The sequence below is a fragment of the Aphelocoma coerulescens genome (genome assembly GCF_041296385.1).
Source record: "Aphelocoma coerulescens isolate FSJ_1873_10779 chromosome Z unlocalized genomic scaffold, UR_Acoe_1.0 ChrZ, whole genome shotgun sequence".
In the NCBI taxonomy this organism is placed as follows: domain Eukaryota; kingdom Metazoa; phylum Chordata; class Aves; order Passeriformes; family Corvidae; genus Aphelocoma; species Aphelocoma coerulescens.
The window spans coordinates 34,688,213-34,760,301 of record NW_027184085.1 but is presented as its reverse complement, the minus strand read 5'-3'; the positions used below and the strand labels follow the sequence as shown (position 1 = coordinate 34,760,301).

Here is a 72,089-nt window from a genome sequence, read left to right as displayed (position 1 = left end):
AACGGAGCAGTTGCTGCAGTCCTCACACCGACATAAAAAATTTTGCTCATTGCTGCCTTGTGACAATGCTGTATTTCAGAATGGGACACACTGGCAGGAAAAGGTAATCTCTAAAATCAGAAGAAAGGCAGAAGAAAGAGGCTGGCAAATTTTGGAGTACTGGGATCCCTCTTCAAGCACAGCATATAAAATATTCTGCGATTTTCTTTAGCCCTATGGAGAACCCAGCATTTTAATGCCATACCTACAGTTACAGTTCATCTGTGAGGTAAAGAATCATCAGTGATTCTTCCTGAGATATTCTATCAGAGTTTTCCAAGATGAGGTTTCTGTTTGCTTTATTAAGTTCCTCTAATAGCACCACAATTATCCCATGTACAATAATGCTGCACATTGCAAGATGTGGTGTCTCTGGAGCTATGAAGTAAATCTAATAGTAAAAGTTACTCCAGTTGTAGTACTGGGCATGCTACATTTCTGTGGCACTACCTTTTTTCACCTTTCCTAAGACAGAATTCTTAGGTTGATAAAGTTAGGTGTTTTCCAGTTTCAGGAGCTTATGAACCAGAGTAAGTGGACAAGTTTTGAATTGTGTGGAAATCCAAAGGAAAACTGAGAGGGATTATTAAAAAACCAAAATAAAATCTTTTAATAAGACTAGCAGTGGGTTTTCCAATGTGTAAACAAAATTAGAGAGCATGATTTTGCTCAGTAAACATAGTATTTTCAGCAAATAGAATGTATATCTTTAGCTTGTGTGTTTGTCTGTGCATTTGCTTTATCTTAGAAAAAAAAAGGCAGACTTGTCAAAGGTATTAATCAGGTTTTTTATCAACTTTTGGCTCTCCTGGCCTCAGGAAGTTAGTATTACTCCAGACAATTCAGATTTCATAGGAAAGGTATTATGCTGATATATACTATAGGCAGAGTAGCTAATCGTTGAGGAGAGAAAGTATCAGTAGTATTTTTTTTGCATACACCTACTTTCAAAAGCAATGTAAGTGAACTCCAACTTGAGCTACAAATACTGCACTATTTTTCACAAGGATTTTCAAGCTGAAGTTGATAGACAGAAAAGCTAGATTTGTCCCCTCTTCTCTCACTACCATTTCTGACTCTCATTCTTGCCAACTCTGTGGTCGAATACGTCATATTGCATTAAAAATGAAATTTAAAATAGCAGACTCCAAAATGGCAATTCCCTCCTGCTGCCACTCCTTCTCTTTCCCACAAAGAAGTCTACTTTTCTGAGTAACACTGAAAGAAGGCAAAGTGCCAGAGCATAACTGAGTCTCCTGTCAGGCTTCTTTCTCGGTCCTCTCACTCGACCTGGGCCACAGAAAACTATTTACAACCTTCTAAACAGCTTTTTTTTATTCTGACCAAAAAAAAAAGTTTCTTCAGGGTTTTCCCAGTTACAGTGAGTTTACGGGAGGGGGGGAGGGGGACGCGCCACATCCTACGACTGCAACACCTCAGGAGCATCAGCCCTGAACCCCGTTAGCGCTAACAGATTTTACACCAAACCAACACCCCCCCGGAGGGCAGCAGCCTGCCCCAGGTTCCCTGCATGCACTGCCGAGGGAAAAGGCAAACGGAGGGTGGGAAGACAGACAGACAGAAAGCGGGAAAACAAAACAAACTAAGAAAACGGGGGTGTAGAGGGGGAAAAACAGGGGAAGAAGGGGAAAATGGAAAGGAGAAGAAAAGGGGAAGAAAGAGGCTAAAGGACATAAGTGGAACCAAAGAGAAGAGGAGAAAGCGGAAAAAGAGGGGGAAAGAGGAGGGAAAGGAGGGGGAGAGAGGGAAAGGGGTAAGAAAAGAAAAAAAGAGGTGAGGGAGGAAAGAAGGGGAAAAAAGAACAGATGCACAACAGATGTGTCTCCCTGCCCTCCAGTGCGGCACCTGCCCGGCGATACAGCGGCTCCTGGAGTAGCGCTGCGAGGCTCCGCAGGGTACCGCGCCCGGGAAGAGCGATGCCCGCGCTGCCGCCCGCTTCGGGACCACGCCGCTCCCGGTCCGCCCGCAGCGCCCAGGTGCGGAGCAGCCCGGGGCGGGCAGGGAGCCCGGCCACCTCCCCTGCGGGCGCGGCCCCGACCCGCACCCGGCTCCTGCCCTGGCCTGCGGAGGCCCCGCGCCCCTCCCGCCGCCACCCACCCGGGGTCCGGCCGCCCTCAGGATCCCGCCCCTCCCTCTCCGCGCCTCGCCCGGCCCCGCCCTCACCCACACTGTGCTGTGCCTTGGCAGCCGTGGTAACTGCGCTTGTGTATCTTTTTCTTGCTTTCCGTAACGCTTCCCCAGCAGTGCCGGTAACATTGGAACCCACGTAGGCCAAACTTCTCTGCGGCTCACGGGATCAAAAGGCTTTCTCGTGGTTCCGAGCCCCGAAGGAGCACGCACCCGCTGGGCCCGGGGCCCGGGGGCGGGTGCGCTGAGCGGGCTCGGGGCGGCTGTAGCAGCCGCGCGCCCGGGAGCGGGGACCCGGCGGGGCCGGTGCTCCTGCGGCGGCACCGCGCAGCCCCAGACTCGCCTGCTGCTGCATGTGGGCTTCAAAGAACTCCGTGAGGGAAAATCGACAGACGGAAGGGAGGGTGGGGTGGAAAGGCAGCAGTGGCTGGGAAGCGGTGCACGAAACTTGCAGCGGTGAAGAGTAAAACGTGTCTGGGCAGAGCGTGAAGAAGACTCAGATTTCTTGTTCACTTTGTCCCTTCAAATACCTCTCTGACGATAAACACAGTCCACGTGGTTTGGAGAGCTGTGAAACACGAAGGTGGAGCTTAGGGGCAAGCCCCTTATTATTTTAGCGAAGTACTTAGACAGAAAACAGAAAATTAAATTTCAAGGCAATACAAAGTTCAAAGAGAGCGTGTGCCCCATTTAAAAACTCAAGTGCTGCAGTCTGCAGCAGCTTGAACAGTGCTTGCAGAATTCCCCAAAAATCCCTGCACATCAGCATTATCTGACATGCAGCTTGATTTGGCAGCTGGAGGCACACTTAATGGATTCTCCCGGCCATTCCTCCTCCCACTCATGAGCTTGTACTGAAGGGTCCCACATCTGCACTGATCAAGAGCCTGGAAGCTAACAAGAAAATGAGATTAACTTTCAAGGCTGTTACTGGAACACACGGCCAGGAGAAGGGGAAATTGCCTCCACACATCACCACATGGGTCGGACAGCTTATTTTAGGAATGGATTGCAAGATCTCCAATTTTCATCATCATGTTGTCAAGAAAATGTTTAATGTGTGTGTATATATGTGCTGGGTAAAGAATTAGTGTGTAACTGCATGCTAGCTTGGCAGTCCTCCCTTTTTTCCCTTTTCCTGACAGATGTGGGGGGAAAAGATGGTTTTCTAGTATGTCTGTTATTTATAGGGCTGAATTTCTTATTCACTTCTGATTGTTCATGGAGCACCACGCCAAAAAGGCCTTTCATATGTAAACCCAGCAGAGGCTGGTAAGAGAAGTTTCCAGTGGGAGACAGAAATCTGTGGGAGTGGGCAAGATTTCCTATTAGTTTTCCCCATGAAGAGTAATGTTTCATAATTACTAATGATTTATGATACAGTTATCTTGTTCGTCTTCCATGTAAATTAGAAAAATAAATCAGAACACAGATTTAAGTATTTGTTCTCTTGCTAAACCACCTGCAAAACATCACAGTATTGCAATCACATTACAAGTAGTAGAGCTGAACACCAGTATTCTTAAGAGAATGAATTGGGTAAGCTTTAGGGGCAGCTGTTTGCTCTCACTGTTTTCCATTCACCTTGCCCTAATTACTTACAAAACTACAGATGCAAAGATGTCTAATGCAAAGTCACCAACTAGAGTTGATATATATTGGTGCAGTAATAAAATACCCTCTAACAAGTACTTCCTGTGGAGAGGAAAAAAAAGGCATTAAAGTCATTAGTCCGTGTAATTATTTCAGATAGAAGACTGAAATTAAGAAGTCTGTTATTCTCTAACTTTGGCACAAGTAAAAAGTGGAGTTCTCCCTAGACTGACATGACTACAGAGGTTGTGATCCTTGGCTGACCATGCTGGCAGACTCATAATTTTTTTAGTGCAGCTTTGTGACATTTCAAGGACTTTGTTCACTGACAGTTCTGTTCATGGATAGTTTGTGTTACCTGTTCCTGAAAAAAATGGATGAAATGGGTTTGCGCCTGGTTTTAACTCTTGAACCGTGAGTCTGGAATATGAAGATCAGGGTCCACAAAGTTCCCTTTCTGCCATGTGACAGGCCAGTGACAGATGTGACTGCATGGCAGCTATAAAACAAAAGGAAAAAGTTATGTCGTTCACAGTTTTGGAATTACTGACAGACAAATTAAAGCAATAGAAAAAATGGAACTTAGAGGGAAAATAAAGACAAAAGTTAACAAAAAGCAAGTTACAAATATGGGAAATTTAAAATACATAAATGATTTTGCTGTGAATTTTGATTGGTTTGAATGAAATCAGTTTGTACATGAATATTTGATTGATGTGGTAAGACTAACAATCCAGTGAGAACAAGTACATGCAAACAAAATTGAGAAAGTTTTAAGAATAGTTTTCTATGTGCATGGCTAAACTTACATAGTTACGGTGCAGGAGAATACAGCTTAAATATATTTCCAATAAGAAGGACATCTATCTCACAGATATGCTTTCTCTAAGTTGATACTAGTATCTCTTGTGTAATTTGACAGCTGCCTCCAAGCTTTTAGGCTTTTTCTTGGAAAACATAAAGTATACAAAATGTTTCTAAATACCTTAGGTTTTTTATGCTATGTCGAAAGTTTAAGTGGTGGAGAATTTTTTAAACTCATGGTTACTGCTAATTCTTGTAATTTTACCAGTTTTAAGGAAGTAAAAGTTTCCTTTTTCTGAAAAGTCAGATAGTAGTCTAGCATTTTGTAATAAGAGCTTCCCTACTAACCTTTGTTAAAGATGACTTGTCTGAATTTTTCTGTCATGTAAGTGTAACCCAAATATCTGTTTCTTCTGATAGTTCAGACCTGACATTAGAAAGATGCGAGGTCCTAATATCTATCCTCAGACAGAGAGAGGATCCTAACCTCAGTTTTGAATCCTGCTAGGGCTTGAAAGTTTCTTCATAAAGAGAGTGTGATCTTACTACATGAACCTTCTCTAAGGAAAGAGTTGCTCCAATCCAGGAATTTTTATTATCTTCTCCATAAACATCCCTAGCAACATTTACCTTTGTTGTAAAGTTTATGAGACTTAATGTTCTTGCCCTAGATTCCCGATTCTGCTTGCTTTGTACCTGAGTAGGGGAAAAAAATAATCTTCAATTTGCAGATGAACTCTTGAAAGCTGAGCCTCCCCATAAATCGGGTTGGGGGTGGAGTATACCAGAAATGCGAATACCGTGTGCTGAAATAAAAGGTCCAAAGAAGATCACATCTGCCAAAACCATTTTAACACAAAACATTGTCTGACAGAAGGAAGACACCTCAACCCATTTTTGAAAAGAAAGAAAAGCATATCTAAAGCCCCTTGTAGCATGCTTGCCTTTGGAACAAAATGTCTTCTGGTATGGGTCAGTATTAATTTGTAGTGACAAGAGTGGTTCATGCCTAAAGTTCATTAGGAAAGGTCATGTTTTCTTCCTCAGGCTATGTGTAAAACATATTGAAAATAATCTTTCACTTTACCTGTTGTGTATTTACACAGAATTGTGATACTGTTTGAGAGGCAAATTTTTCACGTAAGTTTAAAATAAGTTTAATATGGATGAACTATGTCAGTACTGTATGATCAAGGACATGCTAGGACAAATTTCTTCCAAGAAACTGGCTGGCAGTTAGTACTAATTACAGAATCGAAAATAATGTGGAGTGGATTGCAGCCTTGAGTTGCCAAAATTATTGTAAAACATATACTGGGTAAAATAGGGGCCTCTTGTTCTCCCACTGTGGTGGGTTTGACCTTGGCTTGCTGCCAGATGCCTACCCAGCTCTCTTACTTTGCTTCCTTCACAGGACAGGATGAGAAAATAAGATGGAAAAGCTCATGGATTGGAATCAAGCCAGGGAGATTACTCACCTATTACCATCATACTCAAAACAGACTCAACTTGGGAAAGATTAATTTACTGTCAATTAAAAATAGAGTGCAATGGTGAGAAAAAAATCTGACAAAACTAAAAACACCTTCCCCTTAGTCCCTCTGGCTTCTTCTCAGGCTCGACTTCACCCCTTCATTTCTGACTGTTCCTGCTTCTTCCCTCCTGAGTGCTGCAGGGTCATGAAGAATGATGATTGTAATCAGTTCATAACTGCTCCTCTCTACCACTCCTTCATCCTGATGCTGTTTTCTTCCACGTCTCTCCATGTCCCTTCCACATCCTTCACAAGCTGCTCTAGTGTGGGTCCTTTCAATAGGCTGCTGTCCTTCAGGAACAGACTGTTCCAGCATGGGTTCCTGCCCCAGGTAGCTGCTCCTGCCAGGACCCTCCTCCTGCATGGGCTTTCCACTGACTGCAGCTTTCTTCAAAATACGCACCCAGCTGCTCCTTATGTGATCTTCCATGGGCTGCATGTGGATATCTGTTCAACTGTGGTCATCCATGGGGTGCAGGGGGATAACGTGCTCCACCATGTTCTTCTCCAGGGCCTGCCCGTGAATCTCTGCTCCACCATCTGAAGCACCTCCTCCCTCTCCTTCACTGCTGTCATTGGTGTCTGTAGGTCTATTTTTTCCATATTTTCCTCACTCTTCTCTCTCACAGCTGCTGTAGAGTGGTTGTTACACTTCTTGAAATATGTTATCACAGAGGTGTCACCAGTGTCACTGACAGGTTCAGCTTTGGCCAGCGGTGGGTCCATCCTGGAACTGTCTGGAACAAGCTGTGTCCCATACGAGGCATCCCCTGAACTCCTCTTGCAGAGGTCTCCCCTGCAGCCCCCACCTCACCCCACTGACTTTGCCAAGTAAACCAAATTGAACCATTTAGACTATTTTTTGTTACTCTGATCCAGTTAAGAAGTATGACTTGCTGATTGCACTGAAAAGGTGAAAAGCAGGCTTGGTGTTACCATGTCTGCTGGGGGAGTGAATGACTCCTCCTGCTGATTGCTTTGGCAAGAATGGTGAAAGCTCAGCCTGCTGTAGCCTGGAAAAGACAGTATTTTAACCACAAGGAGAATCAGTCAAAGTCCTCCTAAGACACTAACAAATGAGAAAAACTTCAACCCTCTGAACTATTTCAAGTTTTATTTATGAAAAGTATCATTTGTGTTAGAAAGTCCCCTCTCCCAAAGTAATATCAAATCAATACCAATATAATGTATTGACCATAAATAAATACATACATGCAGATCTATGTGTATGTATATACCGGGAATTCTGAACTAATGTTTGAATTGGTTTCATTTGTCCTCTACACTTTTGAAACATTTCACACATTTCAGAGCTTGGTCTCACAATTGCTTAGAGGTGATCCAGCTGCAGACTTCTGAAAGGACTGCAGACTGTGTATCAACAATGCTCCGCTCAAGCCCTTCCTTTGATTGTCTATTGACAGTTTCAAAAGTCAGCTTTCCCAGTCAAGTTTGTTTCATTTCTCCTTCTTCTCTTTATTGAAGATGGTGTGTTGTTACAGCTGCGTGGTGAGTTGGTCTTGGCTGGATGCCTGGTGCCCACCAAAGCTGCTCCATCACTCCCCTTCCTTAGCTGGATGAGGAGAGAAAAAAATACAACAAAAAGCTTGCAGGTCGAAGAAGGGCAGGGAGACATCACTTAGCGATTACTGTCACGAGCAAAACAGATGCCACTTGAGGAAGTAAGTTTATTACCAAGCAAATCAGAGTAATCTCATGTTAATGAGAAATAAAATCAAATCTTAAAAAAAACATCTTTCCCCTTACCCCTCCCTCCTTCCCATGATCAGCTTCACTCCTGATCTTCTCTATCTTCTCTCTGCAAGTGAGATGGGGACAGGGAGTGGAGGCTTTGGTCAGTTCATCATGTGTTGTTTCTGCAATTCCTTTCTCCTCAGCGGGAGCATTCCTCACAGTCTTTCTCTGCTCCCGTGTGGGGTCCTTGCCATGGAAGACAGTCCTCCATAAACTTCTCCGTTGTGAGTTCTTCCCACAATCTGCTGTTCTTCACAAACTGCTCCAGCATAGGTCCCTTCCACAGAGTGCAGTCCTTCAGGAACAGACTGCTCCATCGTGGGTCACCCGTGGGGTCCCAAGTCCTGCCAGCAAACTCCAGTGTGGGCTTGTTTCCATGGGGTCACAGCCTCCTTTGGGCATCCACATGCTCTGCTGTGGGATTCTCCATGGGAATACCCATGTAGGTGGGTATTTGCTCCACCATGGACATCCAGGGGCTGCATGGGCACAGCTGCTTCACTGTTAGTATAACATCTATAGCTAATACAATTTCATGCTATATTGTCTGGTATTGCTACTTGTAGACAGAAGAAAAAAAGAATTCTGGATCCACACTTTTTTCCAGCATATCCAAACATAAATGTCAGCTTAGGACCATGAACCTAAAGTTCCTTTAAATATTATTTGTATGTACAGCACAAGCCTCTTATCTTTACTTTGTTCTATCTTTAGCATTAAGCTTTCAACATCTACTCATAATTTCCCTGTATTGCTTTCCTTTTGGCATTTTGTGTAAATTCTGTAAGAAAGGCAGTATTTTTGTTATTTCTGGATTTTTTTTTCAGTTAGACTTTCACTGTATGTTATCTATTGTTGTGGGCTCCTTTTTTATAACAGGGTTGCTCTACTGGCATCAGCTGAAATTTTTTCAAGAATATTTCAATTTTAAGGACTTTTTTTACCAAAACTTGTGCAGGAAACAGAATGTCCTTCTCTGTCCCTTAGGGCAACCAGCCTCCATATAACATGTTCATAAAAGTACTGTTTGTGAGTCCTGAGAAACTGCATGAAAGTATAAAATCTGAACACAAGAATTTTCCAGTACTCCCATGGGAATTCTTTTTTATCATGTCAGCTGTGGATAAAATTCATAGACTGATATTTTCCATCACTGGACTCAGTGCTCCATTCCCTAAGGAAATAAATAATAAGGTGTGTATTTCCAAGTGTTGAGAATTGTTAGGATTAATAGCCTTGCTTAGCACTTGAAACGAAAGCACTTGAGGCCTTAGGCTGCAAGAGCTCTCTGAGAGTAAACTTTTTGATAAAGCTAATGGTGCAACCACAAAACTAGCTGAAACGGCAGATGCAATCAGAATGAAGCTAAGAACCAAGGAAACATTTCTAAGGGAATGTGGTAACTTTTCAGACAAATGTCAGCCCAGCAACCAACTGGTTGGGGTATAGTTGGGGTGTATGGTCTGGAATAGGGGTCCCTCCTTGGACCAGACAGCTCAAGGTCCTCTGTATGTCAGATAAAGAAACAAGTTATTAACTCAGCAGATCAGTGACCTGTCTCCTTCAGGCAGGAACCTAGGGCTGAACCCGGTTGAGGTGGCATCTGCAAAATTCCTAACATGGACTAGGTGGCATCTGCAACACAAGACTGTCTTTCACTTGTATATTTAGTAACTTGAATCTGTAATAAGAATTGTCCCCTGGTATGTGATTCAATTATTGCCTTTTTGGGACTTTACTGTAAGATCATCCCACAGTCATATAAACTGCACATTACCATAAATTACAATGGGTTTATTCATACAACTAGATACAGCTGCTTGTTGAATAGTTCCTAGAGTCAGTACTGGTGTACTGCAGCATAAGAGTGTACTTTCATTTTTATTAGGAATTTCATCTTTGTCCACAGGCTTTTGCAGATGGTGTAAGTTCTTGGAAATGGAGCAATTTTATCAAAAGGATGGATATTGCTGGGATGTGTATTTTATTGTACCTTTATGCAGTCTTTCACAAATGTGTCCTGTTGTTTTTCCAGACTTTAGCTTCTAAATCTGTGTTGTTCCTTTATGTTCCCAAGAGTTAGTGGTTTGGTTATTGTTCTGCCCTAGAGGGTACATGTGGGGTCCTAATTACAGACAATTTATGTTCTGCAATTCACCACTCCTTTTCTTTTTTTGTTTTCTTAAGTTTAAATCGATGTCTTATGTAAATATTCAAATTTGCATGTCTCCTGTCTGTCACAGACAGATGCTGAACAAGAGCTTCCCTAAGATTTTGACTGCCTGTAAAACTGAGGTCTCTTGAAAGAACTTCCTGAGTTTCTTCTCCGTACCTGATATCTTTTAACAGTTTCATACTTTCTAAGTCAAATACTTAGTACAGTCTGATAAATATGTAGTTTCATTTATGAATCAATTAGTAATCTCAACATCCAGGACAAAACAAGTTTCTTCTTGTGGTAGTTTAACCCCAGATGGGAACCAAACCCCATCTAGCTGCTGACTTACTCCCTTACAGCAGGATAGGGGAGAGGATCAGAAGAGTAAAAGTGAGAAACTCATGGGATGAGATAAGGATGGTTTAATAGGTAATGCAAAAACTGTTCTGATGCCTTAAATTTTAACTTTCATATTTGTCAAATCCTGTACTGCCTAGTGTGTAACTCTGAAGTTTCTTGTAGCCTGTTAGCTGCTGCTCTCTCATGCTAGGTAGACATAACAAAGCCTCTCCAGGCCTGTTCTCCAAGGACACTCAGACTGTCCTAGGCCCAAAATGTGTAAACCAACATCTTAAGAGGGGGGTGAGCTTGGGGAAGCTACATCATTAACTGAAGCTTTAATTGGAGAATTAGCCCTGATATGCAAATGAACCAAACTTATAAAAGTGTGAAGATTTTGGCAGTAGCCTCTGGACTCCCCAGAGTGTACCTTTGAAGGCCCTTCAAATAAATACCTACCTTTATTCCCTTATTCCTGTCTAGTCTCTGTTTTTACCTCTTCAGTCAGTTCAAACAAACAAAGCAAAACCAAGAATTTGTTCCCCTCTTCCCATGGGCAGGCAGGTGTCCAGCTATTCCCAGGAAAGCAGGGCCCCATCACACATAACAGTGACTTGGGAAAACAAATGTCATCACTCCAAGCATTACCCTCTTTATTCTTTTTCTCGTAGCTTTATATGCTTAGCATGATGCCATATGATTGGTGTATCCCTTGGGTCAGATGTCTCTGTCTCAGATGTGTCCCCATTCAACTCTTTGTGTGTGCCCAGCCAAATCGCTGTTGGAGTGAGGGGAGCAGAAAAGGCCTTGACACTGTGTAAGTGCTGCTCAGGAAAACGCCCCTGAGTTGCCAACACTGTTTCCACCACAAATCCAAAACACAGTGCCATACAAGCCAGTATGGAGAAAAAGAACTCTTCTTATATGTTGGGGTTTTTTTCTGGCAGCTTCATTAAACCTTCCTCATGGACAAAATTGCTGCTGGATGTCTTTGGGTTTTTTCCATTGGTTCTTCTATTTCTAAGCCTTGTCTTGTCACGTAGTGCTCTGATAAACATAAGTGGTGGTGTTTTGTGGTAGAGGTAAATGTTTTTAAAAAGGAAACTACTAAAAGAGCAGGAAGTATGTATCTCTTGATGATGAGTCACAGGTAAGAAGCTTGTCAGAAAGAAGGGGTTTCATTTCTTGTAATCAACACTCTACTAAGTCCTCAGTAGCAGCTTGGTTATCTTAAAAGCTTTTCAGTCCTCAAAAAAATGAAACTTTTGAAAAATAGCACACCTTTTTCCTTATAAGAAGTCCAGGGGGATCTTATGCTGCTGGTAACCTCTTGAAACTGTGAAACAACTGTCTATAAAAGGGGCAAGTCTTTTTTTTTTTTTTTTTTTTTTTTTTTTTTTTTTTTTTTTTGCTGGCACATATATAAAAATCATCTCTGTAGCTCTGCTAGGAGGTCAGATTGTTCCCACCCTAAAGAAAACCATTTTTTCTTCAAGATCTACATATGAAGATTTGAACTGCATCCTTGAAAAGACTATTGTCCTGCACAAGGGTCTTCTGGATCAAACATCTTCACTTAATCCATCCATTTGACATTCTGTTTATTCTTAATGTTGTTTGATCTGTCAATTGGCTGCTTTCTGCGTCTTAGGATGGTGTTAGAACAGCCTGGAAATCATTGGACTTAGTTTTGATTTACCAGTAAACCATCCTGTACTTTGAGACAGCACTTTCTTCCCCCATTGTAAAGGAAGGAAAATGAAGATCATAAGCAAGTGTGATGCTAAAAATATCTGTTCAACCAGACACCAGCAAACTGTTGTGATATAAATGTGGAGAGTGAACTGTCAGGAACAGGGCAGTGTGGTGGACTGGAAGGCTAGAAAAACAGAAGAAATTATTCAAGCAAATCAGTATTCTTTCAATAACCTGATATGAAAAAGCTATAATATACGAAGACCTATGGCCTCTTATTTTCTAGTATGAAGTCCAAAAGGGAATGCCAAATAAACAGAGATTATCTCAATTTGAAAAAGAGCACTTAAGTTAATACAAAGAAGCTTTTCTAATAATGCCACTTGAAAACGTGCCTGTGCAAAAATGTGTTTCTAATGCAAACCAAGACAAAAGAGGACTTGATGTATGGATTTTCTTGTGTCCGTAGTTTCTGAATTAAATAGAGAGGGCAGTTATTTCTTCAATGAAGTGCTTTTAGGTCTACTGATTAAATGCACTTGTTACAATCCAGTTTAGACCCAGGAAAGCAAAGCAAGCTAAGTCTCTGAGCATAAACTGGAAAGAACCTGGAAGGTTCAAAATATCCCCAGAAATGAGATTAAAACAAAACGAGGTTAGATGTCGTTGCCAAAAAATGGATGTATTTTATTTAATAGTATAAGAGGCAAAGAGAAGGGAAGAGAAGAGAAAAGAAAGAGAGAAAGAAAAAGAAGTGTGCGTGGGGGGTGGGAGAACAGGGAGAGGTGACAGGGGTTAGATGGAAGCGCATCACCCATCCGAGGGTCCCAACGACGTCTCATTGCTCCCCTCCATCTGGTCTGCTCATGGTGAGGGTCCCCTGTCACTGCCATGGCCACACCGCCACACGCTGCCACACGCCATGTCATGCCACCACACGCCAAAGAGTGCAGAACTCCGTGGATTCATATACACTTTGGGCCAGGTGGGAACACCCATGTGCCTCCCTTGCAGGGGCCAGCTTGACACACTGTCCCTTGCAACACTGAGGGTCTGTTGCATCATCTCTGGGGCTCTGGTGCAGGGTCTGGGGACCCCTTGGGGGGGCCCCTGTGATGGGCCATGTCACCCCCTTCTGCTGTGGATAAGCTTCTCCCCCCTGCCCCCAGTGAGGACCCCTCAGCTGGGCTCCTTTGCACAGTGGAGGATGGGCAGTCACTGCGCCTCTGACCAGAGGCTTTTCCAAGATACCCAAAGCCTCTCCTCCCTCCACCCCTTGGTGCAAGGGTCTGTTTGAGCCTGGCAGCTGATAGCCCTGGGGCTGTGGTCCTCATCTTGGAGGTGTCAAGCTTATGCTCAGTGAATGTCCCCAGCCCGGAGTTGTTACTTTATCTTATCTTCATCAGCGAGCAGTGTCAGGCCTCAGGGCCCCATTCAGGGTGTGGGAGTCTTCTCTTCAGCTTTTGTAATACAGTTTTAAAAGTCCTTTAAGAAAATGTTTAAGTCATAAAATATAATATTTCAGTCTCTGACAGCACTGCATGGATATAGAGATTGCATTGCTGCAGTCACTGACATTACTGTCCAAATCTTTTGAAACCTTTGCTTCTTGCAGCCACCTCCTGAGTAATATTTCAAGATATGATCAAGACAATTTATGGTCCGAACACAAAACATATAAATATTCATTTAAATCTCAGAGTGAGGTCCAGTGTTGATAGTTTTGTTTCTTTGGGATACTGCTGAGGGTTTCTGTATGAAGTAGTGTATTGATAGATTATTCCGGGAAACTGCTCTGGTGTTCTCACAAAAAGAAAGAAACAACCATGTATCATTCATCTTGTTTCTCCTCTCCTACACACATATGGCAACAGCTATGTTCAAAGACAAAAAGATTTTTAAAAATCCTCATTCTCCCCACAGCAAAATATTGCATTACACATTCTAACTGTGAAGAGGCATAAAGTGAAGTAGTAGATGTTAGTCATATTGGTTCATGCTGAACATAACTGAGGATTTGGTAATAAAGCCAGTACACATTACAAGATCTTTTCTGTATCAGTCATGATTCTTCAGCAATTGGTTCAGGATCAAAAATTGGTTGAATAAAAATCACTATATATAATACCAAATAATTAACAGAAAATAACTACCTTAACTTTTGAATTTATAAATAAAAATCACTTAGTGTTTTTACCAGTTTCAAACTGAATAATTCATATTCGTGGAAAATAGATACATGGACAGCTAGCCCACAGGAGCAAAATTGATGTGGTTTCATTGTACTATGAAGGAGTGAAGTATAAAGGGAGGCTCTCCTGTAATTCATTTTTATTTAAATCATTATCTTTCAATTTATTTTTTTAAAAATCAACTGATTATTTAAACTGAGGTATCTGAAATCAGAATTAGCTTGATCATCAAATACCCTTAAGTCAGTCGATGCAATCTTTTTGGATTTCAGTAAAGCTTTCAATACTTTCTCCTAGAGCATCCTTCTGGACAAGATGTCCAGCCCACAGCTGGATAAACACATCATGGGATGGGTGAGCAACTGGCTCACGGGTCAGGCACAAAGGGTTATAGTGAATGGGGTGACATCAGACTGGGGACCTGTCACTGGTGGGGTTCCACAGGGCTCCATCCTTGGCCCTGTGCTCTTCAACATCTTCATAAATTACTTGGACACAGGAGTGTAAGGGATACTGAGCAAGTTCACAGATGATACAAAACTGGGAGGAGCTGTTGGCTCCCTTGAGGGCAGGGAGGGCCTGCAGAGAGACCTTGACAAATCAGGGGTCTGGGCAATCATCAACCATGTGAAGTTCAACAAGGGAAAGTGCTGGAATCTGCACCTGGGATGGGGCAACCCTGGATGTATGGACAGACTGGGAATGAGATGCTGGAAAGCAGTGCCATGGAAAGGAACCTGGGGATCCTGGTCAATGGTGAGTTGAACATGAGTCAGCCCTGGCAGCCAAGATGGCCAGCCATGTCCTGGGGTGCATCAGGCACAGCATCACCAGCCTGGCAAGGGAGGGGATTGTCCCACTCTGCTCTGCACTGGGGCGCCCTCACCTCGAGCGCTGGGGGCAGTTTTGGGTGCTACAATGTAAGAAAGACATTAAACTATTAGAGAGTCACAAGAAGGGTCACAAAGATGGTGAAAGGCCTTGAGAGGAAGCCGTATGAGGAGCAGCTGAGGTCACTTGGTCTCTTCAGCCTGGAGAAGAGGAAACACAGGGGAGACCTCATTGCAGTCTACAACTTCCTCATGAGGGGAAGAGGAGGGACAGGCACTGATCTCTTCTCTGTGGACCCGAGGGAATGGCCTGAAGTTGCGTCAGGGGAGGTTTAGGTTGGATATCAAGAAAATGTTCTTCACCGAGAGGGTGACTGGGCAAAGGAACGGGCTCCCCAGGGAAATGGTCACAGCACCATGCTTGACAAAATTTGCTTCTTTGTTTCTAAATTCAGCATTCGGGAGGATTATGAGATGTCTATTAAGGAGTGATGTGGAGAGTGAGGTGTCAGAAACAGGGCAGTGTGGTGAACTGGAAGACTAGAAAAAGTGTAACTGCATTTGCTGATGCTGTGTGTTATTTCACAGTTTCTCAAAGATTTTTCAGGATATATCAAACTTCTGGGTCATTTGGTATTAAGTCAGAAAGTTTGCTGACAACACCAAACTATGTGGTGTGGTCAACACACTGGAGGGCAGGGATGCCATCCAGAGGGACTTTGATTGGCTTGAGAGGTGAGCCCATGCAAATCTTATGATGTTCAACAAGGCCAAATACAATGTCCTGCACTTAGATTGGGGCAATCCTAAGTACAAATACTGGCTGGGAGGAGAATGGATTGAAAGCAGACCAGAGAACTTGGACATGTCAGCTGACAAGAAACTTAATGTGACATGGCGATGTGTGCTTGCAGCCCAGAAAGCCAGCTGTATCCTGGGCTGCATCCAAAGCAGTGTGGCCAGCAGGGCAAGGAAGGGGATTCTGCTCCCCTACTCTACTCTTATGAGACCCCACTTGGAGTGCTACATCCAGCTCTGGGGCCCCCAGCATAAGGACTTTTTGTAGCAAATGCAGGGGAGGGCCACTAAAATGATCAAAGGGCTGCAGTGCCTGTCTTGTGAATAAGAGGCTGAGAGAGGTGGTGTTGATCAGGATGGAGAAGAGAAGACTCTGGGGAGACCTAAAAGCAGCCTTTAAATTCCTAAAGAGGGCTTAAAAAAAGGGTGAGAGTGACTTTTAACAGGAATATTTAGTGATAGGACAGGGGGTAATGGCTTTAAACTGTTGATATAGACTAGATATAAGGAAGAAATTATTTACTGTGAGGCTGGTGAGGTGCTGAAACAGTTTGCCCAGAGAAGTTGTGGATGCTTCATGCCTGGAAGTGTTTAATGCCAGGTTGGATGGGGCTCTGAGTAGTCTGGTCAAGTGGAAGGTGTCCCTCCATGTTGGGGGGTTGGAACTAGAGGATTTTTAAGGTCCCTTTCTATCAAACCATTCTATGATTCGAAGTTCTTTCACAAGGCAACAGGTTCAGAAACTTATATTCTAGTTTATAGGCCTACTATGGGCTGTAAATATTTATTAAATATTTGGCATAAAAACAAATGTGGATCAAAACAGATATTTAAACAGATTCTCTTCTATGGCTTGATTTCGCCTTAAAAGAAGAAGAAGATGTTAGTTTGCTCATCTTTTTGTATATTCTCAACACCAGATTAAACAGTTTGAGTGCTTTTGTGCCACTTTCTTACTTATCTACAGAGACAGTTAATGATAGTTGAAGTCACTTGTCTGATGTGAGAAAACACTATTTCTTGTCTGCTGTCAAGGAAGGAAGTAGAAGATCATTCAAACCACCCCAGGATATGGTGGCCTTTCTCACTCACTAGTAAATGTTTTGCAATATCTCAAAATATCTGTTCCATGTTAGAACATTCTGGTTGTCACGTACATGTGCAAATACAGGGTTGACAGTATTCATGAATCACTGGCTTATATTTTAGGCAATGAAGGATTATATTAATCTTTTTATTAAACCTGTCTGATACTACACTGATGATGGCTATGAAAAACCCTTAGTTTTGGGGGTAATTAGTTCTGTAATGTAAAACAGGCTCTACTGAATTTTCTGCTCAACCTGTTTTGTAGCATAAATTATGGGTTGCCACTGCTATTTCTTTACCAAGGTAAACACTGTGGGGCAAAATAAGCGATCCACGTGCAGGAGTTAGGGATATTAATAATGTAGAAAAACTGATTAGAACATTTCCACATGAAACTAGTACTGATTTAGATTACTTGTTTTGAACCTCTGCCACTCAGGATACCCTTGAGAAAGTAAGTGGAATAGGAGATGTCCTAAAACAATCGTGAGCTTTGGGGTTTTGTTTGTTTTTATTTGGTTTGGCTGGGAAGGTTTTCGTTCTTTTGGGGGGGTGGGGAGGGGGGGTTGATGCAGCTTAACTGGGAGAATTGAAGAAGCAGCACACAGTCCTTCCACAATATAATTAACTCATCAACAAACATACCAGCCGCATTATTCAGAGCAAGCCTTGTATTACTTCTGGGATTCTTCTTTGTACATGTCTCTTGTATTTATAGCTTTGGTGTGACTAAGAAAATGAGTAGGGCAGCACCCAGCTAGGCTTACTACTAGGACAAGTCACTGCAGTCTGCCTGTAGTGGGGCAACTTTTGGGAGACTGATGCAGCCTAATGCTTCTGTCCGCAGGACTGATGTCTGGCACAGGCTGCTTGCAGGACTACTGGGATTGCGTGCATGGCAAATGGGATGGAGCACAAATACCAAGGAAATTATGGGTAACACTTTTCCCTCGTTGTTGTGCAAATATTTCCTGTGTTAAGAAGACATGAGGTTGCAGTCAAATGGCACATTTAGAGAAGGATCTCTTTGCAGTGGCAGACATGAGCGATGATTAGGGCTATTTCTTCAACAGGCAACAGTAAGAAGATTGCTACTGAAAGAGTGGTTACCTTATACAGATGGCAGTGCTGTCACAAATGCAGGCATGCTTTGAACATGCAGCACATACGGGCAGGAGCAGGAGTATTACAAACTACAGATTCCTTTTAGCAATGAGAAATTTTCACCAGAATCTTTCTTGTTTGCTCACCTGTTGCTTACTCTGTTATCAAGGCTGGGACAGCAAGCCCAGGGAAGGAAAGACGAAAATTATATTAAAAATGATGATTAGTATGCAAGGAAAAACATTGTAGCTACTTCCTTCATTATATCCTCCCCGTAATGTCAGTCACTAGGGCAATAATTTTCATTTTCTGCTCTTTCTGATGTTACCGCATAGGTGAAAAACTTCTGTCCTTTGGAGGCTGAAAACTAACAAAATCTCTTCTGTAAAGAGAATAGAGGGCAGTGCCTAGGAAGGGTACTCCTGGACATAAAAAAGCAAATCTACCACGGGGGCAGTGCATCTCTTGTGGTTTTGAGAGGGCACTGTTCTTCATGGCATTTCCATGAATTAATTCAGTGGTCACTGGTTCAATTTTTTTATTCTTTATGTCGTTGTGAAACCAATTCTTGCAGTAAAGACAAACAGTTTTGACAAACTGATTTACTTTATTTTGTAAAGTGTTCCGAAACTTACAAAGTTTCATAAACATCAAATATCTGCTCCTTTTATCTCCATACTTATTCCCACTTGAGCTTATACCCTTCTAACAGGCTTTTCCCTCAGAGTGATTGTCCTTTTCTATAAACCTTTAGCACCTTTGTCTTCTATTCTTTGCCATGTAAAACAGAAATTAACAGCCAAGTAGTATTAAATTCTGGGTCAGAAAATATTTGGTATATTATTTTTGTTTGCTTTCCAACTCACAAGAAGCAGAAATTATGCAGGTTCACCAAAATCTGAAATGAAGCTTTTTCTGGTATTCTTAAATTTAATGAGCTGAAAAATCCATTGCCTGTCCCATTGTTTATTACTTTCTTACTAGATGTCAGCTATCTCAGTTGCCTCCTGTAAGAAATTGTTCTCTTACACACCATTTCTACAGAAATAGCTTGACACTGACCTCCAAGTTTCCTAACATCTATTCATCTGCAAACGTCATGACAGTACAGTAAACATCTCCTAGCCCATATCACCATCCCAGTCTTGTTCTTCTACATTCCATTGTGAGAGTCCTGATAGCAATCTGTGTTGATTGTTGAGAAATGCAAGATATTTTTGACCAGAGTCTGTCAAACATATGAGAATCTCATTTAGTTATCTTCAAGGTGGTAAGCTACCTGAGCTGCCTTGCCCTGTATTACTTTTCTTGCGCTGCCAAAGCCTCTGTTGGTAGGATTCTCCTGAATATTTTGCCATACAATTAATTGAAGGTTGCTTTTATAATATGAGACAGACTGGTCACAGATATCTTGATCTGGGTCAACTGTGTCTGAAAAAAAAATATGTATGACAATGCACCTGCCATTCAGATGGCCATCATATGATTTAGCCTAATCAGAACTAGTTAATTACAGTTATTTAATCTGAGACACCTATTAAACATATTTTGGAAAATGGACAAAGAGGGAGGAACTTAAAATGCATTTAAGGTTTTGTTGTTGTTTTTTTTTTTTTAAAGGCTCAGTTTCTTCAGCAGTATTAAAATTTAGAGAATTTTGAGCACTAACCATTAAGCATGTCCGCATGGCACAGTACAGGGCTGCACAGAGACAATGGGAAGCTAGCTGAAAGCAATGCTGTGCATTTTTCAAGGAGCTAATTGAGGATTTGGTGTGGAGAAAAGACACTAGAGAGAGAAATAGGGATTCAAAAGCTGGAGGAATCCTTGAGAATCGACGTAGAGTTTCAAAAGGCATCAAGTTCTATGCCTTTATGTAATATTTCTAAAATATCTGAAATGCACCAGTTTTGTCTTTCACACATAGTTTAGTAACATACAAATTGTAGTTCTTGGAATTTTATGTAATTATCAGAAGATGTTCAGAAGACAGTATCAGCTATGCCTTCTTATACAGACATTGATAGTACCTGTTGCTTCACTGTAATCTAACACAGTCTCGGTACCATCATACTAATGTGCAAGTATTTCTCCTAGAAGAAAGTGGTTTATTCAACTAGAACAAAACTTCAGACTGCTAAAAATAAAGATAAATTTTTTTTAAGTAAAAGAAGAACTTCTGTGGTTTTATATTCCAGATTAAAATACAGAAAAAATACTTTCAAAAGCAGGTATTTGTTAGACATTCTAGCAAGAGTGTTTTGTACATGTCTTTGATTTCATCACCTGGTTTCAGCACATTAAAAATAAGGAGTGCCAGAGCGTCCTTGAATTGAACTCTTGAATCAATGAGTGTTTTGTCATGCTGGGAATGGAAACTTCCAAGGAACTGGCTAAAATGCTACTAGTTTTACTAAATGGCACTCTTTTCTCTGAGTCAGCTCCTGAATATTTCACTCAGCCTGGTGTAACCAGAATTTCCAGTTTGGCTGGGACAGTCCTAGAATATTCTGGTATCCAGCAGATACGGTTTTGCTATTTTTCCACACCACATGAAGGAAACAGGATATTCCTGCTCTCACCTTAAGCCTTGCATAGGAATGCAGGCTTTTGCAGCACAGTAATAAGAGATAGGGACTCTGGAACAGGGTTGTGATGTGATACAAGTCTTATGTTTTACTGCAAAACAAGATGAAAAGAGTATGTTCTACTCTGCATTAAATGTTGGTTAGTATGATGAGTCCTCAAAGCTTATGTTCAATTAGGTAACCTGACATGGGTCCTACACAGGTGCTGTAACACATGCTCTCTTTTCTTTCTTCTGGTTTCTGTGGCTGTATATATATATATGTACATCTAGAGATATATATATATATATAAAGAAAAACACTTTTCACGGACAACAATAACTACAGGTGAAGTAGCATAAGCAGGTAACAGAAGTTCCTCCCTAGCTCCCTGACACAGTGCCTGAGTTTTCTCACTGGAGGTAGGAACTATCAAATTGTTCTTCTCTTGACTGGCAATGCTAGGAGACATGTTCATCACTAAAATTTAATGATGTTTTTAGAAGAAATATATCTACTAAATCTACTAAATTTTAGTAAACGACTCTAAATTTCAGTTGAGATAATTAAATTCTACTTGTTCAAGATCTGCCCTCTCCAATATGAACTAGTATACTTAGTAACTAAATAAAAACAAGGACATAGTATGAAGGACAGCTAATGTTTTAGCTGGATCATTGCAGTCCATCATGATTACTGATGAAAATTATTAATGTTATGACTATTTGACAGAATGAGATAGAATTCGTCAGTTAGACTTCTGTGACATTACTTAACCACATAGTTCTTAAACAAATACTTCCTTGCCTTAGTACTTCTCAAGGTTTTCTTAGTTACTGAGATTGTAAACCTTTTGCCCAAACCTACAGACACTGAAAAAGAAGTCACTGCATGCCATCATGTGGATATCACAAGAACACCAACATCTGTTCTGAAGAGATGGATTTGTTTAAAAAAAAAGGGGGCGTGGAGAGGAGGGGGTAGAACACAAATGTGTATGTCCTTGAATACAAATATTGGGAGGAAACTCATTCCAGAAAATAGAGGGGGTTTGTTTCTGTTTCTTGGTTTTCAGTTAAAATAAACTAGCAATGCTAATGGCCATGAGGTCACACTGTCAACTGTTAATGGTCTGTCATTAGTTAAGCAACTAGGCAATGACTTCCAGATTTGGACTTCATATCCAAGACACTTCCATGCCGAAATACCACTTTAAACACTCTTTGTAGCACTATTCTCTACACACTCAGAGACAGCAGAACAGAATTGACCTGCCAGTAGCATACTTAGGATATCTTTCTCCCACTTTTTCTTCTTACATGTATACCATCACCACTCTGTTGCTAGTTCCACTTACACATATGGTGATTCTCTAAGACAATCAAAGCTACTAAAACTGAAGTAATGAATTTAAATGTTATCCTGAAAAGGATGGCAGGGAGTTGGGATAAGAGAAATGAGAGAAGAAAAGAAGAGGTTAAGTTTGAGGCAAAATCACTTATAACTTTTTTTTGCCTTTTTATATAAAACAGCTTGTGTCCACAGCTTCTATGAACAGTCAGTGCTTTATAAGATGATATATCAAGTCAGTTTCTCAGAACAGTTCCCATTTAAAAATGTTATTTATTTGGAATACAATTAAATACAAGCACAAGCCAAAGATGTTTACATTGCTTTTCCACATTAAAAAATAGCAAGCTAAATTAGAGGTAAGTCCTGAAATATTTTTATGACTTCTATCAAACTGGTGAAATTAGAAGCTCTGTTCTAGAAGAGGGGAAAGAAAAGAAAGTGGCAATTCACTTCGGGGATTTTCTGGATGGTGTTTCTGGGTAACAGTTACGTGTTTAAACACAAATATGCTTATGTGCAGCACAGCAGTGCTGAATGAGACCCGAGAACTCAAATGGCCTGTTGTATCACTGATACAAAGAGACTGTCTGCTGGCAGGTTGGCTGCTCTGTTATTTACCGAGATTATGGACATCTTTCACAATACTACTATTTTGAACTCATACAATCTGAAATTTATTTAAGTTGGATCAGGGCAATAGAAAAAAGAGTGTTAATCATCTAAATACATTAATGAGCTTCATCAACATGAAGAGCAACTGGAGACAGGAAGTGAAGGAAGAGAAATGCTCAGTTACCCTTTATTTTCCTTTAAGCTGAGTGAACACAGGATGAGCACTGTTGTCTTGATGTTTTTTTTCCAAAGGAGATCTCGGTACTACCGGCAGTAATGGCAGAACGGGAGATGTGAGCATGATGTAAAGCAGAGGTGAGTAAAAATGGTTTGATTTTTTGGTTTGGTTTTAGTTTGGTTTGTTGTTGGGTTTTGGTTGTTTGAATTGTTTTAAGCACGCAACTACAGTTCGCTGGAGCATGTCACTAAAGAAGACCTGTTCTCGGGGCTTTCCTGAATGTCTGCTGTGCACTGAAGCATTTGGCCTTTTCTGAGCGAAAAGGCAAGTTTAGGGCTACCAAGGGAGCAACAATCCCTGTCTCCACGCGTGGCGCAGGGTGCGAGGTGCAGCCTTTCGGGTACGAGGGTCAGGACGTGGCAGCTGGTGCAGAAAGTCACAGCTGTCACTGCGCAGTTTTCCATCGGAAGAAATTGCAGCACGGACCAGACCCAACTACCCTCGGAGAGCCGAGTGTGACGAAACCATGGGCAGCAGGAAAGGACACGGCGGTGGCCTTGAGGAGCGACGATGCCTCGTAGCGCACGCCAAGGCCCGCCGCCCCTCGCAGGCACCGCCCGCCCGCTCAATCGCCGTTCGGCTCCGCCCGCCGCGCTTCGGCCACGGTCGCCGTTCGGCTCCGCCCGCCGCGCTTCGGCCAGGGTCGCCGTTCGGCTCCGCCCGCCGCGCTTCGGCCAGGATCGCCGTTCGGCTCCGCCCGCCGCGCTTCGGCCAGGGTCGCCGTTCGGCTCCGCCCGCCCCCCTCCGGGCGCGATCACCATCCAGCTCCGCCCGCCCGCCCCGCCCCGCCCCGCCCCGCCCCGCCCCGCCCCGCCCCGCCCCGCCCCGCCCCGCCCCGCCCCGCCCCGCCCCACTCCGGCCGGGATCGCAGTCCCCCGGCAAGGGAGGGCACACTGGGCATGCGGGGCGGGCAGGGCCATTCTGGAGGGTGGCAGGAGCCGCCGGAGCGTTGTGTGGATCGCAAGCCGGAGCGCGCATTCTGATTCCTCCCCTGTCGTTGGTAGCGCCCTGTGCGGGAGGCGGTGGTGAGCGGTGCAGCGGCGCGGCGGGCCCGGGGTGCCGGCGCCTTAGCGCGGGGCCATGAGGCACCTGCCGTACTTCTGCCGCGGGGAGGTGGTGAAGGGCTTCGGCAGGGGCTCCAAGGAGCTGGGCATTCCCACGGGTGAGCGGGCGCGGGGGGCACACCTCCTGGAAACAACACGGGCGGGGTGTCCCCGGGTCTGGGCCCGGCCGTGGGGCTGGGGGTCATCGCCGGGCCCCGGGAGCGCTGCCGCCGGCGAGACGCCGGGCCGGGGGTTCTGCAGCCGGTCCCTGTCGCCCCCCTCGAGCGGAGCCGTGCCGTGCTCCTGCCAAGCAGCGGTGTGGCAGCGCTGTGACTCAGGTCGCCTCACCTCGGAAGTCGCCCGGCTGCCCTGCACAGCTGCGCTGTTGTTAGGACTTGTGCTTTCCGAGAACGGCCCTCCCTCGTTCGGTATCAGCGTTTTCCGGACGCTTCCCGCCCCTCCCCCCCCCCCCCCCACCCCCTTGCTTACAGTCTTGCACCCTCTCTTGTGTTATTCTCTACACCTCAGTCTGTAAAGAGGTTTCTCTGAATCTTGATGTTTGTTCCTTTTTTCATCTAGTGATCGTCATGATGTACAGCATGTAGATAAGAGTCACATTCACGGTGCTGGTAGCTTGGTGTGGCAAGCTTGTGGCAAGTGGTGTGGCAGCTTGGGAAAATATCCCTTCACTTAAACCTCCGATAGGAATAAGGAAGGGAGTAGAGTAGGCATTGGGAATCGCAGCAAGGAAGAAAGTTCAAGGGGTATAAAGCAGAGTTTGAAATAGAGCAGGTGGGCTTGGCCTACAGAGAATATATTTTCCTTTTGGCCATCTCTGTTTCAGTTGTCTAAATGCAGCCAGATGACTATTGCAAGAGAATTTTGACCTTCCTTAAACAGACACTGAGGTCAGAGGTCATATGGCACTTCTTCTAATGGACATGAAACTTTATAAGGTTACGCTTATGGTGCTGGATTTCTGACATCTGAGAATGTCACATTCTTCTGTTGTTTATAAATGGTGTGTTGGTATTAGGGAATGGGGAAAGGAAGCCGTTAGTGTCTGTGAGCTTTGATAAAAATTTGGTAACTGTCTGTTCTTTCAAATCAGTTTGGTATCTTTCATGAAGAGATCTATTCAGCTGGGAAATAGAGGTAGGATAGTAATTTTGAGAGAAGGTTAAATTCAGTCAAAAGGAAATTTTATTGTACTGTAAATACGTAGTTTTCAAAGGAAATCTCAAATCCACAGAGGCCTCTGTAAGTGAACTTGTACAAAATTGACAGATGACTAAATAATTATTGCATTTGCTTCTAGATATTTTATTTCATCAGCAAATATTTTTTACTAATAAATAGTTCTGAGATGTTCTTTTATAATGCCGAAGAAAGTTGATTTTTTCCCCTCTCATTTTTCATCATAGTAAAGCTGTAGTAGTTGTCCTAAGAATGAAATGTGTTCTGGCTGTAGATAGGACATATTTATTAATTATTATTGCAGAAGAGAAAGGAAACTATAAAATACAGTGGGTGTGCATGTAGGAGATGTAGTAACTCTGGTATTGCCACAGTGACGGAATTTTATGAAGCTGTTTTATACTTTGCCAAATGTTATGTTGTGTTATTCTTATCATCACCAGTGTTATGTTTGTAAATAGTATGTAGGCAGAGTTTGGCTTTTAAGTATTTGAAGATCCTGTTATATTCTTAACTTACACAAAGTCACTCACGCTTCATACTTTATAAAATTTTTACAGCTAACTTTTCTGAGCAAGTGGTTGAAAGCTTTCCACCTGATATCTCTACTGGTATATACTATGGATGGGCCTGTGTTGGAAATGGAGATGTGCATAAAATGGTTTTGAGCATAGGATGGAATCCCTTCTATAAGAATACTAAGAAATCAGTGGTAAGAATTTTGGTTTTTGTGGGATTTTTATTGTAATAAAAGACCAGATGAATTTTAACAAGATACGCAGGATTTGACTGATGAATGATATCTAGGAATTTGTGCACCATTAGAAATGCATTTGTTATCTATATAATATTTATATTCTGAAAAGAATGTAGTCTCTGTAACCAGAGAATATGCAGATGAAGTTGAATAAAGTTTTTCTTTCTTCTGTTCCACTATTTCTTTACTACTTCCAAATTTAAAATATAACAGTACTTGAAATAATGGTTGCTTGAGTTGCTGGTAGCAAATTAAATGTAAAATTGACAAATGCATTGAATTTACTGGTTATGAGAGCCTTAGCATGAGCTGGAACATAGTAATAATCTGTTGTTCTCTGCAATGTATCTCCATTTCAGATAGGAGATGTTGGGGCAGCTTAATTAGTAATGATTTTTTAAATAATTCTGTTCTTAAATGATGGAATCCATACATGAGGTGCTGTGGATTAATGTACAGAATAAATATTTAAAGGCATATAAGGATGTAAGGATGGTGAAGTTAAAATCCTGAGCTGTGACAGCTTTGGGGTTTTTTGCTGTAAGATGCTGATGGTTTTCCTGGGTCTTGCAGAGCTCTCATGTTGAAAACAATTTTATTTGGACAGGAATCTCTGCTTCTAAGTGTTTGTCTTAGGCAAATGTATACTTTAAAAATTTTTTGCAGATAACTTTTCTCAGCAAGTAGTTAAAAGCTTCCCAACTGGTAGCTCTGCTGGTGTATGCTATCGGTTGGCCTGTTTTGGAGATGAAGATGTGCATAAAATGGTTTTGAGTGTAAGGTGGAACCGTGTCTTATTCTGGACTTGCTCTTCAATTTTATCATTCAGTTCCCTTAGGAGATAGTTGTAAAAGCTCTCCTGGAGCTGACTCCTTCTATCAAAGTCTTCATAGTTATTTAAATGTATCCACTTGTTGATGAAACATTAACATTTCCAGCCTTGGAAATCTTACCACTGAGAAGTTTTGAAGCATTTCTCTTCAAGCCTGAGGGTGTGGGGGTTTTTTTGGTGTTTTTTTTTTTTTTTCCTTGGCTGTTTATTTGTTTGGGGGGGCGTTTTGTTTGGTGGAGCTTTTTTTTTGTTTGTTTTGGTTTTTTCTTTTGTTTTGTTTTTAAGTTTTGGTTTGGTTTTTGTAGGGTTTTTTTTGGTTTTTTTGTTTGGTTTGGGTTTTTCTGGTTTTTGGGGTGGTGATTGTTTTGAGGGGGTTTTTGGTGTGTGTTTTTGGTTTTTGAGGGGTTTTTGTTTTGTTTTTTTTTCTTTGTTTCTTGGTGTAGTTGTTTTTTTTTTTGTAGGTTTTTCTGTTTGGTTTAGTGGGTTTTTGTTGGTTTTTTTCTTTCTTCTTTCTTTTTCTCTTTTTACACTTTTTACTCTTTAAGGGAGTAATTTTTTTAAAATTCCATGCAAAGTGCAATTCTACTTCCTAATAAAAACTAAAGCCCTGGCCTTTTAATTTTGGATTATAGATGCTATATTAAATGTCCCTTTTATTTTTATCTGTTGAGGAGAATTTGAATGTTGCATATTAGGCCTGCATGCTTAAAGAGAGGGAGATAAACTCCTAAGTTCATAATAATTGTCCACTTACTTCTCTTCCTTTAGGAAACGCACATTATCCACACCTTCAAAGAAGACTTTTATGGAGAAATTCTTAGTATAGTCATAACAGGATACATTCGACCGGAAAAAAACTTTGATTCCTTAGGTCAGTATTGGAGGTCTCCCTCAAACTAGTTTCTTTTTTGTTGTATTCATGCAAGTTCTGTGTCTTCACTATATGTCCTTCCATCATGAGATGTTTTATCTGTTAGCCCTTGAAATTTCAGTAAAATTTTTTCATAACTTAAAAATCAAAAAACATACCCCCACATATTCTAATGTATCACACTAAAAACCCTCATTTTTCTTTCACTTGTCTGAGGAGTAATTTTAAAATCATGGGCTTGTCAAAAAAGTCAAGTGTGTTAATTTCTTCTTAAAATGCAGTTTTGTTAGTATGGAAACAGAACTGCTAACATGTCTTTTGGGAAAAGAAGAGGGTAGTGCTGGTAATGGGTAAAAATGCAACTTTGGCATGTTAAAAGACATTTTAAAAGCAAAGAATTCTGCCTTTCAAACCTCATAGTTATATTCTACTGCTGTAATTGTTGTTTGAAGTTTTGTGGTGCCTTATTTTCACTTGTTACTGTGTTCAGAATACAAACCAACTTTTAAATATCCCTATTCTTACCTTTTTCAGATGCACTCATTTCGGCAATTCAGGAAGACATTGAAGAAGCAAAAAGACAGCTAGATCTACCAGAACATCGTAAACTCAAAGAAGATAACTTTTTTCATCTGCCAGAAGGCAAAACAGTAAACGACAACTGAGAAAACGCAGCCTTTTTTTTTTTAATTTATTTTTCTTATTTTGTCCCCGTTATGGAGCTTTTATGTTTGCACTGCTTTCTGAGATACTTTTGTGTCATATGTTTGTTCGATAACTGAGATCACAACCAACCATACAAGACGATTTCAGTTTTCTTTGCCCAGTCATACAAAAGAACTAGAAGGCTGTACTATGTCCTTATAGATAAATTATGTATCCTAAAGTTACTGGGTCTTTAGAGATCTGAGCACATTGAGAACATGACCAAAGTTAATTGTAACCCTAAGGTGTGGTTAGCTCATTTAATGAAGAATGTCTGGTTTTAGCATAATATTATTCCATCTTATTTTCCCATTTTTTATGTCATTCTTAGATCTGGATTTTAGCTTAGAAAATGTTGCTATTGATTGACTCAGAAAATTCCTGCAGTTATATATGATTAGATAACAATAGCAAGATTAATTCTCTATAGTTCTTGTTTATTATATACTGCAGCTGTTATGGCTGAAGCTGTTACTTTAATTGAAATTATTTATTTAAAGTTTATTTGAAATGGAAGAAATCACTGTTGCTCATTGTGTTGCTATATTCTGAGCTATACCTCTTCACAGGTGACTGAACTTATGACAACATGGGATTTGTGTAGTTTAGTTCTGAAGAGGTGTTTCACTTAATTTCAAAAAATGAATAGAAGTGTGAAAGTTGATAAACTTTAAGGTTCAGGTGCAAAAGATGCAGAAACAATATAACAAGACTTCTGCTCATTGCACCTTAAAGGAAGATAGGTGAGACACAAATTTGCATTTTATGTGCTGCTGGTATTTTTCATAGGAAAATCTTGAGGTTATTCACTGCACTGGCAATAAATGTCTGACTTCAAGGTTGGCATTATTGTAAGGCACAGAAAAATCTCATCAACACTCTGCACTAAGTGCAGGTAAGAGCCAAGGTTTTGGCAGACCCAGTAGATGAATACAAATGAAAGCCTTTGGGGATTTATTGCATAATATATCAACTCTGTAGTGAATATTGGTTATTTTTTACAAGTAGTTGCAGACAGTCCTACTCTGGAATGTGGGGATACAAGTGGGGGTTGGACTAGATGATCTCCGAAGATCATGTACAACCCTAACTATTTTGTGATAGTAAGTGGAAGTACTATGAATTGATGGTAATTTGAAAAATACTTGCAAACTATGTAATATGTGATTCAGTATCTACTCCTCTTTTCCTGTGATAAATTTTTCTATCCCTTGGTGAATGGAACCAGGTTAGCTACAGTGACTGTCACATTCATAACTTTTTGGCATTGGTCTGTAATGTGTCTGGCACATATTCTGAAATTCAAAGTACTTCTTTGAATATGTCTCAGCTGTGATTCTCTGTCTGAACTACGATGTTCAATATGTAACGCACAATTTCTGTAGTGAAATTTGATTAATTTACTCCTTGTCCTGTTGTATTCGAATCCTACTTTTCACTCTAGAGTTTAAGAGAGTTTCAACAAGGAAGCTGTTTGGGTCTTTGTGGCAGGTGCTGTCAAGATGATAATTTCACTTCATATTGTTTTAAATTCTAGCTGGTATCATGGGCTATTATTAGGATAGAGGTCTTGAGGAAATCAAGGTCTTGTGTTTGCTCTTTTTAAGACTTCAGGAGAAAACTTGATTTCATTTAAATGAATTGTTCACCAGTGCTGTTGATAGCAGAGGCAGTTACAATTGGGAGAGAGGGACACGGGACATGGCACAATACACTTTCTTTTCAAGAAGAAAAATAATTTAGTGGGCTTTTATTATATAATGTGTTGGAATGTATTTCTAAAAAGTCTGTAAAAGAGTTGTCTTGCAAGATTGACGATTGGAATTTTAAAAACGAGAGATGAAAGGAGAATTTTTTTTTGCAAAGAGTTTATGCATTCTTCAGATTGTAGTAATGTTAAAATCATACATGTTACTACTCCTTTTAGAGAATAAACAAAAGCCACATTAGTCAACAGAATATGTTGTCAACAATGGATTGTTGTTTGTCATGGTACTGTAGCTGTAAAATACTCATAGCTGCCTTTAAAGTTGATTTTTGCCAGTAATGTCATGGGTCTGTTGTGGAAACTATGGTGCCTTAAGCTGGTTCTGAATAACACTTTTCTGTATCTGGTAATAATTGCCACTACCAAAAGTTCAGTTCACCATAGCTGTGCTATGGATAGAGAACAGTAGCAAAGGGAAAACTTGAAAGACTTAGTTCTCTCAAATCCTGCCTGAGGTATCATATATGGATACACTGAACTAAGAAACTGCTCTTTCTATGTTTGTCTTCAAATTAGAGTGTGTTAGTACATCCATTTGCTGACCATATTATTTAAGAGAAAATATTGTACATCACTTTTTAAGCTCAATACATAATTCTGAGCACAGTATAAACTTTATGAAGGATTATATTTTTATATTATGTACAAGTAGCTGTATTTTGGTTGATGTTGCTGCACTCTACCATTACTAAAGGAACTGTAATTGACAAAGTTTTCCTTCTTGTGTTGGATTTCCTTTCCTTTGCCACTCCTAGCAATGTTAGGTGTCTCTGTTTTATGCAAAGCTTAGTGGGGGTGACTGCCTTATTTTGAATTTTTTAATCTTCCCATGATTTTATATTCCTCTTTGTTACTGAAGGTGCAGTGGTTAAATCCCAAGTGGGTTACACAGAACTCTTGCAAAGTTACAGGGTAATCATGAGGTCTTTAGGAGTATCTTAACAGAAAAAAAAAATCCACTTAAGAATTATGGCTTAAAAATTAGTCTTTCTCACATTTGATTCCTTTGTAAAGTTAAGTGTTAAGTGATTAACAGTTCTAGAGCTGTTTATTATCAAAAATGTGAAGGAACTATTATTCTAAGTCTCAGTTTATTCTCTTAGCCATCTGACCATACTGGCAACAACTAATAGCACTTTCACGCACTTTTATGTAAAGACTTCGTTCTTCACAATGAGGGGCTGTAAAGAGTATCCTCTTATGCAGTATTAGGTACTTAGGCAATGCTAAAAACCCCTGTTGTGTTCTTTTAAGGTAGATTACCCACTGAGTGCTATTTATTCCCTTTGACATAGTTTGAAAGTGCTGAACCGCTTTGAAAGATAAGTGGTAAATTTCTGTTGTAAATGCTCTCTGCTTATTTCAGTTCTCTCTAGCCCATGAAGGTCATCAAGAAGACAAAAGAAGTCCTTTTTGCCAGTGTACTTCTGGACTGTATTTTGCTTTGCAATAAATTCAAACTCTCTGTGTGTGATGAAACACTATTTAAACCCCTGGAATTAGGTTAATTAGGTGTTGATGATGTATAGAATATTTCTAATACTTCATGCAAATGAGGAATACTGCGGAGGTACTTGGTGGAAGAAGTCATGTCATATATGCAGTTCCATTGGGAAACATACTACAAGATTATAACAAAAAAACATCAGCTTTGAGCAATACAGATGCACCAGATTATACCAACAAGTCTGGGTATGAGAGTTACTGTATTATGAATTGCTTTCCAGCTATAATTCCACAGTAGTAAACTACTGGCACCTATCCCAGTGACATTAGATAAATATGCCCATCTTGTTTATCTGCATGTTTTGGTAGTGACTGACATGGTTCTTGGTAAAAGTATAAAGACACACTTTGAGTGGATGGTTGTAGTGACAATGCACACATACATATAGGCAAAGGATTTGCTCTCTAAAGAGTGAACAAATACATTTTCTTAAAGCAGTGTGCATCTAAAAGCCTACAAAAAGCTTTGAAGAAACCGCTTTTAGAAACCATGCCCTTGTCATGATCTTGGATGAAATCATGAGCTCAGCATGCTAGGAAAGTACTAAATACAGTGAAGTAATTGTGAGAAAGGCAGCATAGCAGAAAATCTATAAAGTAGTAAGGATTTCTCTAGAACACTGACTTCCATCCTATTCTCATTCATCTTCCTCATCCCGCAGAAGTCCATTTTGAAATATATATTGAACTGTTGCTATCCTATCCCATATATGCTGTATCTTCATCTACAGTCTCAGTCACTTGATGTTCTTGTAGTAGTTGCTTGTGTGGGAAGGAAAGGCTTTGGATTGATGTACAGCCTCTCATACCTTCCCCCATTAACAGCTGTGGCTTTGCCTTGCTTTATTCTCCAGATCCTTGTAGTGGTTCCAGCTGAAGTTCCAAATCAGCTGGTAGGAAAGTAAGTGGTTTGGATTTTGTTCTATGGTGGTAGAATGGATTACAATACACAGTCATCTGATAACAGCAATTAAAACCCCTGAAATTATGTGAGATCAGGTAGGAGGGGTCATTGTTTTAAATGACCTGTGAAGTGTGGAAGTGTAGGTTAGAGTACCATTTTTAATGTACTTTTAATGTGTTACCCCTCCAATACCTCAGTTGTACTCTTGCAGCTGTGATGGTATAAGGCTAAAGGAAAGGGGATTGGTAGGACAGCTATAAGGTTTTTTATTAGGTCAGAAATAGTCAGAAGCAGGGAAGCTAACAGGGACACAAACACAACTCACTTCTAACCTTAGGCTAGAAACACAAAACACTCAGAAATAATTTTAACTTTGATATCTAGAAAAAGCTGAAGACTGGTTGTGTGGCCTGAGCTTGCTTTTCCCAGTTGTATCAGTTTGGTTTAATCACATTTTTTCACTCCACAAATCTATATGCAAGATGCTGTTGCTGTTTCAAAGCTGTTTCAAAACGAGGTGATTCTCACATGATGATACAGTTTGCTATCCATTGAAATCGGTACTTTCTAGTCAACTGTTTATTAAAAGCATGGGTGTTCTAGAAATTATGAGAGAGAAAGTGACATGTCCGGAATCAGCTGCAAGTAAGCCCTGTCTATTCTGGTGATGGAGCAGGGGCAGTATGTCATGTGATTTCACCTCAGCAGCACACTTTTGCACTTTTCTGCTTTTCATTTTTAAATGTCAGCTTAGTCAGTCATAAAGCCCTTAAATGCCACTACTGCTCTTCAGCAAGGTCATACGTTGGGATTTTTGCTACAGTCACAGCAATCTGGGCTGTTTGAAGTCACCACAGCATGGTGGGCAGCAGCCTTCTTCACTGTACAGTGGCATGTTAGCTGGACACAAGAGAGAACAAAAATAAGAATATTAAAAGATTACCTGCCCTTACAGGAATACTCTCCATTGTTCACATTGTGTTCAATAGTTAAAAGTTTGGTGTACAAATCACAGGAAAAAATGCCTCCAAATGGGCACTTCTTAGCCTCGTGTCTCCTGGACTTTGTATTCATCCACAAAACAGCCTGAGCTGCATATTTCACCCAATAAACTATCTCTATGCACAAGATATGGACCCAAATGCTCTCTTTCCTAGAAAAACAATTAAGGCAATATCACAACACAAAAAAGAGTCATCTAACTTCCCTTCAAATACACACTGAGCACTTTTGTTATTCTTCACAAAGAATCACATGTGAAATGTCCAGCAGGAGAAGGTCAGTATTAAAAAAAAAAAAGAATCCTGAGCCTGGTCTTGAAACGCTGTGTACCCACAAAGCATAGTTCATGGGTGTTTTGAAATTTGTGAAAAAATTCTTCATGGACTGCAAGGACTGTGATGGACTTTTGCCTTTCTTCTTTTTCCCTCTTATCATCATTCTATCATCTGCCCTGAAGAGGTGTCCCAAAGAATTTGCAGGGTCCTGGCAGGGTCCTGGCAGAGTCCTCCATATAATGCACATAATAGAAGAAAGATGCAGACTGTCAGGGCAAATGTGGGACATGAAACCCAGGCCAGAGTGCTGAGCTTCTGTGGACACTAGCAAAGTGTCAGCTGCCCATGCTGCACAGCCTAACGAGTAATTGAGGGTCTGAAAGGAAGAGTGAGCAATGGCAAAAGAGGTTACTAGGGATAAAACTCTCGTGGTGTATAAGCTGTATTAAACATTTAATACTTGTATTTTATATGCTTCACTGACTTTTGGTCTTTGTTTAAGGAAATAAATCGAGGCAGACATTTATTGTAAAAAATTCTTCATATCCTTAACCGCTTATGTCCACAGGGCCATTCTCTTCTCTAAACTGATTACCCAGCTTTTTTATTTTCTCTTGTCAGCTCATTTTCCCTGGTACCCACAGCTAACTGTGGTGCAGGTGTGAGCTTTAAGGGTAAGCAAACCAGGTGTCTGCCTCTCATGGTGACATCAGAGGCAAAAGAAGAGTGGATTGGGACACTCAAAACTTGAAGTCAGTTTCAGTGAGCAACAAGACCATCCAGGAGCCAGACTGCAGCTCTGTGGGGTCACCCAATGGTGGAGTCACCTCCATGCAGAGGTAGTGGAGCAAGATGAGCCAGAAGATGCTAGCTTAAGGAGGAGGGTGCTGTAGAGCCGGAAGGAAAAGCAGTAACTCAGGTCCCTAAGATTGGAAACAGTCATCTGTGTCACTGGGTCCAGGTGCAGCATATTTACCTGGATGTTGATAAGGATGTCTGATTGAAGAGCTGCTGGGAAGTTTTTTGAGACTTGGAAATCAGGATTGTTAGAAAGGGCTGCAGTTAGAGCAAGTGTCTAGCACACAGAAGCCCAACACCTCATCCCTGCTCTGTTATGCTGGTTTTTTTTCTTTTTCCTTTCTGAACGGCTGAAATCCTTTTCAGCCAAGCAGACCAGCCAGTCAGGTAGTAGGGAGGAAAAATAGCGGCTACAGAAGCACAGTAACCTGACCAATTTCAAGGTCTCCCTTTTCAGAGATGAGTGCCAATACAAGATCGGTGAATCTTCGTAATCAGACTGTTAGCAAAATTATTGCTGCCTACACTGGGAAAAAGAAACTCAGTACTATTCAGTGCGGTCTGTCCCACTAACTCATCCTGCCATCTGAACTCAAGCCAAGGGTAGGTGCAGGGGTGCACCTCATCCCCAGCCTCTGGGGGCTGCAGAGACCACCCCAGTGCTCCATAATTTCTTGAAGAAAGCTTTGACTAACCTCTTTGCATTATCTATGTATTAGTTAAATATTTTGGTATAGATTAGTAGTGCCACTAGCTACTCCACTAGTGGAGTGAAGAACTAAAGACACAAAGACTTTTTAAAATGCCTTTTCCATTTTTCTGTAAGTTTCATCCTTCTTTGGGAGAATGATAATTTTGTTCTGCTTTCCTTAGCCATTTTCAGTGTAAGGATGTGGATGTCTTGTAAGGCTTCCTGCAGTGCAAGGCCCTAAGAGTTTAGATAACTTCTTTCTCTCACTGACATTCTGTCTGTATTTACTTTTTTTTTCTTTGCTGAAGATCTGTTTTTCTACAGAGCATATCAGAACATCCAGCAGCCTAGTCTGTCTAAATGTCCCTGGGGTAGAGGGTAGTCCAAGTCTCTCTCAAGCCTCTCTACATGTACCTACTTGTGCTAGCACATGAACATTTTTAGCTTGCTTATACAAGTAACACTCGAAGTAACTTGCTGATGAACTCTCATCCCTCTCGTGAGATGCAGAAATTCACTTTCACCAGACTTTGAGAGACTGTTTTCTCTCTTCATATCTTTTCATTACTCTATTATTGAACAAGTCCTTACATACTATCCTACTGGGTATCATCTCTAAGAATGTAAGGAATACCCTAAGAAACCTAGATGTTTGATCTTAATTTTATTGAATTGAGCAGTATTCATATTTTCCATCATTCTATCCCCACTGCAGTGTAATTCCTAATATTATTTTTTCTCCTTTTAGACACCGGTCATTTAGCATGCTCTGAAAAAGAGTAGTTGATGGTATATTGGACAGCCATATAGTTTTAACGAATGTGTTTCACTTTACTCTAAAACCTTAGCTGAAGTAAAGACACCTCTCTTTCTGGTGTCTGCCTGCTGTTGGACATCCTCCATTCTGTGGAGAGTGACTTCTAAAAATTTCAGAACTTGTCAGGGCTGAATTCTGACTTGCATTGAAATTGTCTATGGAACACATACGTAATATATAAAAATTCTTACTTTTCTTCTTTGCATCCATCCACTTTATCCTGGTTTATGTTTTGCTCAATTTCTGTGTTGTTTTAAAAATTTAACCCTGGTTATGAGTGTGAAAAACATGACTGAATTATCTGTTAAAAGGGACCTTGATCCTGATAAGATAATGGTTGTAATATTAAAAAAAAAATAGCAATAAGATAAGGTTCTTATCTTGTTGAATTGAGAAGAGATTAACTACTGCTGAAGAGTACAATTTCAAAAACATCTGAAGCCTTGCAAGTAAAAATAAAGTTTTTTTTAAGGTGAAGTAGAGACCCCCCGCCCCCTGCCTTTAATATTTGCTCCTTCAGCAGCTTTTGTTCTTTTGTGTAATAGTTGCCAGTCACCCACAGAGGGAAATGTACACAAGCAGGTGGTCTCAATATGTTTCATGAGTGACAACCTTTAATGTTACAGTCAGATACAAATGTTTAAATGCCTCAATTTTTGTACTTCTCTTGTCAACAAAAGGAGTGGAATTAGACTTTCTTTTATTAAAAAATCAATTATTTTTTGCATGTCTGAAACATCATAGAATGGGCAGTTGTGATACAAAACATCTTCCTACTGAAACCTGTGCAGGGTATTTCTTTAAGTAATATAACTAGAGGTTCCCCCAAAACAGCTTCACAGATTTGCAAAGAAAATCAGTGATGACAAAGTAAAGTGTTTATCCTTGGCCTTTGAACCACTGCTAAATGAAAACAGCAAATTACAGGGTTTAGTCATATAAAGATCTTTAGCTTGTCAGTTAAAATTTTACTCAGGATAGTGTGACAGGTTGTTGCATAATGCTGCAGGAGAACTAATTAATTAATAACAGAATTTCTTGCCTTCATGGGAAGACTGCCAGTTTGGAGGCTTCATCTCTCCTGTTGTGGTCTATCATTCATTGTTCCTTGCATAAAAGCAAGTCTCATGTAAAGACAAATACTTACTCACGTCTTGTTGAACTGTTTTGTTGTACTTTTTTCTGCTCTGATGTCTACTACTGTGCTTTACTTGAGGATCCTGTAAGTCTCTGTTTAAAATGTTCAGTCTGTAGCTCTTCTGGTTGTAAGTGAAACGTGTAAAAGTCCCATGTTTATGATGTGTGAATCTGAAATTTTTATGACATCATGGATCAGAGGCTACTGCAAACTAGCCATATTCTGTAAATGGAGCATTTACTCCAGAGGAGCCACTCTATTCTATTATTGTTATACTGTTGTTCATTTTTAAAGACAAAAATATACTGTTTCCAACCTACTGAGCTGGTTTTATCAATATGTGTACTTTCTTGTTGGCTGGTGTTTGTTTCTTTGGGCATTTCTATATGGTTTTCTTTCACCTAAACTTGAACACCTTCTGTTTAAAAATCCTATTCAGGCCAGGCTCTGCCCTAGTGCCACACTGATTCTTGTGTCTTTATCAGAACATTCACAATGTTGTCATACATCCAGCTGATCTCTATTTCTGGAAAACAAGAAACTGATCCCATTGTGCCTTTTCTTGAGCTAAGGTTTAATTAAGAAGCTACTGTTGTGCTCTGCCCCTTCAGTCTATTCTGATGCCTAGCACTAAAGTTCTTCATATTTTATTAATTCTTCATATTTTATGAATTCTTCAAACTTTCGGAAATCTTGGGTACAAAATCTGAAAATTTGTACAGAATTTGTTAATGGGAAGACAGTAACACCCTTCCAAATGCTCACAGAGATCTCATTACTGCAAGGTATAGGTGTCTTGGTCTGATGGCATTATAAATGCGTTCTTTCTTTATCCCTTCCTTTTTTTTTTTTCCGATATCTATATGAAAACACACAAAATGGGTGACAAGTAGACACAGTCTATTTTAATGCAATTCTGAACTGGAAAAGTTAAGTTCTCAGTCCCCAAATCTGCCCAGACTTCCTGTGCTAATCTTCTATCAGATGAAACATACCTTAAATCAGTACTGTTTTCTCGCTTATGGATTTTTCTGGACTCTGCTGGGATATCTCACGGTCTGATCATAGATATTTGTATTGTAAATTGTAAAATTGTTTGTGTTGTTGTTTTGGGTTTTTTTTCTCTGTGCATGAATGTGTCTTACAGGATGACTCCAATTTCATACTAGAAAAAAGTGATGCTTGTCTATCATATCCTGATACTCTACTACAGCACAAGTTAAGAATAGATTCACAGCAAAGGAAATCACCACCTCTTCCTGCAACTGCAGTTTCCTTGTCCGTATCTAGATCTCTTTCACAATGTGCCTTGAGACTGAAATTTTCAGAAAGCCAAAGGGCAATTCAGTACTTATCTCCCATGACCAGCAAATAGAAGTACCCACTCCTGTGACACTCTTACCAAAGTCCTTCCTTTGATCTCCATTTGTTTTGAAGTGCTCATACTGAAATGAGTGAAACTGAGCTGTGCAGTGGGAATTAAAGGCAAAAGAATGTCAGTAGCACCAACATTTCTTCTTCCTAAGATCTCAGTTCATAAATGGCCCCTACATAAAAAAGCGCAATGCAGCTAACAAGTGTAGCAAGGCAAGGGTTTCTTTTTTTCAGTTTAAAGGTCTTTTCTCGTTAGACAAACACTTGATAAATGCCACTGTTTTCCTTGTGGGCAGGATTTATCTCACCCAGAAGTACAAAACAAAGAAAAGCAACACAGAAATAAATCCTTATATCGTCACATGGGTCACCAGCGTGGTAAATGCAGTGGAATTACTCTGGGCTGTTACGATTAGAGTCCGGTCTGATAAAACTAGTTTCAGCACCCAAGAAAACAGGTCTCGGTATATGTAGATGTGTATGCATATGCATATGTATATGTATATATTATAACTTCTTTCAAATGTGGCACATAAAATTTAACGTACTTTTATGTCTTTTTCCTTGAAGACTGCACCTACTAAGGATTTTATTTCATTTGTTTGAAGCACTATTTCTTGATAACATGTCAAGTGTTAACAGGAGTCTGAAGAATGCGTGCCTGCTGTGATCTCAGGAAAATACATACAAAAATTCACATATTGCTGAAGTCTGGAGTCCCTGGGAGGAAAGCCTCTAAACTTACTGTCTATACCTTGGTTTGAATCAATTGCCCATGACTGGGTCTAGTGCTAGTCAAGATTCCTTGCAGATAAATGCCTACCTAACATTAGGTACCTATGCAGAAGGTACTGGACTTCTGAGTCACAGTCGCCCATCTCATGCATCCCAAGTGGTACTTAGATGCATCAGCTTAGGTAGCTGGTCTAGCACCGATAGTTAGCAGATAGGTTAAATTCACCTTCAGTATTTTTGTTCTCTATACTTTCAGGGCTTTTATCCAATGCAGATGACTGCATATTTATTAATATTTTTAAAGTAAGTAGCATGGGATTTGAAAGGCTTACAAAGAAATGAGTAATTTTAATTCATGTAAAGTAATTACTATCATCAGTGATGATAAAATTAAATGCATGCATGGGTCAATAAGTGCAACACAGGTTACTGAACTGTTAAGCAAATTCAAGTTGCCACATGCACCAAATAAGACAAGAAGTCTGGGGAAAATTGTGTGCTATTATGAGATTAAAATTGCTGACATAACACATGCTTGCAAGTGGCAAATTCATATTGTGAAGAAACCTTTTAAGTAGGTTCTAAATGTTGCTCTAAAAAGTCTCTCAAATCTCTTATCTTTTAAATATAGTGATATTTGTTTTTAAGTAAATAAACCCCCAAAGTATAACAAGAAGTGTATCCATTAATTGGCTTCTTTTTACATGCCATTAGCTGGAATCTGTTTTATTCTTGACATATGTAGAACTCATAAAATCATACCAGAGAGCTATGAATTATTTATTGTGCTGTAATTACTATGCTCAATTTCCCTCAAAACACTTTGATTCCTTGGAGTATGGTATGACCCAATAAGGAAATATAAAGGAGTTTAATTTTCTTCTGGTGAAATTCTGGGAGAAGTTTTTTTTAAAAATGTGATTAGATAAAACTAAAAAATTTCCCTATAACACCTCACTGTAGCAAAGAAACATGCACCAAATACTGAAATACTTTTTTAGTGTAAAAAAAGAGTAATTTTGATATTATAACTTTGAGACATTATTCCTTTCAATATCCAGATAATGAAATATTATGTGTATGTGTATTTGCATTAACTCTGAACCTGACTAATATACCCTAGGGAATTACAATGCTATTTTAGTAGCATAAGCACCAGGGATGTGAAATACTTCAAATTTTTGAGGGGAAAAAAAAATTGTTTTAAGTAAGGCATTTTAGATGTATGAGAATCATTGGTGGTTTGGGTTTCTTTTAAAAAATCATAAATTTTCGAGTGTCAGCTGTTTATTCAGGTATTATACAGTATATAGTAAGTATATAGTATTATAATTCTTACCATACTAGGTAGAGAGTAGTATCCCAACTCATTTTTTAATAGATGTCAAGTATGAAAACTTACTTCTGTGTCTTGGCTCAAAATAGAATAATATAAGAGACTAGCAGGCATAATCTGCATTCTGCTTTGTGGAACCTTTGATCTACGACTTTTACATAAAAAAGTTTGACCTTCCAGAGAGGAGAAGCCACTCATAGGATTGAGTTGTAAACTTGGAGAACCTTGTAAGTACAGGATCAGCATTAAAGCCAAATTTCATTTAATGTTGCTGCTCATTGTCTTCCCTCTCACTCATTTCTTCAATTGTGTCTTCTCTATGGATTGCCACTTTATTAACTGGTATAACTGGGTTAAATTCTAAAATATTAGCTTATTTAAATTCTGTAGCAAAAGTAGTTGTTCACTTTCTTAGTTTTTTTCTCATATGCTCCTTTTCCCATATGATCTGTGGAAATGAGGAGGGGAAACAACTCCATTGAAAGCCTGAAAAGCATCTTACAACAACAGGTGAGGAAGAAAAGGATTTTGAGGCTTAAGAATTAGAGGTACTCATCCTTCTCTGCATGTGCATGGGACATTTCTTCTGAATCCTGAAACCACAGTAATTTTGTGGTGTAAGAGACTCATTCCTCAACCACCTCCTGCTTAGATCCTGGTAAATGTGATTGTTGTCTTGTGCTCTATTTTAACCTTTTCTGAAGAATGAATGTTGAGAAGGAATTAAAGTAGAGAGTAAAAGGGTGAAGGAGATAAGAAGAAATAACAGACAGTTAAGACAGTAGTCTGTAGTATATCTCCTTAATAAAAATAAAGGTAGAAGATGGTACTTTTCTCTGAGATTTTGGGAGCTTTGTAAATGTTGCAAACTTAATTAGGTGTATTGGTAATAGCAGTTATATAGGAATAGTCCTTCAACGTTCTACATGTTTAAGTGTTACGCTTGTGCATATTTATACAAACCTTTAGATGGTAGGAAAAATAAAGTATTTTATTTATAGTAGCCATTTCAGAGCTGTCTCAATACTGTGTCATGTCTGAAAATTGTTGACATTTTGGAAGTAAGGTGTCAGCTTGTAAGATGAGTTGTAGGTGAACACTATTGTTTCATGTGTTAGAAGTCCACAGTAGAAGTAGTTAGAGAAACCACTATATTCAAGAGTCATGACTAACTGATCTCTTTCTTTCTTGATAATAGGATTCCCAGAAATTGGGCAATATGTAAGAAGTTTACTGTTTCAGTCAAATGAGGTTTTTTGGGTGCTATACAGTCACATGATGTATTCAAACCATTGAAATTCCTTGGTTCTTCCTGAAACCTGCATTATGTTCAGTATTCTTCCAAGTCCACAAATGGACAATTCTTAAGAGTAAAGGCTTTTTTTATTTGCAGCTCTGCTTCTCTCACTCCATGCTCAGAAACCTTATGTCTCACGGGAGATGTCAGTGTGCCCTAGGTGTGTCTGATATGCTGGGTATCACATGCTGTCCTGTTCTGCACACTTACTTTCCACCTTCCAGACCTCAAGCTGTGTCTGCTCTTGTCACACACATTTCTCGTGACTTGGAATGGCAGAGGATCTTGAGAAATACATGGTATCATCAAGGTTATGGACCTTTGTGATCGTAACAGAGTTTCTTTGTTAGTCAGATTGTTCCTTACTTTAGATGGTGAAGTCTTGTGACATGGGGCCAGTTGTGTCCTGGGTTCTGCAATGCACCAAAGGTGTTTGGGTCAATTGCCATGCGTCACTGCCTTATGGCAGAAGGAGCAGAGTTAGCAGTGGTAGTAATAGCACATACTGAAAAACCAAGAAAAAATAAGTCTCATGTTTGGGGAAATCGTGCAAGTCTCTAAGACTCTAAATTTGATAAGCATTAGCTTTATAGTATAGATATTTTATTAATCCAGGCAAAAGGTCATGTGAATTCAGGGATTCATAGAGTAGAGAGGTTTTCCCTCACATGAGTGAAGACTTGTTTGATTTTTAAATGGGACCAGATATGTACACTCAAGCACAGTACATCCAACAGGTATGCTAATGATATTCTCTGATCTGATTCTGCCTTTGAAACTTTGTAGCTCCTTTTAACAGTTTGTAGGTGTTCATTTCAGCAAAAGCTAGAAGCTATAGTTAATTTTGTTCAGTTTTCCTGAGAGAACTCAGCTTCAGGATATGACCAATGGTAAGTAAAAGAAGAGGTAACGTGCCATCAAGCACTAATTTTTGCAAATAATTTAATCTGTGTTGGTTCTGGTGTATGTTGTGGAAAATAGTGCACACTAAATACTCCAAGTTGATTTCATCATTGAAATTTTATTTTTATTTTTATTTTCCATAAAAAAAAATCATTGAAATTTTCCATAAAAGTCTGAAGTTGAGCACTGCATAAAATACTGCAATTAAATGTTACATCATATGATTATCAAACATTGAACTGAAATCTACATGCAGCACTTGTGCAGTATTTTGCTTATATTTCTGATGGCTCATTTTATTAATGCCTAGGACATTATTTATCTAATTATTTTTTCATTTTAAAAGCAGAGTCAATAATAATGTCAGCCTGTAAAATATTCAACTAGCTTAAGATAATGGTGGCTTAGACAAAAATAGTTTGAATCAATGAGAAATGTAAAATAAAGATTTGCATATGTGAGCCCATGTGTGAGGAAATAGTATGACCAGATGCAGTGCAGCTTACACAATGCACATAATATTGTGTCTGTGTCTTAGGAAGGGACAGATTTTATCACAATAAGATTAATTTGAATATCTTGTATTTTTAGAACAAATATTGCATAGTGGCTCCTGCTGAAATAGTTGCAGGAATAGATCTAAAATTTTCTGTATTATAGAGTAATTTTATTTCTATGTTTTATAAACATATTTCACCAGAAACCACCTTCTGCTATATATCTCTTGTCAAAGGCGTATAGGAATGTGCAGGTTCATACATGAAATACAGAGGTTCAGATATAATTTCTGGATTAAATCCTGCATTTGTCAGGTGCATTTTCTGATGCTTGAAAATTGCAGTAATTTGCATAATATCCTATAAAAGAAATAATTCAAGTAAGGTGCAATATTCCATTTCAGCCTATATTGGTGAAAATAAGATGTGTTTACTGAATAAAACAGATCATACAATTTTAATATATCATTTCTTTAGTTAAGCAGAATTATCTGATTCATAGGTGCAGTGAAATCAATATGTAAATGAATATTTTATTTCTTATTTATTTGCCTAATAAAGCAACACACAAGATGGCAAGTTTCTGTTTCAAAATATGCATTTTCTTCTAACTTTCCTTAGGGCAGTTCACCACAAAATCAGTGGAGTACAGAACACTTGGTGATGCTCTGCAGAGAGCTGACTGATTTTGTGGTACTGGCTCTCTTCTGATTTCCTACTGCTAAACTTAATTTAAAACATTAATCCCGACAATGTTAAATGCCTTCTTGTCTTACTTGTCTGTGTAAGTAGTTGCTGTACAGCAGTTATTCAAATGCCAATTCATGAGCAAGTTGTTCCTCACACAATAGTTGGCATATAAGAGCAGAAGTGGTATATAAATTAATCTCCTTTCAAATATTATTTACATTAAGAGAAAAGCTTAAAACAGACTGTTCTAAAGTATTGTTATTACCTATATGGTGTTTTCAATGCAGTGAAAATTTTCTTCTAGTTCCCACACTGAAAGGAACAACTTTTTATTCTTGTTGAAAGGAAGTCAGAACAACTCAGGTGGAACACATAACAGAGCCACAGAGTTCCCTGGTTCTTTGCATCCTTGTCCCTGGGCCCCTGCTGTTCTTTTAGAGTCAAGTCAGAGATGTTGAGAACAGCTCTCAGTCTGTCTGATTTTTACAAAACCAGTCAACCATAGTTGCAAGTCATATTAGAAAAAACCTACATACAGACTGCTGAACAATTTTCAAGATTGATTTTGTTTTTAATCCAATTTTGCATGAGAATTTCATGCATTTGTTTGTCACTCTTGATCAGGGTAACTTCTTTCTCAGGACCTAGGGAATGGAATTTATTTTCTTCCAAGCAGAAAATTCTGAGTTCAGCATTTTTCCTGTTATACTCCCCTAAGATGTTTTATGAAGTAACAATATTTTTTTCTCATTTTGATTTTTTTAAAATAAAATGAAATTTATCTCCTTTAATAAAAATCTGCACATGTGTAAGTATTAATTAATTATTACTGCTAGTAACTTTGATTACTTCGGCTCCTCCTCAATTACCTAAAGAAAGCTTTAGTCAGAGAGCACATAAATGCAAACAGGTTTAATCGGTTTGCCATATATAAACCTTAGAACTCTTTACAGATTTTCTCAATCTAGTGGAACTGTAAAGACAGATCTGTTCCAAAAGCTTTTCCCAGAAGAGGCCACTTGTGTCCTGAAGCACCATAGATAGTATAACCTATGCTTACTGCATGTGAAGGTACATTTACTTAGTATATTAATCTGTTGGGGGAAAAAAACGTTTTATCAATCTTTAAAATTCTTAAATTTGTGCCTTTTAGACAATTTGTCAATATTTAAGGAGGGGCAAAACTGCCAAATGCCTCTCATCATCCCTTAACAGTACAAAACTGTGAGCTACAAGCTTTCAGAGGATGTAATGTGGAGCCCTTTCCTGCTCTTTGCAGTCCATTCTCTCCTGCCTACAGATCATCCTGTGGGGAGTTCACAAGGGGTGTAATCCTTGCACTTTTAAAGCAGACATTAAAGAAGAATTATATCCTAGTTCTGCTTTTGTACTTTAAAACATGCGGGTGCATTTTAATTCTCATATTAGGAAATCATCTCTATAAAACATTTATCCTACTATCTATTGCAAATAACTTGGTATTTCTTTGGTGCCTTGTCAGTAACAGTGAATAATAATCACTTCAAGAACAACCACATCAGGAAAAGGTTTGAAATGGATCACCCTCTTATAGGAAGAAACTACTGTGTGTAATACTATATGTGTTTGCTTAGTCTTTTATTGACTGGAAGTAAATACTAGTTAAAGATGAAGAACTTTGAAGCAAAATCCAACAGCCAAGTTATTAATCACATCTAGGATTCTTAGGTATGGATAGATCCTTATAGCAAAATAGTAGTTTAATCATATATGTGGTAAAATTCATCATAATCACAATAATACAAACAGCAATTTAGACTAGTATTACCTTTTGTTTTCAATTATTGAAACAGTTTGTAAAATGCATTCTGCATTACATGATTGCAGAGACCAATTTTCAAGTCAGACAGACGATAAATACGAGTGGGAGACAACTGATTGTCCTACCATGATTCTCACAAAGTGTGATTTGGCATAACTTGGAAAAAGTCCACAACATGCTTATAAAGTCTTTCTGCATTAAAGGTGTGGTGACGTTTAAGCACAATAGCTGCCATCCCTGTTCTTCCTTCATAATCTAAAAAATTTGGAAAAGCAGTATGACAAGAATGTGAATGTGAATGTTTTATGACATTTGGGGGGATTTAGTATCAGTCAGAAAAATAAATTGATAGTGTGAATTATCCATCCTGTTTTCTCAGACATCACTGACTATAAAGTATATGATATTTTATTTATAAGGTACATGATATTTTATTTAGCATACATGGTATGGGAAGACTTTAAAAGTTACTTTCAGTGCATTTATTCAGTTAAAAAATGTCACCGATGATGCCTTTTTATTAGGAATTCTCTGTATCTGGAAGCTGCCTGCTAGGTTTTATTCCTACCTGCACTGGTAACATAGCGGCCAAATTAAATCAGAGCGACCATTAATTAAAAAAAACCTGAATGCACTTATACAAAGATTAATGCAATAGATGGACACTGACATGTATAAGACTGTACTTGTTTTGTATGAAGTCAAGTGCCTATTATACACTGTATAAGCAGTGCTGAGTGCTTTGCAATCTATTCCACAGACAAATTTGTGACAAAAAGGGTAAGTGGGTCCTAGTAAATTACAGGCATCAAACAGTGTTTGACGTGCAAGCAGAAACAAAACCCTTTGCAAAAATATGTAACAGACATTGTTCCTGCATTCTATTTCACACAAGTGAAAATTCTAAGTGGAGAAAATATCTGAGTTGGAAGAAATCAGCTGCCACAGTTAAATCTGCTCAGAAAAAAAGAGCAGCCTTGAGGTGTGCCTAAACAGGAAAGAAAAAATATGGGTATTCCTGTTCCTGAAAATGAATCTGCAGTTACCGAACTGGTGATATGCTGTAAAGTTTGTTTTGGCAATATTTGAGACTCAGGTCAATATAGAAATATGAAAGACTGTGCCATCTAGATTTTATTGACACCATGACCAAAAATTGATGTGATTCTTGAGGCATTTTTCTAATGTGCAATTTACTGCCTGAGGTAGCAATAACCCTCTCAAAGAGTTCCTGTCAGCTCCAACTGTAGATGATGAGAGATGCTTTGAACATTAGGCTACAGTTTTATTTGCATGCACTGCATGACTGCCACCTGCTGATCAACCATTCAGATGACGGCCTTTTATTTTCATGTATCCTCTTTCTTTGAACACATTGTGTTTCCCATCTGTCAGTGCTGTCTCTTGAGAGCTTCTTCTTCATGTGGATGGTTTCTTTTAGTACTAGACTTCATTTGCCCTTTTTTTGCCTTCAAGGGAAACAATTAATAGTTAGCACCACCAAAAGTTGGTCTTCCTCAACCTATTCCTTCCATGGATGCCATCTTCTGAGAAATTTTCTACCTCATCTTGTAATTTAGTTGCCTACAGCTTTTCAGCATGGTATTGTATATTTTTATGAAGCATCATATATGATTGAGAACATTCCAATTATGAAAAATATGTATGTTCTTGGATGGTACTCATAAGATAATGGTTTCACGCATGTCATTTTTAATATACCCTGTTTTACCATTTTTTAGATTAAAGCCTGTAGTCTAAGAAAAGTCTTGTGTTGTTGATAACTTTGTATTTCTCACTTCTGTGCTACAAATTTTAATTTATCCCAATGTTTCTTCCATTCATTACAAAATTTCAGCATGTCATGTTTGTTAAATACAGCATTTTATTTGAACTGAAATTTCATAACATGTAGAAAGGCCTGAATTGCCAAGCTGAAGCTATTTATATCCTTACATGTATTTGTGCAATCAGTTGCAAGAGCAGAAAAGTTACAGTAGGAAATTACTATTTTCATTTTATATTCTCAAACTATGGGAATGTCTTACTTTTTACACTTACACCGTAGTGTTAACTTCGTGGACAAAATCCATCATACTAATGATCTCTGCAACTTCTAAAGTGGCAACATTTTCTCCTTTCCACCTGTTGAAAATATTTCTTATATTAATATAAATGTTAACGTACACATTTTTCTTCTATATGTGATGGAAGACTACTTTTAATGTGGGCTACCATTATTCTGAACTGAAGAATGTAGATAGACAGACAAACCCCTTTATGGTTTAGTGCCATCTCATTTGAGATCCCAGCAATATAAGAAGTGCCAAATTTGAAAAATTCTATTATGTTGGAGTAAACTTTGTTGGGCTTGATTCCTATCCTTAGTGCATTTGTTTAAACAAAATTGACATTCATCAGGTTTGAGTCTGACCAGTATCATCCAGTCCTGTGTATGTGTGATTTCTTCCAAGCTCCCTGGATTTAGTCTTAACTTTGTGCTATACCTGAAAGTGTCTCCCGCCCGGTCAGTGAAGTAGAGGAACCCATCCTCATCCATCACTAGGAGGTCTCCTGTGTCAAGATACACATCTCCTTCCACAAACACATTACACAGGAGTTCCTTCTCTGAGGCTTCTTTATTTCCAACGTATCAAGAAAATGGGGCATCCTCAGTAACTTGAACAACTAAAAGTCCGGGTTTACCTGCAGGCCTTGAAAAGGCCATGCAAAGAAGCATATATAGAGTAAGCTATTAAGAGCATAAATTATCATATTAAAAATCCTTTGGAAAGCCACATCTGTTTTATTCGTCTTATTGCTACATTTCCTTAGCTATTCCCTGAAAAGAAGAAACAGGTGAGTCGAAAAGGGAACATAATTTCGCTTCTTTCTCTTCCAAAAAGCTGGATTGCTGGGTTGCTACTGCCCTAGCAGTGGTGTGCTGGTGTGACAACACAAGTTGTAAGCCACAATGTGTCTGCCCCCCAACCACCAAGGAGTCCCAGGAGTCTGAAGCATATCCCTAGTGGGCATCAGTCCTTGTTGCTGGCTGTCTAAGTCCTATTTATAACAAGGGCAAAACTTCCATTGACTTCCATTCATTCAGAATACCCTTTAAACATGACTTTTTATTATTCTGTATCTGTGATAAGTACTGGCTTTTTCTCAGTGTGTTTCTGAGGTTTAAAGATAATTCCATCTTCAAAAGACTTTTATTTTATTCCTTCAGCAGATGTAAAGAGATGTTTTCAAACAAATGATTTTTCTTCATAGCTGTGTTTCTGCCTCTTAAATTAAATCCCCTTGTTTTGAACACTCTATATGGAAAATTGAATGAAAGCTCATACTACCTTTCAGAAGAGGAGCTGGCATTGCTGCAAATATGATGCATGATTTATAACAAAAGAATAACCAAACAAAGATGTTGAATTTAAAAAGGAGTTTCTCTAACCCCAAGTCAAATTTACAGGAGGATTGTCTAGTCCAGTTTGTGAATTTACTGTCATTACTGTCTCACATTGCATCAAGTGACAGCTTCAGAGTTATCTAAGAAATATATGTAAAAAACTGCAAAATTTTTCTAGTTGTGTCATGAAACTGGGAATTTCATCGATTTCACTGAGAAACCAATAAGTTTTTTGTCCAGTTTCTAATGTAACAGTAGTGAGGAAGCAAGCTCTTTTCAAGAAAAAAACCCTTTTTCTTTGTTTGGATACTATCATCAAATCATGTATTATCAGAAATAATAGAAGATTAGTACTTTTGTTTCCAGTACTACTACTGGAGTAATGTTATGTTACGTTACGTTACATGTTACATGTTACATGTTACATGTTACATGATACATGTTACATGTTATATATGTTATGTTATGTTGTTATCAAAGATAAGCAATAGTAATTTCTGATTTCCAGATGACCAGCACTACTGTATTGTCATTGAGATCTGACATTATCACGACCTAGTGTAATTTAGGTCATCTGTGCAAGCCTCTCTTTTACCTTCAGGAATTTTAATCTCAATGATAATTAAATCTACATACTAAAACTAGTGATATTAAAGACTTTTTTCCCCAGAACTGCTAACTTTGACAGCGATGGATTCACACATGGGTAGACAAGCACATGGATATTTAATGTCTTTTGTGAGACTCAGTTTTCAGGATTTTTCTCAAAGATATTCTCAGCTAGGAGGCTATCCTATTTTCAATCTGGGAGCTTCAGCTCTTTGAGGTGGAGTATTCCATTTTAAGTAGGAGTTTGGAAAGTCTGTGCAACTCTAAGTATTAAATAGATAAATCTGGTTTTGTCACTATATATAAAAATATGATCCATAATTTGAAACTGTACTGTTCTTCATCAGAATTTTAAAACTGAAGCTTAGAAAGCATCTTTAAATGTCTGACCTCAGAGCACAACATATCTGGGAATTACTGCATCCCTGTATCCTTTTTTTTTTTTTTTTAATAAACGCTAAAAAATCTGATTTGTCCAGGAATAGGAAGAAGTTTTTCTCAAGTGAGAATAAAAATATTATGGGCCCAGAATATTAATAATGTTCTTATACTACTGTAATTTTCTAGTTCAGGTTACTTTGTAAATATTTGGATATATTATTGCATGTATTAGCAACAGATCCCTGTTTGGATCCATTTTCCAGTGTCATTTTCAAGTTCTAGGTGTATGTCAAAAATCTGTTGCACACATCTAAACTGAGTTATCTGTTAGTTAATAGATAACTAATATTTTTCCTTACCTATGGGTGCTTTCTTACACCTTCCATTTTCATCTTTTACAAGTTCTTGTTTCCAGACATCATATTTCAACAGCTCAAAAGAATGTAGAAACTTTTAAAAAAAAGCACATATGCATACTTAAAAACATCACTTTCTTACTCACTTTCTAGCTTTGATAAAAATTGCTCTGTGTTAATGAAAAGTCCCTATTGACTTTTGAAAACTTGAGACAGCCTGAAATAAACGGACAATATTCCGAGATGCAATTGTCAGAAAGTGTTTATATCATGATAAGCAACACTAAGGATACATATACAGATAAATGTTCATCTCCTTTATTGATATAAAGGAGTCCATTGTCTTAGAGTATGGGCAGATTCAAATAATTTATATGAAGGATAGTAAAACAATGTATTTGATCCAATTGCCAGTTTTTGTTTAAAACTACCATCCATTTCTAAGTAGAGGCTTAATATCACTGGAATGCATATTAAGATGATACTCCGACAAAAAATCCAAAATAAATTTGCAGACATCTCAAAAATTACTCCAGACAGATCCAAGTGGAAACTTAGAACTTAAGGACTTTAATTAGTCTTTCCTGCCTCAATCCTCCATCCACACTCTTAAGATTGCTGGAAGATTGAAAGTCTTGCAGACTTGTTATTATGGTCGTGCCAAGGTATTTTTGGCATCTCAGATTAAAAGCAGAAATCATTTGGAAGTCATTAACCTGGTCTTGATCTTAACTGATCTGAATCTTTAGTATTGTTAGAACAGTATTTCATTGTAGTATAATGTTCATCATTCACAGAAACTGTACAAATTGGAAAAGCATTTGAGACTGTCGGGGCGTTTTTATGGTAGAAACACTGAGCGTTTCAACAGTGGTTGTATATGTAAATTTATAGCTCAAGTATTTTGAGATTAATATTTTTTTTCCTTTATTTGCTGAGAATTTTGGGGTGTTTTTGTTTTGTTAATCTTATTTCAAAGAAAGTGTGACACTAGTTTTAATGAGTGGAGATGCAGTCAAAGAGAAAATTTGTGTAAGTTTGCTTTGGAATATCTCCTGATTCATACCAAAAGTCAAATAAAAACTGGTTTCTCTTCTCACCATTTAATATATAGGGGTTTTCAGTAAACATTAACAAAAATCATCATTAATCAGTCCTGTGGATATTCAGTGCTACACAGTGAGTCTGGTTTTATTTTTTAAATATATTCCAGGGAAAAAATTGGATACATAAACTTCTGTGTACTCATTGTGTGTATTTATTGTGGCTTCAATATATATGTACAGAGAATAGAGTCAAGGAAGGGGCTAAGGATAAGGTTTCTGTTTTCATGAACCAAATTTTGCTGTATCTGGAAAGAAGGAAGCAGTTTCTTCCTTGTACACTTTCCTGTTCTTTATAATTTCTGCCTTTCCCATGCCTTTTAATTTTTTTTTAATTACTGTGTGGTTAATTGGTTGATTGGTTGGTTGATTTGATTTGTAAGTCAGGAAACCAAGACTTCCTTCTGTGGACCCATAGAATTCTAATATTTTAATTGAGCCAAACCTCATCAGAAATTCTTTCTATACAGAAGGTCTGATACCATTTCCTAGAGCAATGCGTACTTCATTAATTCTGTCCTCTTCTTTCTGTGAACAAAGAAAAAGAAATATTCTGTACCTGAGAGAAGTGGGTCTAAATGCCTAAAATTGATCTAATATTTTATAGCAGAACAATTTTTGTTTATGAAGTTCCACCTTGACTAAAATACTTCACAGAATGTTTCTGGGAGTTTTTTTTAAAGTCAAACAGAAAAGCAAAAGAAATGTTGGTCTGAGGTTGAGGGGTTTTTGCAGGGTGAAAATTTTATTTCTGTAGTTCTTTGAATTTTCACTTATGAATTCTGTAACTAGGATGTGTATTACAAAGTTTAAAAGAATTTAGCTGTAAATAAATAGGTTTTAACAAAGTGCCATTTCCCATAGAATGGAAGTTCCTTTCCCTCCAAAGAAAGAAATTTTCCTGTATCATCAAAATGATGTCTTAGAAAACACTTGTGACACACAATAGCCAATTATTTTTGTAATGATAGTTGGTAGAAAATTTTGCGCATCTGCCATGTCCTTAAGGAACCTGAAAAAGCAGAAGAATAACTCAAAGCTGCTTACAATATCTCATATGATTAGGTTAAATTTTAATCTCAAATCCAGATTCAGAAAAGATGATAGTAAAATCTTCAGTCAAAATGTAGTTGCTAGTGTGTCACTGTTACATGTCAATTATGTAATTATTGTGGTAAACTATTCAAAATTTTACTTACATAAACGCTTTCTGCATGGGAGGACACTGCTCAGCACCCTGTCTATAAGACTCTGAAAAGTCCTCACTGTTTTGGAAGTTTAGTTGGGATCGAGTAATAAGTTACTGTTATGGCTGAATGTCAGCAGAAAATAAACTTATTTCAGGTCAACAGGAATAGTTTCTTCAAACGAAATAAGTGCATTTTGGTTTTGTTGCAGTGTTACTCTAATCTTTAAAACTGTTAAAATGTATTTGATGTCTAAATAATATTAAGGTGATTTCAAAATGGAACTTTGCCTTGTAATTGTACTAAAATGTTTTAGCAAAGTCAGTGTTTCAAATTTTTGACTTTCAAAAATGGTTACACAAAATTGTTTTGTGAACTATGTATTAACAGACAACTTCATTTGATCCAGAACTGTGTTTTTATGGCAGATTAAGTGTTTCCCAGAATAGGATCGACTGTAATGCAGACTAAACTTCACTTGTTAAACACAGGAGTCAAGCAGGAGTTTGGTATTCCCTGCTTCTGCCTAATAGGATGTGTTTTCTTTTGCAATCTTAATGGTAGATCTGAAGGAGTAAATGTTTTGATCACATCTATGTAATCCTACCCAATTATAAACCATCTGGGAGGCTGACTGGGAGGCTTCCTTCATGTGTAATATTGTCCCTTCTTCAGCACTTTGTCTTCAGGGTGAAATGATGGACTTTGGTTTTTTCCCAATATATGTTGTGATGCTGTAAGACTTGAAGTAAAACTCCAGAGCCTGAGAGATTACAAGGAATAGGAGAGACTCTTATGCTTACTTTGGTTCATGCCTGGTACAACAATCTGCAGCCTTTCCCTGAATTACCTTGAATTTTAAATATCTTTATTTGAAAGTTACATGATCCTCTTTAAAAGCATTCTTTGACATACTTTCTCATTATTTTCTTACCTTCTGTGGGGTACCATGCTTAAAATTTAGTTCTGATAGGTACATGAGGCTGATTAGCTTGCAGTAGACATAGTTAGTCACAGAGTCTCTGTCCACATCAAGAAATCCCTGAGTGCCTCCTAGTTTCCAAATCCATGTTCCTTCTCAGTTTGTGAGACCTGGGCATGCTCAGTGAAAGGAGGGAAGGACTGACACCCTGTGTATGATGTAGAGCATACTCCAACAGGTCCCTTGTGTTCAGCCCCAGTCCTGAGCTACACCAGACCTATTAGCCTGCATGGGTTTCTTTCACTGTAGAAGAAAAGTTTCTTTCACTGTGTACCGCCTGTGTGGTGCAGTAGAGGTTATATGTAGAAGTTACATGTTATATATGTATGTAACATCTGGTTATATGTTCTATGTGGTCGTACTCTAGTAAGATATGTGATCTTGACAGAACTCCTGATGCTCTTCTGTTAGCAACCTCAACTTCCTCAACTCATCTCAGCCATCTCTGTTTTTCCATCTTACCAGTTGCCAGTTACACACCTATTTCTTCTCTGTTAAATTTTTGTTACTGAGTCAAGAAAAGAAACTTCTTGCTGCTTTTTCCTGCAGGAGAAACCTTTAACACAACTAGTTTGGCCTAGCTAATTATTCCTTTGCAGTTTCTTGATCCGTGGACTACTGATAAAATGTTCGTACAGGCTTGTGCTCTGGCCAACAGTTATCCTGTCTTGTGCCCTTTAATACTTTTTGTCTTTGATCCCTCTCCTACATCCAGACCAGCAATAATAAGACTCTGTTCAAACCAGCTAGAGAATTCTTTCAGATGTTCCCTTGTTGCTAGTCCTTGTGTCAATCTCTGACCAATGCAGTTGGAGATCGTTTGAACTTTGTGCTTGTACATGATGTTTTCTGAGGTAGGTAGCAATACTTCTTGTCACCTCTCTTCGATAACATCCTAACTCCCAAGTATAAAATTTAAAAAATTAACCAAGCTTTCCCACTGTCATTGAGTGAGTTGTGATTTAATAAGTATTTTCAGACTTCATCTTGTCACTGTTTGGTGACATTTTACTTTTTTCGAAGCTGATCATGATTCAACTGTCATTCTGAAGGTTAGGCTTCCACAATGCATTTATACCTTCTGATGCTAAAAATCAAGCCTCAGATGCCTGTGTGAATGCCCTTACAGACTTTTGGCATAGGATACAAAAATGATTTCAGGTTAAACCTACAGAACATGTGCAGTGGTGCTAACAATACACAGACCAGAAGTCACTTTCTGTTGGATTTATACAATTGGTGTCTGTTCTAAGCTTCAAAAACGATGTGCATACCTTAGGTATTGTCTGCAAATGGGAGAGGTGATAAAAATTATAATATTACAAAAGCTTTTTGGTAAATGTAATATTTGAGTTACCAAGCAGTTATTCACCAAATATGAACATGTTACTACCTTGTCAAGTTAATGAAACTTCATGAGAAGGCAAATATTACCTAACTGAATGCATCCACTGATGCCAAGAAGAGAAGCACTGATGTGGTACAAAGGAAGAGTGACATACACAACACCCTGAGAAACAGCACCACACTGAGCAAATGCTGTGGAGGCAACAAGAGCTCTTAGATGAGTGATGATAGCATCTTTTGGGAAGCCTGTCAAAGGGAAAGAGCAAATACCTATAAATGTACTGCATGCATTAATAATTTTGCTGTAAGTGGAATTATGTTGGGAACGTACAGGGAGAATTGTCTTTTCTTCTGAGTCTTTGTCCTATCCTTCACTGTTTACCTCATGAGTATATCTAAGGAGTATATCTCCTTGGTCTCTCAGCTCCTTCACTCTCTTTGCCTGTAAAGCTATTCAGTCATAGAATTACAGAGTGGTTAGGGTTGGAACAGACCTTAAAGATAATGTAGTTCCACCTCACTGCCATGTCTGTTTTGTCCAGGGGATGACGTCCATGCCCTTCCATAGGCATGTGCAGACCAACTCTGCACATAGGTTCCAGAAAGCCAGAAGAGCAAGAAATGGGAAAACTTCTGAAGAGCCACTCTGTCTCTCAGCTTCTATTTGCAATAGAAATAACTTCCAAAGTTGTTTGGATTGACTAGTGGATGGATTTCCCTTTTCTTCCACTACATAAATAACTCCCATTATCAGAATCAAAAGTGCAAGTTCCACTGTTCTTCCTTTCAGAGCAACTCTTAGAAACTGACTTTATTTGCTTTATATTCAAGAAATTAATTTCAGCCATGGAGTATCTATGTAAAAGTTTGGTAACTTGAATTATACCCTTGTTATGTCACGGCAAAAAAACAGTTTAAAGTGTACTGTGCTTCTAAATAAATTAATTCCTTCCTGTCTTGATTTAGAAATTCAAGTTCTGTCTTTGTGTCTTGTTGCTAAATTTATCCTGCCTTAATTTTCAGAGTTGCAGCTGTACTTTTTTAGTGCATATCCTCACCTGTACTTCCCAATGTGAAGATATACATAGCTGTGTTTCTTGTGTCAGTAACAGCTCTAAGATGAGATGGAACTGGGTTATCAGGCACCTTGTCTAGTTTGTCTGGTAGAGTGTGAACATGCTGGAAAGGAGAACTGGTGCTCATCAGCCAGAAAGCAACATTATTTTCCAGATTCAAAATAAATTCTTATTCTGTTGATCCCAAAAAGTCTGCCAAGTTAAAAACCAAAACCAAAACCAAAACCAAAGAAGAAACCCCATACTAATTATTAAAATAAGTACAGGTACAGACCTGATTACCAGCATTGAAATTATATATCATACCACTGTATAAACCTACTGCAGCCAAAGGAGGGCTAACCTGTGTACTGTACAGTGAAAAATACATCATGATGTTTAATATCCCTATATTTCTCATGTGGCTTTAATTGTAATTGGTAAAACACAATGAACTTAGTTTGTGATGCTAATACATAGGATTTAATTTAATCACTATATTATTACACGTTTTAACGCTTGGTGCACGTACCAAATAATAAACCCTTACAAGTTCATGTGGAAATACGGTAGTATTGCCAAAAGATGAGAAAACAGGAGTAGAACGTGAAATAATTTGCATAATACACCATGAACAGGGACAAAACTGCAGCTTGTCATGCTGTAATCTTTGCTCCAAGCAATGCTACCTTGGGATCACTATTTTAAAGTAGTTATAAAGTAACATAAATTTTAATGTAGAAATTTTGAGCTGAAGGAAATCATGACTATAAAGGGAATCTGTGTCTTCCTGTAGTCATTAAGTTTTACATAAGCTACATAAATCAATAAATAGAAATGGAAATGAAACTGTGCTGAAGTATCTCCCAAGGCTGTTTTCTAGATGATGCATGATTATTGCTGCTCGTATCTTGTCCAGTACTTGGAGAGTTTCAGATTAAAGCTTTTTATTCTACTAATTAATTGCATGGGGCTTATTTTGTGCTTATACCCTTGAAATTTAAACATGATCTCTTTTCTCTCCCTTTTAGACAACACTATCTCTTTCCCTCCATTTTCCTCTCCTTTTCTTCCCTCCTTTTAAGTGTGTGTATATATAAAGAGCTTGCAGCTTGGAAGGGCTCCAATCTGCTATTTTTGATAAAACCAGGAAACAGTAGAAAGTGAGCAGTACGTGAAATACAACACAGAACTTACCTTCTCCTATGACCAGAGCTTTTTCTGCACATGTATTAATACAGTGTAGGAGAGATCTTGAGTGGATATTGATGTTGAGAAAGGCCACAATGAAGCCCAGCTTGGCCAGCCCAAACCAGACATGGATGAAGTCAGGTCCGTTACTCATCAGCAGGGCCACAGTGTCATCTTTTTCCAAATTCCTGTAGTGTAGGAAGACCTGTGCTACCCTGTAACTCCTCCTGTCCGCATCCTGGTAAGTGTACTCTGTCCCTTCATAGATAAGGAATGGCTTGTGGGGAATTTTTTCCACTCTCTGCATGAACAGGTCAGTTACGGAGAGAATTCCATTTCTTGCCCACTTTTTTACTGTTGCCTTCGACCTCATCCGCCTGAAGAAGTAGACTAGATCTTCCCAGAAATAGGGAAGAAAGATCTTCAGAGAGACACACAACACCACTATTCCTCTGGCAATCGTCTAAAGCCACATGCATAGCATGCTTGGAGGGGGGCAATAGTAAGATTTAGTGATCTCAGACATATAAAATACGTACATTATAATAATTAAAACCGAGTTTTAAGACAGAGACTGGAAGTCAATAAGCTAATTACTATTCCACCAATTAATTTAAGAACTGTTAAAAATGCCTTATTGGTGTTTACTAGAACAAAAAGAACAGCAAGAGTACAAAAAAGAAAAAGGGAGTTAAGAGTAAAAAAGGATTGTGCAGGATTTTTAACTTGTAAACAAAATTATGTCTAGATTTTTTACCATGTAAAAAATGTACCATGACAAATCCCAAAAAAAAGACGGAAACACACAGATCAAGCATATACTATCATATGTATAATATGAAAGTATGTTACATATGATGCATCTGTTAAGATGCACCAAATGTTCTTCTTTGCTGCCTAAGTTGGTTGTTTTGGTATGATAGAATTTGAGACCATTTGAGACCAAAGGTTTGAACAGTCTGAAGAACATACACAAATTCAGGCAACATAATGTGAAACTTCTGCATCTTCTGAAGTATCCAGTTTTTACCATAGGATTTTCTGGCATTTGCAATAAATGGTGATTAATAACTCTGCAATATTTGTATTATTTACATTGTTTACAATAGCATCCTGCAGGCTAAAACAAAATCATGCACAAGCACATACTGAGGTTTGGAAAATAACCTTTGTAGCATAACAATTATTAACTTCTATAATGTATTTCAGGCAAAAATAAATTGTCATATTTTCAAATGGTTGTAGAGGAGGAGTTGTGAAGATCATCCAAGATCCCTACAGTGTAATACATGTAGCAGTGACCAATCTCCTTTTTAAAGTTTCAGCCATGATTACTACAAATATTTGAAACGTCTTATGCGACAATTTGGGATTCAGGAACACTTCAGCCATCTGAGAGGCTTTTCTAAATGGGGTGGCCTCTACTCTGTAATTTAGATGTATCTTACTGACAAGCTGTACTTTTAGTATATTCCTCAAGGCTGATTACATTTCTAACAATATTCAGTGAATGTATTTGCAAAATTCGGTGGAATTCTTGCAGAAAACAAGGTCTTGTACGTACCACAAAGCATATGAAATGTATCAGTAAAAGAGCAGCTTAAAAATTAAAGCATCGTGGCATTAGCTGCATATAAGCATACAAATGAAGTTAAAGCATGTAATACACAATGTTTTAATGTTCTAAACAAAAAATTTTAAACCCATCCTTTTCTGAAGTCTATAATTTGTAAAGAGACATTCTTAGCTACCTTGAAATCTGTCAATTCTTCTTAATTACATTGTGTTACCTATCAGGCCAATCATTTCATCTTTGTATGTTAAGAAAAAATGTAAGTAGCTGCAAGTTTAGTCTTACAATAGCTGTGCCATTTAAAGACCCTGTGTTTCATCTCAGAGGGCTCCCTTGCTGACCTTCTGCCTTTCTCAGAATGTTATTGTTTAATAGCCAAGAGCAGAAACAGAAGACATCCTGAGTGTCATGGCTATTAAATTCTCCTTGTCTATGATTTGGAAACCTTTACTCAGCTTTCTTTGCCACACGCAAGCATGCAAGATTCACTAAAAATTCAAACAGTAAGTTTAGCTCTGGGCAAAGTCAAATTGTCAGATTTTATGAACTGAACCAATAAACACATAGACATAATCTTAACGGAAAATAAAAAAAAGGGATGATGATGTTAGACCAGGTTCAGCCCTAGCTTTCTTTTTGCATTCTTACATTACTTCTATTGTCAAAAATAGTGTATAAGTGGTGTATAAGTGGGAACTCAAAGTAGAATAAAACAGAGGAAAGAATAATAGGCTACAAGAAAAAACATTTAGTCCTCAGAGCTGTGTCAGGATTAGTTTTGGTTCACCCTTTTCACATTTGAATGTGATTGGAAAGGCCCACCAATCCTTGTTTTAGAATTTTTTGAGCAAAATACTGTTTATGGAGCAGAATAAAAAAGAAAATTAAAGGAAAAATGTGAACTATATAGAGAAGAAGTGAATTTTAGGAAAGAGTGATTATTGAGAAAGAGCATAGGTCTCTCTGAGTCCTACAGCCAGCTGCAGTGCAGAAACCAGGGAAATGCTTTGTTTACTTACTTTGTCTGCTTTGTTCGTTTTTTTTTTCTTTTCAGCTGTTCCTCTGCAATCACTAGGATTGAAAACATTTCCTTTTAATGAAAACTGGTATTCTTAAGTATTTATTAAGAATTCTTAACTATCTCTTTAGAACTTGAACTTAAAATAAAATTCCGAAGGAGCTAATCAGTGGTATCAAAATACACAATGGACTGCTCTTCAGTATTTTCTGAAATGGCAACCCCATAAATAATGACAAACAGGAAGAATTTTTCTAAATACAGGGAGCCCAAACATTTACCAAAAGTTAAGGTAAAAATTCAGTTTTCCAAGTAATCTGCCAGCTTTTTCAGTAAAACAACTTGCTACCTTTGCTAAAAGCAATCTAACCAATTTGAGTTTTGAAACTTGCCATACTATATAATTAGTAGGAATAGACTGAGGTATTTCTCTATTGAAGCAGAGCTTCAGAAAATTTTAATGCAAGCAAACAAAGGGATATCTCTAAATTGACTTCAGATGCATACAGTGGACATTGTTTTATGTAAACAATAAGAAATTATCTATAGAAGAAAGGCAGACATTATAATTTAGCTGAGTTTATACCCAGCCCTTTTTCCAGCATCTGAATGATAAATGAAAACGTTTTCTTACCAACATTTTTTTTCTGTGTACTTTGATTAACGTCCTGTATTCAATTAGATCCTTTCTGCCTCTCTGTATCACTCGTAGGAAGGTTGCACGGGTTGCCTGAAAATGTTCGTTTTGTCCAAGCAGATGTTCTCTTGAAGCTCCACACCTACAGTGTGTCACTCATGACTGCATGCCTAGACATACAGGAAAGACTCTCTTCTGTCTCCTGGATGTCGTAGGTCTCCAGTTCTGTAGTTCCTTGCTTTGCAATTATCTTGAAGCATGTGAGGGAAAGGGAATTGGACACTGCATTTTGGAACAAAGTGTATTTGCTGGCTGTATTGAGAGTTAATTGTTAAAAGATGAAGAAATCAAATATGCACTGCTGGTTTATATGTTTAACAGGATGATAAGCAGCAAGACAGAGCTGTACTGAGGGAAAGGACTAATCTGTTGAAATTTCTGTTTCAGTGCAATAGAAGCAACTTAGTGATACTTCTATATGCTCTTAAATACAGTACATGCAGCACACAGCAAACGTCTGTAACATTCAGCTGACATTATCATGTGGTCTCTCCAATAGGAACAAAAGCCTTTTATGATTAACACATTTTTTAAGTTTAGTCACACAAATATCAGAGGACATTCTTGTTATAAAGTGCAAATACTGAAAAAGGACACTATAGTATGTGGCACTGGCAGCCTACTTGATGAGGAAGTAGGTAAGATTACATTAATGAAAACACATACACACTGTTGACTGACAGTTTAAATCACATGGACCAACCTCCTAACTTCTGAAACTCAGAAGTACAAGCTAAACAGCTTTTAAAAAGGTTGTTAAACACACATAGATTGCCTGATTCCAGTTTGTGTATTTAAAATTTTTAATAAGAAATATCTTTTAAATATATGTATGAATGTTTCCTGAGGCATAATTATGGTATTCAGTTATTAGAAAATCTGTAGGCGTTTTTTATTTTATTACCTTTTTTCTTTTATCTTTTATTACCTTTTTTCTCTTTTTTTTTTTAATACATAATAACTTACATTATTTAATTAGATTAGAATGCATTATTTAAGATTATGGACTTTGTCCCATTCACATACTAAATATTTTATTTTATTTACTCCATTTGGAGGATGTAATTTTGAGCTGGTTGTATGGTACTGTGGCACTTTATGGAAAGACGGGACTATCATCCTGACTGGAGAAAAAGATTAAATATACTGTAAAGGGAAGAAGATTACTGTGGAGTAGATAGCCTGAAAACATGAGTGATCTGTTAGAGAAAAAGAACATGAAGAAAATAACTTGGAGTAAGGGTCAAGCAGAGGGAAGATTTGGTTTATTTCTAATAATAGAAGTAGTGTTACTTTGTTACAGTTTTTGTTCCCTTGTGAATAAATTATTTTAAAGGTGTCAGGTTTTATCATTGAAAACAAGGACAGCAGTGGGAATACAAAGTAATGTGAAGAAGATGGAAGAGTTTCAGCTGAAAAAGAATTACAAGATCAGCAGAAGAGAAAGAAAACATTTATTCTGTAGCATAATGGCTATGAGTCTTTCCTAGCAGTCCTACATATCAGTCATTTTCCTAGTAGCAGTTGCTGGACTTGTGTCATACATCCCAGTATGTGTCCTGCAGATGACTAACAAGTGTAAACAAAGAAGAATTGTACTACTTTCCTTACTTTCTTATTTAATATATCCAAAATGAAGTTATTAGACTAGATTCTTTACGTAACTTAAATTCTCTCACAGAATCACAGAAAGGTTGACCTTGGAAGGGATCTCTGGATTTCACCTTGTCAGGGTTGTCTGGTTCAGCAGAGACAGCTAGAGCTACTTACCCAGGATCATGTCCAATCTGCTCTTCAGTATTCTTTCTCCTGTCACAGGACACTGCTGGAAAGAGTGCGTCTCCATCTTCTTTGCAGCATCCCTTTAAAGACCTTTTAGGTTCAGGGCTTTTTGCACATTGATCAGATCCTCTCTGAGCCTTGTATTCTCCAGGTTAAACAGTCCCAGCTCACTCAGCCTATCTCCCAAGGACAGATGCTTCAGTCCCCTGAGATATTCATGGCCCTTTGCTGGACTTGGTCCAGCACGTGCAGCTCTCTTGTACTGGAGAGCTCAGAACCGAACACAGTGCTCCAGGTGAAGCACTGTGATCAGCTTCTTCATCCTGCTGGCAAAACTCCTAAAGCAGTCCAGGACACCAGTAGTGATAAGAACACATTGCTGGCTTAGGATCAACTTGGTGCCTGCCATGAAATTCAGGGCTTTGTCTGCAAAGCTGGTTTCCTGCTGGAAACCTGCACTTGAAGGTGCCTGGGGAGGGCCTTCCTCAGGGGCAGGACTTTGTGCTCCCCCTTGTTGAACTTCCTGGGCTCCTGCCTTGGCAGGGTATGGCCCTAGGGGTGTGCAGAGAGAAGCATCAAGTTGTGACTGGGTAGGAGGGATCTGGTTGATGCTATAGCAAGTTTGCTCCAAACAATGTAGGCTGGTAGGAGAGCAGAGCCCTGGGATGCAGGAGCAGAAGGTGTGGTGAGGATGAGGACAGAACTGGAGTGCTAATCACTGGGGCACAGGCTATAGTGCTGGCTGAAGTGCAGGCACAGGCTGAAGACCTCTGTCTGGGAACATCTGCCAGGAACCAGCTGCAGAGATGCAAGGCTGCAGCTGGGGAGCATTTGCCTTTGGGGGAACAACAAAATAGTACCTGGCACATGTAGAAGGACCCATCAGCATTAACATCTTGCTCCTCCTGGCCAGGGGCTGCACCCCCTCACCCTTCTCCCACCCTACTCATCCCATATGGGCCAGCAACACATAAGGAAGCAGAGGCCATGCACCGGGAAAAGGGGGAGGAAGCACAGATGGGGATAGCAAAATAGCATTGTTAATAATACTAAGATTCTGTATTTTTCATCCACTTAATTTCCTTGATAGACTACTGAGAGCCTTCTGATTGACTGGGCTGGCAAATATCCCAGTTGCTGCCCCAGCTCCCAGCTCCATTTTCATCATTGTTTGGGGCATTCTTCCAGTACTGCTGGTGGGTTGGCCTCTTGCAGGAGGAGAAAGAGCCTTGGGAGCTGCTGGTCCCCCAGGTGAGTGGCCTCTGTCCCAGCTGGGAGTGGAGGGACCTGGCATGGCCTGCCCTAGATCCTCATGAGGCAATTGCTTCTCCCTGTACATGGGGCCACCCCCATGAAGAGCAGTGGCTGAGGTGATGGAGTGCTTCTCTTCAGCTCCAGTAGGGCTGCTGGAAGGGGTTGGGCTGGGTGTGAGAGACCCCCTTGGTGAGGCAGCAGGATGGGGGGCACCCAGGGGGCTGCCCTCCTGCTCCTCAGCAGCATGGCCATCCTGCAGGTCCGACTGATTGTGGGCATCCCCGCTGCACAGCTGCACCGCTGCACAGCAACATCAACAAGCTTCCCTACAAACCTTGCCGTGTGGTTTTTGAGGCTGAACCTCTGATGCTGAACCAAGGAATCTGTGTTCATCCAAAGTAGCTCAGAGTGAGCATTACAAAGCCCTCCACTACATGCAAGTGTCAGTTCTCAAAGGTCAGTCTCAGTTTCTGATGTACCTGGAGAAGAAGGGACTGGAGGAGAGCTGGCTGGTCATGGAAAAGGGATGCCCAAGTATGCAGCTGGAGGCCACCTGCAGGAGCCCTGGGCAGATGGTACGCCACAGGCTGTAGTGCTGCTGCTGCAAGTCTGTGGGCAGCTGGATGGCCACGAGGTCCTCCTGCCTGTTGGCCAATAATTGTTGACGCTGCAGATGGTGTGACATGTTCCTCAAAGTCGTGGTCCACCTGCACCAAGGAAACAATGGACAGGATCTCCATCTTGTGGAGGGGGCACTCAGCCATGCTCTCATCCCACTGCAGGATGCATAGGTAGGTAGCATTGTCCCAGCTGTCCAGGCAGATGGGACAGCAGTTGTCCAGCTCCATGGTCCTGCTCTCTGCTGCAGTGGGATGGTGGGAGCTGTGAGATGCTGGGAGCTGTTGAGTGCTGCAGCAGTGGGTGTCACATTAGAAAGGGAAGAGGTGTTGCAATCATCATCTGCACTGGGGAAGGGTGGAAGTGTCAGGTCCCTCAAGAAATAAACCCTCCCAGTTCTGCAAGGTAATTTCCCCTTCCAACTCACCTCTGCTGCTGAGAGCACTCCTGGATGCCTCAGCTGCCTGAACCTGTCAAGGCCAAGGAAGTTCCTCTAATGGATTTGGGGTTGGTCACTAAGGCTAGCAATAAAAAAACTCCCCTCAAACAACATCAGCACCAAAGGCCTCGCTCAACACTCCAAACCTCAACAACTGACTTAGCTGGAGTCCAGGCATGACCTGACTGGGTGAGATTTGGTGCGCAGATAAAGCAGTCAGGTGATGATCCGCCAACTGGGGAAAGTCACTAGCCATCATCACAGTCTGTCAGCCAGGGACATCTCAGTGTTACCATAAATTCAGCAAAAATAAAAAACTTAACACCAACATACATTAAGAAGCATTGGCTGGATGCACAAGGGGTAGCTCCTCCAAATATTGTGCATGCTGAGTACTGGAAAGTTTCTGTTTATATATTGTATTTTCATACATATTCATTGATTGTCCCAGAATAAACACATGTATGGTAATAATTTCCCCAAAATCATGAACATACTTTTCCACCCCTTTATGCATGCATTCTTCTGTCCTGGGGGGTCTCTCTGGTAATCCATAGTGGTGGGGGAACCTCAATGTTATAGCTGGCTGACTGAGACCAGGTGAAGTTGGCAGAACACTGGGGCTGGTGGACTTCCAGTTCTCCTTCTTACACAATGGGCATTGTGCACTTCCACAGGCCAGTGGATTTTGAAGAATAAGCATGGTGTGAGCTCACCAGGTATAGACAATTTATCATCTGGTTACATCAGTACATCCCCTGGTGATATCAGTTACCTCGGAGACAACACTGTCCGGGGCTAGGTAACATCACAATGGGCATCCTCACCCAGTGCTCTCTCCAGGAGCACTGTGGCCCAAGAACATGTGTCTGTGGTTACTGTAGTGCCACTGCCAACACCACCCCTCTATCTCTTGTCTTGTGCTTCTTGCCGGTGTTTCACACCAGTCACTGAGGCCTATCCATGTGCTCCAAAGCCCCATCAGGTCACTAAGGCAGATATTTCCAGGCATATGTGGCAAAGAGGGTTCTCTAGATAAGACCTCTTGCCTCCCTTCGTGCCACAAGACAAAGTCAGTAAAATGGCTGCAAGACTGACAGCTGCTGGTGACACTCACACTAGAACTTTATCAAGCTCACATCCACTTGCAGCTTCTCAGGACACTCAGGCAGTGGCAATTCTGGAAATGTGAAGAGGCCACCAAAGGCTGTCTCTTGCCCTCTGTCTTACCTCATGTAATTCTCTCCAGACTAAGTGGAAATAAACATTTAGCAGCTTGCAAACAGGTGGATATGACAGTTTGTGTGCGAACGAGTGAATCTTATTTCAAAATAAAAAATCTCCCTTCCTTGCTTTGAACTTTGCAACATTACTGTGATTTGTTTATTCAGTTTGCAGCAGAGGTTTTGGGATGCTCAGAATGTCCCAGGAGGCCCTCTAAAATCTGCCTAGAGATCAACAGTGTAATATGATCTATATAGTTAAAGGTAAGATTACTTACCATATCACATGGCCATCCTCCTTGCTCACATAGGATGGGGTGGGGAGCAGATTGCTGTTCAGAGGTTAAGGCTGTTCTAAGTGAGTACAGTATGCTATGGGAGATCTTATTACAGGCCTCGTACTATTTATATGTCCCAAGAGAATACACAGATGGAACAATTTTAAGTCACGGTGACTTTGGTGGCCCAGTGAGCTGAAAGGAGCAGGTACTTTTTTCCTGTTAGGTTTTTTGGGTCTCTGTTGCAGAAAAAACTGCATTACCATTTAGATCAGATATGATCAGAACAGAAGCATTTTATCACTACAGCTGTGGGAGAGAACACAGAACAGCAGAGTGACCATTGCTGCTGATAGGAGCTCTGTCCAAAGGAGTCAGACACAGAGCTGATAACACCTGACGTGGGTTATACATTCTTCATCGAAACTGTGTCAGATAAGCAGGATATGGTAGGTAATAACAGAGATTTAAATCCTTCAGATAAGTAGGGGCTATGCAGTGCATCCATTTACAAATAATCTACTCCTTTTATGAATAATCCACTCCTTTGTAAATAAATCATGCTGACTGGCAAGACCCTTAGCTGCAAATGTGTCTTAAGTAGGGTGACCTGTAGAGGCCTATGAGACATTAACTATTTTGCTTCCACAACATTGGGGTTTTTTTTCTTCTTTCTAAAAATAGCAAAATCAGAGAATGTAACATGAAGTCATTTTAGCTAGATATATTATGCCAACAACCCTGAAGTCTGCAACATCAGCAAAATGTAGACAGGAAGCTAAGAAACAGCATACTCCATTTGTGCATCAACTGACACTGAAAAAATATAAGTATTATAGCTAAATCACAATGCTGCCTATGTTATACAGAACCACATGGGTTTAATAATTTCTAATGAAAGGATGTAAGTGTTTATATGGTAAAAACATAGACATAAAAGGATGCAAAACTGTTTATTGTGATTTTTTTTCTCTCTTCTATAACATGTAAAGATGAAGAGGAAAAAGAAATGGGATTGGAATTTAAATGAGAAGAAACATCAGCTGTGAAATAGTAATGGATCACAGAAATTCAAAGAAATTTGTTCGCTTGTTTGTTTTTTACTTTGATAAAGGGGACACACTATGCTAATTTGAACTGTTAGTAGATAAAACCTGGAAAATCTTGAAAGAATAAAGTTAGAATAATTTGTTAGTTTCTCAGAATACTGATTGTGCTCATGGTGTAGGTTTCCTTCAGTAAAAATACAGTGTTTTCTGGCATTACCAGAATCATCTTTCATCACTTCAGCCAGAGGAACCAGCAAGAAGAGGAACAGTTAATTTCCCAGGCAGTTGTATTATGTCAGACCTGTTACTCACTCCTACAGGGCAAACAGTAAGTCATGCTTTTTAACCGCATCAGAGTAGCAAAAGCTTATCTAGATATAGACACAAGAAGCCCCTAACTCACCCAGTACATGTTTTGTAGTTAACTTCAGCAACTCAAGGTTGCAATCCATTTCTATTTTCTAAAACCGTTTAAATTTATTCATTTTGTGTTTGGCTGTAACAGCTAGCCAGTCTCTTGGAAGAAACTTGTCCCAGGATGATCTTGATCTGACATTATTTTTTCATATTAAACTCACCTGAAAAAATTGCCTATCAAAAATAGGACAACCGGTGTAAACTCACAATACATAAAATGAAAAACTATTTATGATGCTTATTACAGGTATTTCTTTATATAGAAAAAGCAAATCTGACCTTGCCTTATGTTCTGGTCTCAGCCAGGGTAGAGCTAATTTCTTCTCAGCAGCTGCTACACTGCTGTGTTTTGGATTCGGAATGAGAATGGTGTTGATAACACACTGATGTTTTGAGTTTTGCTAAGCTGTGTTTATCCTGAGTCAAGGACTCTTTTTTCCTTGTGTCATGCTCTGCCAGTGAGGACATACACAAAAGAAACTGGGAGGCAGCACAGCTGGGACAGGTGGCCTGACCCCCCCAAAGGGATATTCCACACCATAGAATGTCAGGCCCAGAATGTAAACTGGGGGAGTAAGCTGGAAGGGGGGACCGATTGGGGTTCAGGAACAGGGTCTGGCATCAGTAAGTGGGTTGTGAGTAATTGATTTATGCATCACTTGTTTCTTTCCTTTTTATTAGCATTATTATCTACCATTATTTCTGCATTTTACTTCATTTTCTGTTACTAAACCGTTCTTATCTCAACACACAAGTTTTACTTTGATTCTCCTTCCCATTGCACTGGGGTGAGGTGGGGGTTGGAGGGGACATTGAGCAAGTGGCTGAGAGGTGCTTGATCTCCATCTGGGCTTAAACCAGGACACTGAATTAATCCTCATCATGAGCAACGCTCATCTCTGTGAGTGAGCATGCAAACATGGCAAGCCTGCTTGTTTGCTTCAAAGTCTGTTTCCCAAACCTCAGTTTAATTGATCAGATTCTTCCAACTGGAAGTAGATGGGATGAGAAAACTGCTCCCGACAGACTGTGGAGTCAATCTCTCCTTTCTGAGTAGTGACTTGATGAGTAGATTCTGTGTGCCCCAGTGCCTGGAGGTCACTGCTGCAGTCTGGGCTCCCCAGCAGCTTCTGTTCCTACGTCCATCTAAATGCATTGGACCCTTTCTCCATCACTGTTTGCATCCAGGTTGAAATATAAAGAGAACCCTGAAAAATCATGGCAAAAAAAAGTGTTAATACAATGATAATGATTAATTATCATTAGTTAATGATACATTGTTGATTTCTTAAGACAACACAATGGAGCATAGAATGAAATGCAACACTAGAAGTAAAGGGACAAAAGTCCAGAGCAGAATATCAATCCCTGCCAGTAGCCTAGCCCCAGTTAAATTATTTAAATGGAGAGTAGTGAGTCAGAGTGGCCTCAGTTGGTTGTGGTGTTCTGCTGCTCTGACACTGCTGGAGCGTGTGCCTCACCAGGAACAAGGACTTGCACGGGAACCCGTGGCACACAGCACGATTCTCTTGGCAACAGAAAACGCTGGAACCATCAACCTTCCAAAATATTTTCTGCTTCTTAAAAGCAATTGAAGAGCACCTGCTGGGTGCATTCTTTGTACGGCTATTTTAAGACCAGCAGAGAGTCTTAATAGAGACAACAGTCCACAACACAGGTACAACAGAAGATGATCCACTGGCAATTTCAGGGCTGAATTTTGCACTTATGAAGAGAGAAGAAGAATACAGACTTCTTCATCTGCAGTGCTTTCACTCAATGGCACAGAAATAAAACCATCTGTTAAATAGGCTCTATATTCAGATGCATTAAAAATATCCTCCAGGGTATTTTGCCCATGTGGGTGAGGCGGTGTGAGCCAGGGAGAGTGGAGGAGGAGCAGAAAACTGGGGAAGTCAGCAAGATTTGGCATAATGTAGCTACTCTCTGCTTGGGAATTATCCTTTTCTCATCCTTTCATTTAGGATGAGTGTCCTAATTTGTAGCTGAGAAAGCTTGGAAAAAGGGAGTTGAAAGCCTTTCTTTAGATACATGTGACTTCAGGCACAGTTTGGGGGTTTTTTGCACAAAAATGGTGCAGGTGCTATCAGGAAAGGGCAGAGCAGTGTTGGCTGTAAAATACATGAGGCATACGATTAACATAATGGAAATAAATAGCAATCTTTAACTGAGTGCATCCAAGCCTCTGAGAAAAGCCCACCTCAGAAGCAATAAGAAGCCAGAAGAGAGGGTAAGGTATCATTCTTGGCACTTGCAGTATTTCAGTTCAGCAGCAAATTCTGCATAGATAGAATGGCATATTTCTCTGCTGCACTTTGCGGGGGATTTCCGTTCTGTAACACAGAGCAGGAGTCCTTCTTTGGAGCGGCCATTCTCAGGGACTCTGTGTGGTCAGGTACCTAATCAAGGGTCAAAGGAAGACTGGAGAACATACAGGCTTGCTTCTGAACGGTGCAGGGGTCCCGGTTACAGATGACATGGAAAAGGCTGTATTCTGTGCCTTCCCTCCTCAGTATTTACTGGAATCTTATTTTCCAGCAATGTTTACCATGTTTTTCAACCAGGCTGCTCCAAAAGGTGTCAAACCCAGCAGGATCCTTTGAGGCAAATCAGATTATTTCAGGTCTGGACTTTGATTGCTGGAGATGACTATATCTTGTACTGAAAGCATTGTTGACACAATCCCATTTACTCTTAGTGACTTGAACCTCCTCCTTTCTGGGTTGTCTCTTCTGCTCTTCCTGGCATGGTATGTCAGCAAATTCTGCCACCATGTCACATCTTGAAGCAGTGCCTGCTGCACAGTTTCTTGAACCAACACCTCCAGCAGCAGCTTGACTTCTGTGTAAAGTCTCCCTGACTGTCCTGCAAGATTCCCAAGCAGATGCAATTCCCAGCAGGGAGCTAGGGGCTGGACAGAAACCTCCAGGCTTCCTGAGTGAGCCCGTGCCTCAGGGCTTGTTTCTCCTCACCCTCCTGTCCAGGCTCTGGCAGTAGAGTTGGCAGAGAGTGGAGGGAGCACTGGAACCAGCTGGGCTGCAAGCACAGCAGGTGGGAGAAAGAGGAGCATGAGGAGAAGCACGGGAGGAGTAAAGTGGATATTAGGGTGATTTACTCCTTATTGAAGGGGTCAGAGCAGGCATTGGCCCCTTTGTAGAGCTCATCCACAATAATTTTTCTCCTAACTGTAAAACAAAGTAGTAGCTGATCTTTTCAGTCAAACTAGGTCCTGTACATGTGCAGGTCTCATGCATGATGTACTGTGTTATGTATGTACACTAGCACTGTGTTAGTACTATCATCAGGAATATGTTAAATTTGAAACAGAATCACCTAACACGTTAGAATTAATTCTGTACTTAATGCCCTGAAGCCTCATTACTGTTTCTTCCATCTTTCCAATTATATTTCAGAAAACCATAGGGGTTTGAAGGGTTTTCAGATTGATCCATATTTTTAAATTGTGGAACGCCATTAGTTTGTTTTGGTGCTGCAAAAACTCCCTACTTATAGCATGGACAAAAACTTGTACAGGGTAATTGATATATTGCATAACTGCTTCTCCTATAGCAAAGCCTCCATGTAGTGCCTAACCTCTGGCACTTGGGGGTGTCTTCTGACAAAATATGTCTCTGGCTTGCTACAGCATGGTTTAAATGCGCCAGCAGTAGCTCTCTACAGTAAAGATCATTGACGTTGCACGGGAATTTCCTCTGGTTCTATCAGGTAAGCAGTCCCTAAAGTCAGCTGCATCTGGCCTCTTGTTTCCACACTAGATTGCCAGTGATGTGCTGAGGATGTATCTCTGACCAGCAGCGGATGCCCCAGGCTTTCTCAGCATGCTGCTTTTTCCTTCAGAAAGCACTGACAGCTTGGCATGTGGTAGTTTCATTCAAAGCCAATGATTTGAGGAAGCTGGCTTTGCATGTGTCTCCTGTAAAAGTGCTTAGCACATACTAGGCACGTTTTTTTTCATGGGTCATCCAACCCTAATGCAGCTTCGTTTTTGATCTTCCTTTGCTGTAGGACAGGTCATCTATACCCAGGGGGTGGCTGGGCACTGAAACAGGCTCTCCAGGGAAGTGGTCACTGCACCAGCCTGACAGAAGGAGTTCAAGAAATGTTTGTACAATGTTCTCAGGCACATGGTGTGACTCTTGGGGTGTCCTGTGCTGAGACAGGAGATGGACCCAATGATCCTTGTGGACCCCTCTCAACTCAGCATGTTCTGTGATTCTGTGATTCTGTGATCTAGTGCAGACTGTGCAATTCCATATGTATCCTGTCTGCTACAGAAGCATGTTCACATCTATAT

The 72,089-nt window shown here is 39.6% G+C and overlaps 2 protein-coding genes and 1 pseudogene across 4 annotated transcripts in view; 1 reads left to right on the top strand and 2 right to left on the bottom strand.

Moving 5' to 3' along the window:
• The window catches only part of GCNT1 (glucosaminyl (N-acetyl) transferase 1), a 9,947-nt gene extending 7,575 nt beyond the window's left edge, over window positions 1-2,372 (bottom strand). The window contains exon 1 of one of the 3 annotated variants that reach the window (XM_069001434.1): window positions 2,224-2,372. The gene's annotated coding sequence lies outside the window, so the exon portion shown is untranslated. Of the gene's footprint in view, window positions 1,404-1,905; window positions 2,123-2,223 lie in introns of those variants that run through there. The other 2 variants (XM_069001432.1, XM_069001435.1) reach the window with 2 other exon arrangements.
• Window positions 2,373-23,879: 21,507 nt separating this feature from the next.
• On the top strand, window positions 23,880-30,732 carry RFK (riboflavin kinase). Its single transcript, XM_069001176.1, has 4 exons — window positions 23,880-24,010; window positions 25,649-25,800; window positions 27,446-27,548; window positions 28,083-30,732. The coding sequence occupies exons 1-4, from the start codon at window positions 23,929-23,931 to the stop codon at window positions 28,211-28,213; spliced, it is 468 nt and encodes a 155-aa protein (XP_068857277.1). The 5' UTR covers window positions 23,880-23,928; the 3' UTR covers window positions 28,214-30,732.
• Window positions 30,733-43,510: 12,778 nt separating this feature from the next.
• On the bottom strand, window positions 43,511-63,464 carry LOC138103850 (long-chain fatty acid transport protein 6-like; annotated as a pseudogene).
• Window positions 63,465-72,089: the final 8,625 nt, after the last annotated feature.

Coding starts and splice junctions, on each gene's coding strand:
- RFK (XM_069001176.1), top strand. CDS start 23,929: ATGAGGCACCTGCCGTACTTCTGCCGCGGGGAGGTGGTGAAGGGCTTC. Junction 24,011..25,648: donor GGAGCTGGGCATTCCCACGG/GTGAGCGGGCGC, acceptor AAATTTTTACAG/CTAACTTTTCTGAGCAAGTG. Junction 25,801..27,445: donor AGAATACTAAGAAATCAGTG/GTAAGAATTTTG, acceptor CTCTTCCTTTAG/GAAACGCACATTATCCACAC.